Source organism: Ascaphus truei, chromosome 3 (genome assembly GCF_040206685.1).
Source record: "Ascaphus truei isolate aAscTru1 chromosome 3, aAscTru1.hap1, whole genome shotgun sequence".
In the NCBI taxonomy this organism is placed as follows: Eukaryota; Metazoa; Chordata; class Amphibia; order Anura; family Ascaphidae; genus Ascaphus; species Ascaphus truei.
In genome coordinates, this window is record NC_134485.1 from 413,046,386 (window position 1) to 413,118,474 (window position 72,089).

The following is a 72,089-nucleotide window of genomic DNA, read 5'->3' on the forward strand; positions in this document are numbered from 1 at the left end:
TGCTCCGGCCTCGCCTGCAGAAGCTGGTGCTTTTTTGTGGCCTGACAGGCGAGGCAGTGAGCGCGCTTTGGGGGCGGGGCGAAGGCGTGGTGGAGGTGGGGCGGGAGGCGGGGCTAGTCCCTCATCCCCATTGGATGTTTGCTGTCACGTGACCGCTCCTCCGCTCCCCTCAGCGCATATATTTAAACTTGCCTGTTGCCTGTAATGTCAATAGGGGAGTGTTCTGTCTACCTTCTATTCCTTTATTCACTACAAAAGCATCAGAAAGTCTTATAGCTCAGTGGTAATGCTACAGGCCATTAACAGAGTGGACCAGGGTTCGATTCCTGGCTTGGATGTTTATTTTTTTTCCATTTTATTTCCTACTGAGTGCGAATAGCCGAGCGGCTATTTGGACTCGACTGGGAATAGCCTTGCGACTATTTACACTCAACTGTGAATAGCCGTGCGGCTATTTGCACTCAACTGTGAATATCTACTGCCTTTGGAGACCAGCAACAGACAACAACCGGGGATACAATTCCCCCAAGTCTTTTTCTACAAAGATCCCTCCATTCTTTGGGGTTTCTGTGGACTCTATATGATCATGTAATGTAATGTAATGTGTGTGTTTTGGGATGGTGCATGTGTCCTCCGTGATGTGCTGTTTTTAATTTGTTGTTCTTGAGCTGCCTGTAGGTTCGGTGACATCACTGCGCATGCGCACAGATTGCATCACATGCGCGCTGGCGTCACAGCACTGGTGGATGCCTCGGAGTCCACGTTGGAGCAGCTGTGCATCCAGTTTGTGATTGTGGTGATGGGTCTCAGGTGGTAAGCATCCCGGGTTGTATTTATGAGACTGCATGGAGTATGTTTAGTATACTGGTGGTCTTGTCTGAGGAAGGTGCTGTGTCCCCGAAACGTTACATTTTGTCTGCCTTATACAATGAAGTAAACAAACACATTTTTTTGGGAAACTACGATTTGTGTATCGCCAACTTTTTTGCATGTGACCATTTATATGCCTCTATTTGGAACATAGGGGCACTGATGGACTAGTTATCACCAATATTTTCCCCAATGTGAGCAATTTATAGGCAATAGGTAATTAGTGTGCCTCTGTGTATCTTTGAATTACTAATATTATTATTGTTGTTATGTACTTATACTACACTATCAAATGCAATTAAGAAAGCTGCAGATCACCCCTTTGTTTTTAACCAGGAATGGTCCAGGGACTCGTTACTTAGCGGTAAAAGTAGCATGTTTCAGTCCTTTCCAGGGGAAACAAAATGGCGGTCTATTTTTTTTTTGCCGTTATGTGGTCAATAGGAAGCTGCAATGTCCTATGTTGTGGCTTCCTATTGGCCCACGTGCTGGGGGGCTGGCAATACCAGGAATCACCAGCATTACTTTTGTCAGTAATTATTGTGGGGGTGGGGGGGGGGGGGAGGGGGTGGGGAGGGGGCGGGGGGGCTGGTCCCAGAGCTTAAAATAACGTGGTTCATCTCCAGGGACCCCCTTGTTCACATCCGGTTTAAAAATAAAAAATGTGGCTGGGGGGGGGGGGGGGGGGTGGAACTGCTACTTTAAGTTTAAACCAAATAAATCATGCAGTGCTATTCCAGAATGTTTCAAGAATACTTTTTCCCCCTCTGGAGACCAGACGTTTTGGCAACACTTCCCATTTACAAGCAGCTGCACCATAGTAACAGACAGAATACACACACAACTAAGACATTGACTACAGTGATTTCTTTTTTTCTTGTGCAGGGAGGATAAAAAAAATAAAAAAAACTGCACAATCCAACCTTGTGATTTTTTTTTTGCTTGCGGTATAGCTCCATTTTTCACTTTTACTTCTGGACACTCCAACTTAACTGCAATTATTTTCCAAGGAATGTATCAAATATGTTAAGATGTTTTCCTAATGCTGAGCGTGCAGAATGTCATTGCTGCATGAAACCCACGGTCCTGGGAAGAGGGATTTTGTATCTATTTTGTAACAACTTTTAGCTACCGATGAATGAGAGAAGGTGGGAGTTGGATCTCCAAGAACAGTGCTCTCCAAACTTGTCAGTATGAGGGACACATCGTATGTTCTACACATTTTCGCGGGTCGAAGAAAAAAAAGAATCTATTTATGAATAAGTTTGATATATTTATGAATACGTTTTATTAGGATCTTTTTTGCGGTAATCAGCATGATATGATTCAGAACAAAAGAGCAATGCGACAATTACAAAGAAAGGATACCGTGCTTACACTGGGAAATAATATATAATGAGCAAAAATATATATATTTCAAGTTGCTGCAGGCCGGATAAAATCTTGTGGGGGGGCCTGATGTGGCCCCCGTAGTTTGGAGATCCCTGTTCAAGAGGAACGGTCCGTGTGGATGAATGAGGAGAGATCTGGGGGAAGGTCACCATATATACTATGTATAAATCAATTAGTTACAAAGTTACTCCTGTGACTCAATATTACGTAGGCAGAAGTTTCAGCCGGAGAAATTGCATATATTGTAATAATAAATAACTATTTATATGGGGGTTTCTCCCACTGGGACTCAAAGCACTTCACAGTTCCAAAAAGGGAAAAAGAAAACATTTACGGTTATACAAGAGACCAAACACAAGGAAAGATACAATACAGGCTGTAACTATTAAATGCCAGACAGGTTGTGGTTCATTAATTAAATGCCTGGGTAAACAGGCCAGTCTTCATTTAAAAAAAAATAGATTTCTAAAGTGGGGGTGGGTGGGGGGCCTCGGACTGTACGAGGCAGACTGTTCCAGAGAGTGGGAGCAGCGTGACTAAAAGCTCGGGCCCAAAGCAAGTCAAGGAGATTCTGGGAACTGTTAGGAGTCCTTCCTCTGTAAATCAAAGGGAGCGAATGGGAGTGTAGGTGGGGGGTGAAGGAGCATAGGTGATGGTGGGAACGACTAGAAGCGCATTCAGATAGTTGGGTCTTGTCTGTAGGTGGCTTCTGTTTAGACGGAAATATTATGTCATCTCAGGCATCTAAAAATCGACAAATTCCTCCTGACCATTGGTTGGCCTCACAAAAAGAGAATATAACTTTATAATAATAATAATTTTATTATTAGATTACCCTAGCTGCTAGATCCATTGTAGCCGGATCATGGAGGATCATGGAGGATCATGGAGGATTAGCCCATCACTATTACAGGTCCAAAACGGAATTCGGCAGGTTTTGTTGATGGAACAATTTACAACTTAAACCTTAAATCCATAACTCTTTGGGTTGCCAGATGACGTGAGCGATCATGTTATAGGGGCCGTGGCACTCTGGTTCCACGGCCTCTCCGACACTGAAAGTGTTACAGAATCGGAAATTCTAGGTTTGTCTATGGGAAATCCTCAGTGACCATATGAATAAAACATGCCGTGCAGAGGCTCGGTGCCTTCCTCTTAGGTAGAGATGCAGACCCACTACCAGTACTTGTGGTTTTCATCTTAACGGTTTTTGGAGCAAGCTACTTACCTTGAACTGCAAATACAAATACCACTTGTGAGCACATTCACATGTCTCAGACGGATCTGCAACCCTGCTTTTCACTATCATCTCTTAGGGCTGTAATATACAGCGTGCGAATGCACATGCACGTGCCGCATGCTTTTCGTGTATATAGTGCCGGGAGCTGCAGGTAAGAGGGGTGTGTGTGTGTGTGTGTGTGTGTGTGTGTGTGTGTGTGTGTGTGTGTGTGTGTGTGTGTGTGTGTGTGTGTGTGTGTGTGTGTGTGTGTGAAAGTAAGTCCTAGATAAGATTTTTTTAAAGAAAAAAAACTTTAATAAATATTGTTTTTTTTTTTATGTCTGCAGTTATTTACGCACACACACAAACACATGCATACACACATTTGAGCGCAGGCAGCGGCGCGAAAAGATACATTTCCTCATCTTCGCCGCTGTCTGTCGGCTCCCCTCTCCCTGCCGTGCGCGCGGCCCTTCTATAGAAAGGCTGACAGACGTCAGCCAACTAAAAATCCGCGCGCGCGCCCGGCCCTATAGAACGTGCCTTCGCATACAATACTACCACTGCCGCCAGGGATTCTGGGTAATGACATGCACATGAGTGTTTTTGTCACTTTTTTTTATCTTCCAAGACATAACTTTTTCAACATCTGGTTATACCTTGAACTTCAAACACTAGCGTATATGTTGTTCTTGGTTTATTCCTTTTCACTTCAGTATCCTACTTTAAATTAAAACTTATTCTGGAAGCATTTTTTTAAAAAAAGGTTCCGATAACCTTGTCCGTTCCACTTGAACAGCGAGAACTAGTTCGCACTATTTGCGGTCTTTTGTGTCTCTCGAATCCCTCACCTGTCGTTTAGGATCCTAATTTATTTCACATCTCCCTTTCCCTGTTGGTTCATCTTCCCCCATCCTATGAGGTTTTTCTGGAAGCAAGTGCCCCAAACCGGAATAGATGGTGGATGATTAATAAAAATGTCTTTTAAACCTTATAATGTTAAGACACAATGAAATAAGAGGAGTATATAGAACAAACAGTAAAACCGCGGTTGATCAGCAATTGAACGTAAGTCTGTAACGCCGTTACATAGCAGATAGCGGTAATTGGCAAAAAAAAAAAATTGCCTAAAAATAGGACAACGGTCAACTCTACTTAGGACATATTCAAGGTCATTGCATAAAGGCCCTGTTTTATACCAGAGGTATCAGCCGGCCCGCTTAAATATGGGTTAGTGGTGTGTAATAAACACTTGAGCTGGTATGACAGGCTTGGTCTCCGTTATTCAGAAGTGTAGGAACCCGCTACCTAGTTGCCTAAGGTGTGTACCAAAGTAGTTAGAAAAATACGTAATTATGTGGCAGATCCCTGCGGTGCTCAGTGTAGCACATAATACGCCAGAAAATCCAGCCAATCTGCTTGCTCAGATGTTTGGTAATAAGTGCAACAGCCTGCTGCTTAGTTACCTGTAGTATGTAACAGTGGAATTTTCCTATGTCCAATTTATGATTGGATCGTGGGTCACTGCAGCATCTAAATTAGTGAAAATAGCAGCATAGGAAATCAGCAGAATAGGTGGTGTCTGCTGGTCAGTACTGATCAGTTTCCCACCTACTGCTGTGGATATTAATGAAAAGAAATGGAACAGACAAGCACAGCCTGTATAAGCAAGTGTATTGAACACCAAAAATAAAACAACCACTGCTCACTTACATGTGAGTAAGACTCAACGGGTTTAGTGGAGTGCAGGTACTGGTACCTCCGCAGTGAGCTTTTTCTCTGGCGAGTTGTATAGTTTCGCTTCTCAGTCTCTCCCTGGCCGGCGTCCTGCACCGGATTCCGGAAGTCCCGATGTGTGATCGATATTTTCCAGTCACTTGTTCTGAAAGTCATATTACTTAATACCAAGGACCTTTTTTTTTTTGTCTAAAATCTTATTGCAGCCACTATATCTAACATAGTCAAGGTCTCGTTTGAGATATGAATGACTATAGAACGAGATGACTGGCAAAAGTCTAGTGGTATCCATTAGAATTATTTGAGGTTTATATCATCTGACCAATTGGTAGCCAATTAGAATTATTAATTGGACAAGGTGGATGAGGAGGAATAAAGGTAACCCCCCCCTGACGAAGCTCCTAAAGAGCAAAACACGTAGGATTAATGGTTGTTGGAGGCACCCAGAGCATTAAGCCAAACACCCGGAGGGGGCCTGGTCTTTCACTCTGGTGGCAGCTGTGGAGAAACAAAACACACAAAACCCCACCCAGCAAGCACTTTTTGGGAACCCCTGAGCCCCCACAAAATATATATGTATATAAGTGCCAAAAGGGAGCGCTATTGAGCGTGGCATATGTATACAACAGACGACAGAGAAGCCCAATGCTACATCCAATATGACAAAAATACACAGTAAAATACTTATATATTCTCTTGAAAAAGGGTCATTTAGTTTAACTTTGGCCAAAGCATTGTAAGCCTGTGAGCCACGACAAGGCAGACCCAGTTCACAGGTCCTAACACTACCAGATAAAATACTAATATATATCTCTATAAGGATTAAAATTCTCATTTACCTCTATTATGAGGGAGAAAGACCACATTGGATCTATATCCAGTAGAGGTGGAGACCAGAACAGCAGTGAAACACTGCATACGCAATCCGGAGGTGAAATCTCACGAGACATCGAGACTTCCGGGATCCTGTGCGAGGCTATCCAACTCACCGAAGAAACAGCTCACCAGTGGTCCACTACACCCGTTGAGTCTTACATGTAAGTGAGCAGCGAATGTTTTATATTTTCGGTGTTCAATACACTTGCTTATACAGGCTGTGCTTGTCTGTTCCATTTCTTTTCATTCTTTCTAAGGTTCCCCCCCCCCCCCACACCGGCTGGGGGCTACTGGACATTGGACCACAATACCCTGGTCCACTCAGACTGAGCACGCTGGTATTAAAAATGTATACTATTCCTACTATTAATCTAGTTGAGCACGGTTAACATTGTGTTACTGTGGCTATTAGTAACTATCCTAGGTCGAATCCGTGATTAGATCGTGGGTCCTTGCTGCACCCAATTAGCAAATATAGCAGCATAGGAGATCTGCAGTATGTGGCATCTGCTGGTAGGTACTAGCAAGTGTCCCATCTACTACCGTGGAGACTGTATATCCCTATAATTAAAAAGGGGTACGAGGGTAGGGACGGATAACAAGGAGAGGAGACCCTAACGTTCAGTAGCTGGTATCTCAATACCCACCACTATGAACCTGCCACCGGACTGGATAATGCCAATGTTATGGGGTACTGGGTGGGGGGGCAGGAGAAAGGGAGCATGGGGAAAGAGACAGATGGCAAGGAGACCAAATGAAAGGGAGTATAGGGGAACTCCCCATCCTCTTACAGTTCAGGGCACTTGCTTCCATAAAGAAAAATGACACTTGGCTCTAGCCACCAGTAAGTATCTCTATACTAGTGTATACTGTACCATTATGGACTCTCGCACCATTACACACTAGATCACCGAAACATAGGTGTGTCGAGTGCATCTAATTTGGAGACTTGATGGGTGTCTTATGCCTTGCCCCCGCTGCCTACTACAGCGTCCGCTGTGGCGGACGCTGCACGGACGAGAGCCCTCCCCTCAATGGCGCCGGGCCCGCTGCGAGGGGGGGCCGCAGCGCTCGGGCGAGAGTTGCTCCTGCTCTCAATAGAATTGAGAGCAGGACTCGCGTCAAGCGATTAGGCACGCTCCCCAGCGGTTCAGCCAATGAGGGCTAACCTGCCTGGTGACGTCATGGCCGCGCCCCCGTCACTCCCCCGCCACCCCAGTCTCTCTGCCTGCAGTGAGCTGCAGACCGGGGAACCGGCTGAACGCGCCGCCAATCTCGCGGGCGCGCATTACCGGGGCCTTAGCCTTACTCTCCACCTGGAGGTTTGAGACTTTTTTGCTTTCCATTATACCTACCCTATAATCAGGAGTGCGGATATCTGCTCTTTGTTTATGCCAAAAAAAGAGACAAGAGATTAATAGAAGAATCAGGAAAAACATTACTTTGTAATACACGTTAATCTAAAATTATCTATACTATGCTAAAACCACAGGTTTGCTTTTCCGATTTAGCCAATTTTCTTGTGTGTATTCCCTTTTAACCATTTTAACCAGGCGCACCTTCCTCTCGCCCTGCGTTTTAGGAAGTGCCGTAGTTACAATCTGAAGACTTTGTATTTACAAAAGAGCTTTGTTAAATGTTTGTGTACCTGGTTTAAAATAGAAAGAATTTTAACTTTAAAATGGCACCGCAATTACCGCTAAAGGGACAGTATGAATATCTGGATAATGTGATTGATTAGTTGTAATATACTGTATTGATAATATTTCATGTATCTGTCAATAAAGAGATAATTGGAAGAAAAAAAAAAGTGGTGACAGGAATTGGTTTACTTTGGTTTTAGGATGGACAGGCCCTGCCAAGACAAATGATGGTGATGTTTCAGAGGGCAACAAGTTTAATGGATTGTGGCCCTCTGTGCTCTTACCTAATTGGCTTTCGTACAGATAGCGTCCCTGTAACACAGGTTTTCCCTACCACTGCAGGATACCAACCTAAATGCACTTGGTGAGACTGCGACTTTAATGCAACCCAAAATTTACAATGCTTAAAATAAAAATCTTCCGTTTAGATATAAATTTGTTGCAATAAACAAAAAAGCGTTGTTTCATTAAGTTTCGCCTCTGCCAATTGAGAACGTAGCTGTAAGCAGAGTTGGAGGGGGTGTTCTGTGCAATATGCACGTCACAAATATGCCTATAATTGAAATGCCCATCAATCATGACTGGGATGAGTAGCAAAGCAGAGATTTTCCATTAGATTTCAAATGAGATTTTCTTCTTACCCCAGGCAGGCTGAAATAAAGGATACAAGGGGAGAGCAAGAAGCACAACAAGGACAAGAAGAAAACCTTGGAAAAAAAAAAAAAAAACGACACTAGATTATTTATTAAAATCACTTTATTAAAATGAATAGCCTCATATCAAACCGACGTTACACAAATGGGTTTTGCAAACACATTAATGAAGCTCATATGTTGTGCAATTGAGAAGAAAAAAAAAAAAGCTAGTTAATTTTGTGGAAGTCATTGAGAGCAGCAAATACCACAAACGTAACCAACTTTAGAGAAGTGGCGGTTTAGGCATCGGTACTAATGCCAGGTGGGTACAAGGGCACAAACTGCAGCGTTTCAGCAGGGAAATGTATGTCTGCCAGCAAAAAATCAGAATGCTTCATTATTGAACACACGTTTTGCTACGAACAGTTGCCACACACACAAAAGTCAAATCTGCTCTTTAGAAAGTTCCAATTCATAGGAGACAAACCCCTGCTCATAAAATAAATTTAAAAAAAAAAAGGAGAAAATGGGTGTTTGGAAGTGAAGACCTATATTTTAAGTTGTTTGAAACGGCTGCTCTCATCTCCAGGCATCCTGTGAGGTTTGATAACGCCGATCTACCATTTGTAGTATGTGAAATAGGATACCAACTCTGTTCACCTGCAGGCAGAACATCTGCACCCTACAATGCTTAAAAGCTGCATCCTCAGCACACTTTCTGGTGTCAGATCATCTGTCTAGTTCTGAAAGGAATGCAGTACTGATTTCACACTCCCAATTAAAGTGAAAGTTTGTGGTATTGGCGCTGGCAACAGATTGACCTGTGGGGGTATTGATTTACCATACAGGTGATACAAGGGCAGCAATATTCACTACCTGCAACCCAGACATTTAATATTGCTACAAAAAAAAAAAATCTGAATATGACAAACAGTACACATTTTCTGCCAGCAGAAAAAATAAAAATAAAACTTCAATTGGAAAGGCAACATCAACATTTGCGATATATCAGCACCCAATCTAGAAATTGGCTCATAATAATTTATTGTAAATCACAATTCCCAGAAATGGCTCCCATGTTCGGACATAAATCGCAAGCCTCCGTCCTCAAAAAAAGGTTACCTTTCACTTACAAAGTATATGTATAAATAAAAGTTGTCAGGGTTACATTAAATTATGACATTGGAACATTACTGTAGAATAGCTTCTTGTGGTAGTTGGAATTGCACATTTTCTGCCGATGGGTCATCCCTATTAAACCTGTACTTTATAGAAGCTTTTATCAATCCTTTTATCAATTTCTAAAGAAAAAAGCAGTTCACATTGTCAGCGTGTGAAAAAATTAATATCTTAAAAGATAAAAAGGTTCAGATTAAGTCGGCCTACTATATATACATGATGCTCTGTGTAATGGCATCTTTATTTTAAAGGCCCAAAATCCTGCCGAAGAGTGGCAACTGTCGGCTTATTCACACTTGCTCCACTTCATCAGCAAACACCAAGCTGTTTTGTCCACATGCAGACTACAAAAAATGCCCTCGGAGAAAAAAAAAAAAAGAAAAAAAACGTTTTCAAATAAGGCTCTTAATGTCCCTAAACGATAGAAGCTTAGCATCCATATTAAATGTCGATTTCTGGGTCAATTTTTTGGTAACAAAAAAAAAATGAAGATAAATAAATTAAAAGATGAACAGGGAAACAAAATAAAAATAAATCTAGACAGGAATACAGACACCCTACAGTATTGTGAAGAAATCATAAAAGAAAACCCCCCAAAGAAGCCTAAAAAAGAGTGAATTTCTCCTTTAAGACACTTCTTCCAGAATTAACCCCTCATTGGTAGGTAAAACCCCAAAATCACATCATTAAGCAAAATGTGAAATTTTCTCAACACTGACTTTTATTTAACAGTTTTGTTTCCATTCAATGAACACGCCTGGGCAGGTGTAGCTCTCAGCAAATGCATGTAGGAGAGAAAAAAAACAAAAAACACGGAAATCTTTGAGCAAACCATCAAAATCCAGTCGAATGTAAATTTCGGGTAATATTGGTGGGCAATTATAAATTTGCCAATAAATAACACCCTTCCTATGAGTAATTTTTGGGATTCAGAGCTTAGCCATAGGCCAAGTAATATTATTTACAAAAATAAGGATTTGTAAAAAATTAGCTCAAATGAGAGTTACAGAAACATACAAAAAATAAAAAAGCATAAAAAAAAGGCTTAATTGTATGTAAGAGTACTCCACTGTACATATGCAATACTATTCCTATTGCAAAAACGGCAACTAAAGATGCAGCTGTGAGGACAGCAGGATTCCTGTGGTACATGGGGACTGAAAGTCATGTGACTCGCACCACAAACCATTCCATTGTGCACTATCCAATGGGGTAATTGGCTGGCAAGTCATTGCACTCGGCCATCCAGCAGGACTATGCACACACTTATTAAAAAGGGCCATAACAGAAACTGGTGTTCTTATTTTGTTTGGCGACCAATGAATAAGACGGTCAGGGGAAGAGAGCAAGCAAAGATCTTCGTTACCATGATACTGTGCTATGGAAACGTCTGTTGTACTCTAGTATTAAATGTGGCCCACAACACGTACAAAATCAGAGGCTTTCAAGTAATTTCTAGGAAGAAGAAAAAAAAAAGTGGTGTTTGAAAGTTCACTGTGTAACTTTGCTTCAGAGCAAAGCTACACGAGCCGCTGCTCCAGATCAAAAAAAGGATCATATTGCTCAAATAAAATAAAACTACACAAAAGCGAAGGCAAGCCTGGATTTTTAAGAATTTAAATTTTTAGTAATCTGATGTACTTGGAATCCTCAGTGGAGAACAGAATAGAGGAAGCTCACATCTTGTTTTTTACGTAACCTCTTGCCTGCAGGAAGGGCAATACTGTATGCTGCTTGGGCAGCAAAAAGGGATAGATGTGATCTAGATACAGCCTAGATACAGCGTCTGCTGAAAAATTAAATTTCACATTTCTAGCAGTAACGTTGGTCACAAATGTAGATCTCTTGGTTGACTGTGATACCTGTCAGAGGGACCAACAGGAGTTCTTCCCATATTAAATTATAGTTGGCAGAGCTTTGAAAACCTTCAAGATTACGCTTGGAGAGACCTGGCGGGTTTCCAAAGCTCTGTATGCTATAATCTCATCCATTAGCAGGGCTCAGTAAGTACCACACAGTCTCACCAGTGGGGTAAAGTGCAGGAAAGACCATATAAAGCAGCGCATTGGTGGTAGAGCTGTCAATCTCTGCTCTGCACGCCCCACAATGCCTTGCGTCAAGCTTTGCAGAGCATCGTGGGGCACGAGTACAGCGGAGCAGTGATTGACAGTTCTTCACAGTACTTGTTGCACTGGTTTCACGGATGCTGCAACAGTGGATTGTTCGTGCCTCATATTGGTCCCCTAGAATATATCAGATTACAATGTATCTACACATGGATTTAATCCTAATGAAGGAATAAAGCAGTAATTCCCAAATTGCAGTAACTAGGGCAGAATTAGGCTGCGCTTATAGTGCCGGCGACAGCGACGCCGCAGCAAAACAAATGCATTGCCGCAGTCGTGATCGCTGGAAGTTCTCTCTATTTGATTTTCCAGCGACCGTCGCCGGCACTATAAGCGTAGCCTTACAAACGCGCTTACAGATTACTTTTTTGCGTAGAGGACATACTTAAGAACGTCCCTAAAAATCACACACATTCCAACAATATTGAAAGCTAGGAGGGGATTTTATATTGGCGTGTAAACTGAATTAAAATATTAAAAAAAAAATTTTTTTTAAATGTTAATTTGTAAAGGGAAAAATTACTTCTTTATTGTTGTGGGACTCAACCGTATAAACTAAAGAACTTTAAAGTGTGTTGGTCCGTTACCCTAATCGGTCATGTGGTTTCAGCATTAAAGTTCATGCAGAAACCTACAAAAAAAGGTCAGTACAAAATATTAAATACAACAAAAACCATTACGGAAAAAGCTTCAACATATCCGATAGAACCTATAAAATAGGTTATATACATACACAACAAATTCTGAACAGGAGATAGATATCTAAAACACCCTGTCGCTTTGAAAAATGGATCCACTGCCTTGAGACTGTTGTGTCACCCAACAGATGAATCCACACCCAAGGTAAAACATAAATGTAATCTGTGGTGCTTGTGTCTTCAAGCAAAGTGTGACGCTACATTTCAGTCCCTCTTCAGATATTTAAAATCATTAACAAACGGTACGCAAGATGGGTTTGATGGGGTTGAATGTGTCAGCAGTTTTAGATGGTACATACACACATTTCGATTCATAAATACTAGCATTTTAGTTTCTTTGTCATCTTACACCCATTGCTTGTACCACCGAGTTACTATAATGTTTTACTTCATTATACAGGTTTATATAAAATAAAAAAAAAAGGGGGTCCTGATTTCACCAAGACAGTGGAATTAATTCCAACTTTGTGAATACCTTTGAGTAATTCCATAATGAAATGGTAGACAAAAAAAAAAAAAAAAACCCCAACACAAGCAGGTCCTACAGATCATTAACACTGATCATATAGGCTCCAGCTATTACATCAAGCTTCAGGTGACATGGTCATAAAACATTTGCAAGTTTGTTCCCATTATTGCGGTTCAAGAACAGACTTTGCACACATTTCAATGGAAAGAGAAAGAACGACACAGTCTAGACCAGTAGTGGCCAACTCCAATATTCAAGAATCCCCAACCAGTCAGATTTTCAGGATATCCTTCATACAGCACAGGTGGCTCAGTCTGAGAGTCAACGGTGCTGAAGCAGGGATATTCTAAAAACCTGATCTTTTGGTTGCTCGAGGGCTGGAGTTGGCTAACCCAGGTCTAGATATTATTGCATATACTGTAAATTAATGGAAGAATTCAGTCCTCTTGCTTTGATTAATTGGCATGCGCTTTGATCAGCGTTTGGCCTATCAAAGGAATATTAAGGCACTTTGTTCTGAGACCAAAACACGTGATTGCATGATAAATTCAGTAAAACTAATAATTTTTAAGAACCATGACCAAGATCTTTTACTTTCATTATCCAAGCACAGCAAAGAAAAAACATTTTGATCGCCATGTACTGGGCAGCAGAACTTGAATTGGTCTAAACACAGAATAAAATACAAAAAAAAAAAAAAAAATAGGACTTGTTTCTGAATGTGTTCCTTTGGGGTTCTACAGATGGGGACTGGAATCTAGAACTGGACACGTACAATAATCACTGTGAAACCCTCACTCAATAATTTGCTTGTAGAAATGCATAAATAGACAATTCTTTACAAAAAAAAGGCACTGTATAGTCCAGGGCAGTTCACTGTACAAGATTATACAAATTACAAGACGTATGGCGCTGATACAGCCCCATTGTCATCAAAGCAATTTAAAATGTTCTGTCTCGTTAGCCCAGTTTGTCGATGAAACCGGCTTTCCTTCACAGTCTTCAAACAATGAATATTTCCCCAGGTGATGCTTTTTATGGATGGTACATAGCCGAGTGCATCTTTGGGTAAGGATGCAACACTGGTACTCGACAAGTTCAGCTCTTGCAAGGAGTCCAAACCAAAGAATATCGCCGCACTTACGGATTTCAGATAGTGATTGCTGGAAAGGTCAAGTACCTGGAGACATGATAACTCTTTGAAACTATATGGCGAGATCTCTCTTAAATCATGTAGGTTGCTGAGAGATAAGTGGGTTAAATCTTTAAGTCCCAAAAGGTTCTGCTTCTCAATCATGAAAATTGGGTTTCTATCCAAGTTAAGGTACCGGAGTGGGATACCCTGAAGACCTGGCACAGAGTTTAGTTTATTTCCAGACAAGGTTAAACTCTGAATGTTTGGAATACTTCTGTCCAGGGTTCCCGAGATTGACTCAATCAAGTTGTTTGATAGATCTATGGTCATGGGTTTCCCCATGCCTTTTGATGTGAATGCGTCCATTTTAACTTCCCGTAGCTTGTTGAAACTCAGATCAATCTCTCCAAGGTGTGAATAAGAAAAGCTTTGATCTGAAAGGACCTCCAACATGTTGTGACTCAGATCCAAAGACTCAAGATACCTCAATTTCGAGAAAGTCGTTGAGGTGATTTTCACGATTCGGTTGTAACTCAGGTCAAGGCTTACTAATGTGGTATAACCGGGTCCAGACAATATTGACTCATTGATCATTTCCAGGTTGTTTGAAGACAGATCCAGGTAGGACGTGTCCAATGGAATCGAGACAGGAACAATGTGAGATCCAACCCCACTGCAATCAACTTTGGTCAAACTGAAGCTGTCAAAGAGGCCAAAAGTCTCCACTTCACACTGACATCCTGGGGAACAGGACTTGCTGGTACCAACAAAGCTAATGGCAAGCAGAAGATAGAACCAGGTACTTGACGCCATGGTTAGACCTGCAAAAACAAAATGACAAAATGTGGTTAAAACAAAAGCGTGCTATAAAGGGGATATGATTGATATTCTTGCAAATAGTAAAGATCAATATAAAAACACTTCAACTCTTGGGGTGCTGTTTGACATAGCCACTACGTCATGGTGTCTGGCACTCCAGGTGCCCCATGACGTGGCAGCTATATCAATCTGCCTGTGTTTCTAGGGATAGTCATGTTGAACCATGGTCTTGCCAGGAGAGCAATGGAAGAGGACAATTCCTCTTCAGTTCCATCATCAGTGACGGAATGGAATGATCACGTGATGTATTGGACAAAAGATCGCTAGTGTCGGAGGGGCTATGGGGAGGGGCTGCAGCACCACTGGCACTCAAGGGGTTCAGGGATCTTTTCATCCACAAGGACAGTACAATTATCGCTGGGCACCCCTTGAGATTAGAGAAAAAGTATAGGCTATGGCTTTATTGTAAACAGCAGTGACAAGTGGCATTTACCGAGCATGAAGACTGATGGCCGATACATTTACAAACAAAAAAGGTTCAACGTCTTTAAAAAAAATTTTTTTTTTTTTTTTACATTACACAGGGATAGGCAAAGTAGGTCAACACAGGAAGAACATTTACCCATGTAGAATGCTGATTGACATTACTCGAGTAATGATACATTTAACATTTCATTGGGTTGCTTTTATATACCTACCACTAAAATTTAGGACAAGTAATTCACATGGTTAGGACGTAAAGACAACCCAAGCCTTTTATTTTTCAATATAGGATAAAAAGCAAGGGGTTTCTGGAGCCAAACCCCATTAATTTCAGCTCCGGCGGACGGGGGCACCCTGCGGTACTGGTACTGTCTGCTTTTCAAAGCTGCCGAGCCATGTGAAAGCGGTGACATATCAGATTCGGCTTCCTATTGGCCCATGTGACGAGGGAGCTGAAAACTGCAGGAGAAACTGGCACCCCCTCGAAGGCAGGAGGTCCAAGGAGCTGAAGTTAATGGGATTCAGCGCCGGAGAACCCATGCTGCAATACTGAACTTTGATATACGTACCCTCCCCGCCCCCCCCGATCTATTTATTCATACTACATAAGTGGTAGAGGGGTCAGGGAAGCTGGTGACAGTTTATGAAAGCATCGTTTCGGTGTTCGTCCCCATGCACTGCACTTGCATATAATTATATTGTCCCGCAGCCCCAGTCAGGCAGGTTTGGTAGGAAATGAGGCCACTTTCATGGACAATTCACAAGAATGTCTAAATCACAAAGTAGAAAAGTGCTACATTTCTTTCCAAGGGTGTCCGTGAAACAGAAAGTTGGCAAATGTAAAATCAAACCACAGATTGAAACATCTCTAGTTGTTATCAGTACAGCTTTCCTATAATAGTAGTTAGCAGTTACCATGGGAACAGTTATTTATTTTGGGGGGGGGGAAAGAGTTAGTCTCATGACAAAAAGCAGCAGTCACAGTGCTCAAGAAATATTAAACTTAATCACAACAGAAAAAGTTCTGTTCCGGGTCAGACAATTAGCAACGTGTTTTCTTGAAACCCAACTCTCCTAAAAGTAACATTTTAACTTATTTGCTATTTATGTAAAAATGTAATTAAGCAGGCTCAGAGAAAATTGTATCTGGAGAACATTATACAGGCATACCCCGGTTAAAGTACACTCACTTTAAGTACACTCGCGAGTAAGTACATCTCGCTCAATAGGCAAACGGCAGCTCACGCATGCGCCAGTCAGCACGTCCTGAACAGCAATACCGGCTCCCTACCTGTACCTAAGCTGTGCGCAAGCAGGGAGACTATAGAGCCTGTTACAAATGCCTTATTTACATCAGTTATGCACGTATATGACGATTGCAGTACAGTACATGCATCGATAAATGGGGAAAAGGTAGTGCTTCACTTTAAGTACATTTTCGCTTTACATACATGCTCCGGTCCCATTGCGTACGTTAATGTGGGGTATGCCTGTACACACAATTTTAGCAGGTTTTAACCAGAAAAACGTACCCATTGCAAATAAATCGCAATGACACATTCCAGTTCACATCAACATTGAAATGTTAACAGGTGCTTCCAGGTTGCCCCTCTCTGGGCATCTGAACACTGGTGAGAGGCAGTTATCCAGTGTACACCTGTATTTCACTAAAAATGCAGTTACCCCTTCAGGACCCACGCAAGTGTGTTCCAACCGGATCAGAATGGATCCCCCACCACTCCTCTATTCCTGCTAAAGCTGCGGAACAGAGAGGTGAAATGTTCGCCAAAGGTTTTTTTTTTGTTTTTTTTAATATAAACACGCAACGCGATCCGCATACAATGCGATCACATTCTTTGGACCCCAAGCACCGCGCTATAACGGGGTTCAGCTGTACTCTGCAACTATTACAACACAATAAGAAGAGCCGGTTTCAACCCCAGTGACGTTCTAGTTTTATGGGGCACACAAACCCCTTGCACACAGCGAGCCATAAAATATCAATACAATAGACACGCATTTACAGCTCCCACAGGCAACCCAAGACTAAGCTGCTTACCCAACATGTATCCTGTTACATTGGACTGGTTAATGAGAGCATTACTAAAATATTGCTTTAAAGAAAATAAATTTAAAAAAAAGGGAAGGTTTAGACCTTTTGTGCCTCTGTGAAAGTGACAAGTGATCGCTTCGTCATACATGACGGAAGGAGACCAGTCGACATTCCATCCTTTCAAAAGCATTAATACGGGCCGTATTTACCATAAGGAACCAAGCTGCAAAGCCACCATTAAAAATCAACCTGTGCCAAGTCAGTATTTTTTTTACTTTTTTTATGTCATTTTTTTTGCTTTTTTCAAATGTTATTTTGTTTTTATTTATCCGATGCTATGCTTAGGAGATTTAAGTGTATGAAATATGAAGTGTCTGGGGTCTGAAAATAGAGTTCCCATGGTTATCATAGTAGAAGCTAGAGCAGGGTAGACAACTCCAGTCCAAGAGCTACCAACAGGTCAGGTTTCCAGGATATCCCCACTTCAGCACAGGTGGCGCAATCAGGGATATCCTGAAAATGTGTCCCGTTTGTAGCTCTTGACTTGAGTTGGATACCCAGAGCTAGAGACTCAGGCCATCCTCATTTTTATAAACTCACAGAGGCGAGATACTGACACTGGCGTTAAACTTATATAGGCTTCTTTGTGTGGGGTGGGTAAGGGGGTTTACAACAACTCAATGGGCCATACACATAAACACACACCTTTATGTTCGTAACCCCCCCCCTTCCTTACCTGCTCTCGGGCTCCACACGTCATGACCCCCGCGACATCATGGTGACGCGTCACGGAAGAGCCGGCTGAGAGTAGGCAAGTGAAGTTGCAGAGGCCTCGCGCCTACCCCGGCATTTAATTTACATGCCTGGTGGAAAAGCACGGGGGCTCTGGAACCGCTGCGCCCCCCTTAGAAAACCCATGCCCCCCCCAGTTTGCGCACTAGTGTATCAGCTTAAGGAGTAAACTATTGCAGCTTTAGGACAAGTTGTGAAGGCGAGCCAAAAGTCACCTCAATTACAGGGCACTTTCTTCTCTGCGAGACAAGCTCTGCTTCTTTATTTGTTAGCCACTGGGAAAACTTGTTCCGAATGTTCAAGTAAAGCAGGCACAGCGGAGATGAGACGCCCAGAGCCAAGAGGCCAGTTTTGAGATTCCAAGGTGTTAATTGATGTCTAAAACAGGTTTAAACCAGATTAAATGCAGGTCGGCGTTAACTCCTTCAGAACAGAGAGAGAGATTAGGTCCTGCAGCCTCCGCAGAGGGGGGGGAGGCTCTCTGAATGTAGTGGGCTTAGTGTGACTTGCTGTGCACAAGTACTGCGGAGACAGGGAGAATATTGCATTCAGCTTTATTAAATATGGGTCAAAGAGCTTTCCCCTCGTTGCTCAAGAGTGCACGGCACAGAAATACTATGGCAGGAAAAGGGTTACGTTTAACCCCTTCAGTCAGCGCAAAACACTTCTGTCATTGTGTTCACATTTGCCACAAACCTCCCCCCTCTTACACCAAGTATTTCAGGTCACAGAAGTTTTAATTTTTTAGACACGTTATTCTGCAGATTATACAGAAAAAAATATACAAAAAACAAACCAACGAAGATTAGGGGAGATGGGGTAACTACAGGACAGGGCTTGGTCTTCTTGATACAACCAGAATTGCAGCCACAATATAGCATATAAACGGAGCCCGGCCGCTTGTAATTATAATCAGTGGTGAGATGGTAATGAGAAGTGCAGGGTACACACTACATGGATTTTACAGAATTTCCTTGTTGCTTTTGCTTAACCTTTTCCAACGTCACCAAAAGAGCTTTGTTGAAGGCGTTTCAGAAAAAGTAGGACCTTTATAATAACCAGGGGTCAAAGCGGTTTACAGCACGTTGAGTCCGATTTGATACATTGGTGTGGAAATGTAGCTCCGTTATACCGGCACTGTTTGTCATGCTATAAAAAGTAGTTGCACTGTGCACAAATGCAGGCGAGAAACCCCTTTGGATAGGGAGAGTTCCCTGGGTAAACCTTTTAATTTTTTTTTAAAACAAAACAAAAAAAACAAGTTCTTTTTTCAGATTGAGTTAAAAAACAAAAAAAAAAAAAAAAAAAGGGGAAGACGACGACTCCAGCAGGGAATTAAAATAAACTATTGTAACGTTTATATATTGGCGCTGGGCTCTGAGGAGAGCTCCATTTTAACCTCACAAACTTTCCTGTATCTCCTGGAGTTTTTTTTGAACGACCAAGATCTCAAAGTAAAAACCGCACGGCGTTATTTTTGCAGTGGGGTTACAGGGCTGAAGTTTGTGCAAGGGGGTGCTGCGTTGCTGTTGCTGTGCTCAGTGCTTTTCCAAGTGACAAGTGGTCAGTCTTACAAGGTCTTTCCCTGGCAGCTATTTTCCAAAAGGTCAATCTGCAAAAAGCCACACAAACAAGTTCCCATGCGTGAACCAGGCCAGAGACAGGACACTGGACCTACAGCCATGTTCCCTAGACATGGCATTTCCCAAGCTGGCGCCTGCAGCCCACAGCAATGCTCCTGCACGGAAAGCATTACATTTCCCCCAGGGATATACTGTAGTTTTACAGTGAAGTAAACAGTGTGTACTTAACTGGATTTAACCATTTGAGTGCTCCGAGAGGTAGCTACTCCATCATGAGTGATACTCCAGGGGCCCCATGGACAGTCGCTATGTCCCCCCTGAAAAACAACAAATGCTCATTTTGCTAGGGGAGATCGCTTCCTGGACGCGATCTACATTGTCACCCGTAACGGGGCAGTCACGTGACTGGGAGTGCTGAAGAGGTTGAGGCCCCTCTGACACTCAACACGTTAACCTGCCCAGACACTGGTCCCTCCAACAAAAGCCAAGGAGCAAAAAACCTTTCCTTGCTAGGAATCAGCGTAGCAGTCATGTTATTGACCATTGGGCTTGGCCTTTGTCTTATTCCATTACCATCCTCACAATGAGCCATGTTGGGTTCTTCTTGGAGAGAAGAAAACGCTGCTTTGTGAGGACTGGTTTGCTAGACCACTGATGGACAAGTCACCAGCGCAGAGTAATAATGAACAGACTGCACCGCAACACAAGGGGGATATGCAGCACGGCGAGCAAAGAAAAGCTTAAACCAATACAGCAGAGTAATTGGCTTCCTCTGAAAACACTTAACCACACGTAAAACGATGTCAAGGATGGAGAATCCAATGTGAAACACGTCCTACTTCTTGCCCTTCCCCTTTATCTGATGAACACAACATAATTACTTTACAAGCCCCCAGGACAAAAAATAAATACATTTAAAAACACCCTCAAGGATCTACAGGCCTGGAATGTCCTTTTGTGATGAGACGGCTTTGTACTAGAAAATAGGTATAGAGCAATAAAGCAGAATACTTGCATAGCTGGTACAAAACGGCTGCAGGGTCAGACTCACCCCCGGTAGCCAAATGAAAGTTGCCACAGCCATGTTTGTAGGAAACAAAAAATGTGTATAACAAGATTTAGCGCAGAGTAAATGAGAACTTCAGTATAAGAACTAACATTTGATATTTTAAGATAAGCTTTCAGGAGATGATCTCTCTTCCTCAGGTCAGGCAGGGAATCTTATGTAAATCAGTATCGCTGATCTGAGGAAGGAGAATTCTCGAAAGCTGGTCTTAGAATATCTAATGTTACTGCAGAGGCATCACCGAGTACTGATGTAGTCATTTACTCTGCACTATTGCAACTGTACTAACACGGCTATTGTTTCTATTTAAGTCATAACAAGGATTTAGGGCCTCATGCAGAGAGCAGCGCTAACAGGGAAAGCGGCATGTTTTGGCGAATTCTGCCTTGAGAAAGGCAGATAATGGCAAGTTTTAAAAAAAGCGCCATTTTTTTTTCTTGAAACTCGCCGCGCGGCTGGAGAGATCCTAATCTCTCCAGTGTTTAAAACGGCCGTATGCAGAGAGCCGCGAACACCATCTAGTGGCTGTTCGCGCCAAAAAAATGGCGCAATTTTCAACATTTTTCCTCTCCACCAAGCAGCTGGCGCTCCGCGGCCGGTGGAGGGGAAAAAAAAAACGCGATTTTTTCCCCACTAGTTTCAACAGCGCTCATAGCGCTGGTTGAAACTCTCCATATGCAGAAAGGATTGTAAATGCAGTTTTATGCCCTTTCTGCATATGGAGAAAAAAACTCTCCAATAAAGCTAAATTTTATTCCCCTCTCCAATTCTAAATAGCGCTGCTCTCTGCATGAGGCCCTTAGTAATCCTTCCAATTTTTGGGGTGGGGGTAGTGGCGGCTAGTTTAAAAAAAAAAAATGGGGAACCACCGCATTACCCAACATATTGCAGGAACATGAAGCAGCGGAGATGTTAAAGTGCAAGGATTGCCCCAGCTGTTACCATTTCTCACTCACCATCTATTAAATCAATATCAACATCACAATCAATATCCTCCATTTCCTTAGCCCCTTTCTGTATCTCCCAGTATCCACATCACTGTCACCCAAGCTTAGGAAACGCTGGGTTAAATGGAAGGAACCAGTACTTAAAAAAAAAAAAAACATTAAAAAAAAAAGCCTCCTGCTGGAACAGAGAGAAAAAATAGAAACTGATTTCCAATCAAAAGAAAGACATCCAGCAAACTGCAAAACGTTTAGTTTTCAAGGAAAGAAAAGGTTGTGGGCGTTGGGAAACCCCACGTGTAACTTTCTCTCCCCCAAGTTCTGAAAAGACCAAGCAGTGTTGCCCCAGCAGCAAAGCCTTCTGGGAGAACATCATGTGCCGTTAATTAGGACAAAGACAACAGCAGGCGCTTACCAACTGCTCTGTTTTATTGGACGTTTGATACTTGCCATTAAATTGCCAGTGCGCTCATTTTCACAGGCACCTTTAGATGCGGGAAGTTTTAAAAAAAAGGCGAAGAATCCCTGCAAGTACCTGAACGTCTGCAGTTTAATTGGATCATTGATCTTCTGTGTCACTATACAAACTTTTATTTGTATGCAGAGCTCCAGAGACTCGGCTAAACGGCAAACCTTTTGTTACACCTGGACGCTCTGCAGGGTGCTCATTAAAGATGCCAGACACCTTTACATATTTGAGTAACACCCTGGGGGATTTTAGCATGAAGAGAAAGCGCTATGGAATTAGCCTAACTATTTAATTAGTCTGTTCAGAAAGAAATGGGGCCAATTGTTGATGAGAATTGAGAGCATTCAGTTTTATGCAGTTTATCCCCCCCCCCCCCCTGTTGAGATCAAGTGTCACAAAAAGGTGCAGTTCTCCCCCAATACAACCTTATTTGAAAGGGAGCTTCATGGTCATGCCCTATATAGCAGATTACCAACCTTATCTAACTGTCCATTTTTTTTTTTAAGTCCCACACCTGCCCTTTCTTCCCTCACAAAAGCAGTTTCCATGCAAACAAAAAGGGTCGTTAAACTAGATCGTAAGTAAAAAATATACCCAAAAAAATTCTACTATACAAAATCACAACACCTGATCTGAAAATCTTTCACTCAGGAGCAATTTAAAAGCAGAAATCAGCATTATTTCAAAATAAATGACGCAAGAAACAGGAATGTTCTGCAAAAATCAAACTAAACAAAAAAGGAAGAACTATTAAGAAAATTAGGGTGCAGAAAACAAAACATTTTACTCAAAGACATGTGATTTGCATCATTCCCCGATGGACCAACGCAGTTTATCACCACTCCATGCAGCTAAGAGCACAAGTAACTTACATCTACATTTTACACCGCTATGAAACATGCTAATGTAAAGCATTTTCAGGGCCGTTTAATATCTCGTCTTATTATTTGTTTAAAGAACATTAAAGCGGATCTGCGATTAATGAAACTTGAAAGCTGCAGCAGTCTGATCAGGTTGATAAGATTTAAGGGTTTGTATATGTTCCTGCGTGGTCAGACTTATGTGAGCTCCAGATATTTGCTTGTGTTTGCCCGGGAAGAACGTGCAAATGTCAGTATTCTTTCCTTACAAAATACTGTCAATAAAAACATACTGTACATACGTGACTTTTTTTTACCAGACCCCTGGCATTTTTGGTCGTGACCACCCCACGATCAATCACATGACCAACCCCCCCCCCCCCCAGCTTAGATATGTCTCTCTACTTCAATAGCGCCATGTACATAACGTTTCCAAGAAAACAGGAGACAATTTAATAAGTAAGTGTGCGCAAATATGTGTTAACATTGCAGCCATATTTATCGCAAGAGCGCAGATATTGAAAAACAAAGCAACGTGCGCCTTCTGCAACATTTTCTGTGTAATGATTTGCGCTGGGGAAAAAAAACAAAAAAAAACTGCCTTTTATGTCTGCAGTCCTGGGGTGCTAGAAATGGATAGATTATATGACACTAAAATGCAGTTGTCTCAAACAGGTGCCAACTACTAAAAATATCAAGGATATAGATAGATAGATATGAAGCAAGCAAAGGGTATACTTAAAAACAATGACACACACACACACACACACACACACACACACACACACACACACACACACACACACACACACACACACACACACACACACACACACACACACACACACACACACACACACACACACACACACACACACACACACACACACTCTCTCACATCACTTACTTTCAGGAACCATTTAACACCTCTAGCCATAAATCTCATCCACACGGGGGAAGGACAAGCACAGATAACATTCCAAGAGACACTGTTTTTAAGTATACCCTTTGCTTGCTTGCTTCATTCGTTGTAACATCGCCGGAAGAAGAGATCAGTGTCTCGAAAGCTCGCACAAATAAAAGCATTTCGTTAGCCACAGAACAGTATCATCTATTTATTTTTTTGATTACTGAAGCTCGGCTAACACAGTACTGATACCTCTACACATACATACATACATACATACATACATAACCCTGATCTGTTTGCACAGATATATATATTTTTTTTTAATTGGCCATCTGTGGCTTTATAGCAAAGCTCAAGGCAAATTCCCTGCAACACCCAACAGGATTTGGAAGTTGAACAATAAACAGCAGATAAGGTTTCTCTTTCACACTGGATTCAGCTCTGCAGACACATGAAACCAGGAGGAGTAAAGGCAGGGCTGGAATGCGGGGAGATGAAGGTACACTTGGAGATAAAGTCTTAAAACCGGGTCAGAGTTCCCACCACAGCATATGCCATGACTGGCCAACGTCCAGGCCGAGTCTCCAGTGGTCATGGCGGCTCGCGTGAGGGTGCGCAAAGCGCGGTGACACGCATGCTGGCAGGGAAGACAAGAATGTAGTCTTCCCGTGCGCAGCCAATGGCAGGATAGATATACCCAGTCATGGTGCCCCCCACCCCCCTACAGACCGCAGCTGTAGTCTCTGCACGCACCACCATGCCGCACGTGCAGCAAGGAGGACTGGGGCCACGTTGACCGAGCCACCTGTGATTAAGCAGGGATGAGCGTGAAACCAACCCTGTTGGTTACGGTTAGCATAAAACTATTTACATTTATAGTTATTGAAATATTCCTCCCGGGCAGTGACCTTCAATCAAAAAGCCAGACATGTAACCCTACTGTTGGTGGCCCTTGAGGATGAAGTTGCCCACTCCTGGTATATGCTCGAGACTGCTCAAAAACGAGAAGTTATTTCTGGTCACGGGCCACAATGGAGGTCAAAGCCAGAACAAGTTGAGAGATTGTTTATTACCTGCTGCATAGTCTGACTCCCACAAACAAAAAGGGATGGCGGGAAGAGAGAACAGGGACGGACGTATAGACTTGCGTATTGTGACTTTTTGGGCTCCCATATTAAAAACAAAAAAATGGCCCTTGCTGCCATTTCCCTAAAAAACAAACCAACCAAAACGTTTTTTTATTATTTTTTTTTTTTTTTTTTTTTTAACATTGAGCGCCACAGGGGCCAGCGCGCTAAGGCCCCTCCGATCACAGAATTTCTTACGTCACAGATTACTGATCTGAAAGGGGGAGTCATCACCCCCTCCCCTCCGCCCTCCACTCCCTACATGATCATCTTAAGCAATTTGTGAAGCGCCAACATATTCCGCAGCGTGGTACAGTGGGGGGGAGGGGGCTATTAAGTTATGGATATTACCAGTGGTTGACAAATCACCAAAAAATCTACTCGCCACACAAAAAAAATCTACTCGCCACCTAGTACCAAACGTGTGCTGCTTGGGCCAATATTTACTCGCCCGGGGGTTAAATCCACTCGCCCGGGGCGAGCAAATGTATAGGTTTGTCGAACACTGGATATTACACACACACACACAAAAAAAATAAAAATTAAAACACCTATTTCATACAGGTGGTGAGGACAAACAGCTACAAAGAGGCAATGAGGCCACTGCTAAAACTAGCAGGATTGTTGGACCCCCAAAAAGGGTTGAGATGTAGCAACCCACCTCCCCCACTAAAATGAACTCATAACCTGCTGGCTCATGTGTTTATCTCTCTCTTTTTTTTTTTTTTAAAGCTTTTTCTGCAGTTTTCCCCACTTTATTTCCCTGGATTCAGCTGTTCCCATGGCAACCTGTTGCCTTAACGAGTGAACGGCAGCAGCCATTTTAACCTCCTAGGAAGGCAACTTTCCAGCATTTGATAATCACCAGAATTGTGATTATTGTGGCATTGCTGAAAACAGAAGCAAAAAAGGACTATTTTAAGTTAAAATAAAAAGGAAACCTCATTTTAAAAATGGGGAGTAGAACAGATTGCATCTCTTCAAGCAGCAACAAAAATGGCACCCAATATAAAAGCCATGGCAAGACACTGAAAGAAAAGGAATCTTAATTTCATGAATGGCAACAGCTGCCCATGACACTGCTCTCTTCCTGATGTAAACTGAAGGAATTCCAGCTTTTCACGCCTTCACAGGCTATGCAAAGGCTGCATTCCCCCTCCCCCCCCCTCAGAATAAACGAGGGATTGTATTAGGATCTTGTAAGCAGACATCTCAAACTAGTAAGGTCATGAGAAGCAACAGCGTCGAAACATAAATCTCTAGCTGCAACCAACAATAATGCTGATGGTACAATGCAGTGTGGGCCCTGTTCTCCTGTAACATGCGTACTACGCACAAAACAAAGCAGAATTTCCCACCCACCCCATACTGTACAAACCAAAGGTTCTGAATGTCTCCCTGGGATATCATCCTGGATGGCCCTCCGCCGACTTAAACTTAACATGGCAAAAACAGAGCTCCTCATACTTCCTCCCAAATCTGTCCCTACTACCTCCTTCCACATTACTGTTGGAAGTACCATCATTCACCCAGTAGCCCAAGCACGCTGCCTAGGGGTCACACTCGACTTCTCTTTCACATTCAAAACGTTTCTAAAACCTGACGCTTTTTCCTCCGCAATATTAAAAGATACGCCCTTTCCTCTGTTGCTCCACTGCTAAAAAAACCTCACTCAGTCCCTCATTCTCTCCAGTCTTGATTACTGTAACCTCCTGCTGTCCGGCCTTCCTACCTCTCACCTGTCTCCCCTACAATCTATCCTAAACGCTGCTGCCAGAATCACTACTCTTTCCTAGATCTGTCTCAGCATCTCCCCTCATGAAATCCCTCTCCTGGCTTCCGATCAAATCCCGTATCTCACACTCAATTCTCCTCCTCACTTTTAAAGCTTTACACTCTTCTGCCCCTCCTTACATCTCAGCCCTATTTTCTCGCTATGCACCATCCCGACTTTGTCACTCACTGCCCCGCACCACTGGAATGTCCTTCCCCTCAATACCCGATTAGCACACTCTATCCACCTTAAGGCTGAGGCCCCAGTACCTCAGCTGCACGCGCGCCCGCAAGATTGGCGGCGTGTGCAGCAGATTCCCCGGTCTGCATGGAGCTGCAGACCAAAAGACCAGGGGGCGTGGCAAGGGAGTGACAGGGGCGCAGCCATGATGTCACCCAGCAGGTTCGCCCTCATTGGCTGAACCGCCAGGGGGCGTGGTTTAGCGCTCCGTAGCGAGTCCTGCTCTCAATTCTATTGAGCAGGAGCAACTCGCGCCACAGCGCAGCGCCCCCGGCGCCATTGAGGGGAGGGCTCTCGTCCCTGCAGCGTCCGCCACAGCGTCCGCTTCAGTAGCCAGCGGGGTCCAGCCCTAAGACAAACTTGCTTAAAGAATATAAGTAGCACCGTGGCTAATACTATACGCATGATACATCCAGCTTGGCCCCCTGCAGACGTACTTACCAGAATGCCCTCCCACTATCTCTGTACGGTCTTCAAACCTACTAATTAGATTGTAAGCTCGTCGCAGCAGGGACTCCTCTTCCTAAATGTTACTTTAATGTCTGAAGCACTTATTCCCATGACCTGTTATTTATATGATTGTTGCGTATTACTACTGTGAAGCGCCATGTACATTAATGTCGCTATATAAAGACATACAATACAAGGTTCCATAATGACACGCATGCGCAGAAATGTGAGGACACGCATATGCTTTTCAACAAGGTTCCATTTTGACATACAGGCATGTGCGAAATATACATTCGGAAGAGGCGACATCGTATTTTCGTATAATTCATTATAAAATAAATTCATTATAAATAAAGTCATTAAAAATATTTTGGTGTGTACACACACACACAAAAGACAGGTTGCATTGCAATTAGATTTTTAAGACAATAAAACTCGCGATCGCTTGACCACTTGAGTTGACTGTATTGCAGACAACGCTAAAATTAAATTTTCTGTACTCTATCAAAACAATAGAAAACTCACGTCTTAACACAGGAACATTTCAAGAAATCACACCAAGACCGGGTGAGCCAAGGAATGCGACCCGCGAAAAGATCGGACAACGGCCGCTGCATCGGTACATCAAGGGAAGGAAACTCTAGTCCTCAAGGGCCACCAACAGGTCAGGTTTTCAGGATATCCTTGCTTCAGCATAGGGTCATTCTGACTGAGCCACTGATTTGAGTCATTTGTGCTGAAGCAGGGATTTCCTGAAACCTGATCTGTAGACATTTTTACATATCACCATTCACTTGCACAGCGCACGCAAAAAAAAAAAAGTGTAATCTGACCAACAACGTGTGGTGTTTTGTGTGTGTGCGGGTTTGTTTTGTTTCCTAAAAGCTGCAAACCCTCCCCTCCCCACCTCGTTTCCCATTTCCAAAATGTCTTATTTGTACAGAATTGGAACTGGGGATATTTTCCTTTCTATGCGCCTGTAAAATTAAGCGGAGGACAGATATTTAGATTTTACTTATACATACACCAGTCGTCCAATATTAAGCGGTGATAATGCAATTTCCTATTGGCCTGTGGGAGTGAGCCTTGGACAGCAGCCACATTCATGTTCCAAAACGCAGCACAATATCTGGCACATGGAGGAAAATAAAAAAAGAGAGAGGCATGGATTAGGAGCCAGGAGGATTGTTGAATTAAATTGAATACCATATTTTTTTTCCTTTGGCGTGGGAAGGGGGGGAGGGGGGGAGAGGGAGGAGAAAAATAAATAAAATATATGGGGTCTCTGGTTGAAAACCAACAACGAAGTGGCAGAAAGAGGCTCTGCTTTTAGGCTACGGCCCCCGTCCTCACTGTTGCATGCGCGCCTGCAAAAACCGTAATCTGCGGTTTCACCACTTTGCGACGTGCGTCGAGGGGGCGTGGCAAGGACGTAAAATCCTCTTCTGCGCTCAGATTGGCTGCTATTTCCTGCTCTACGATTGGCTTGAGAAACGCTGCCGTATTATTGGTTGCCAAAGACCCACGTCACACTGTCGCTAGTTGTCTTCTGAAAATCTCGCCGTGCAACGCAGCTGCAAAAATTTGCGCGCAAAAGGCAGCTGGTGGGCCCGGCCCCATTGAGGAGCGGTTCTTGTTCCTGCAGCACATGCCACAGTGCACACTGCAGCAGGCACTGGGGACCTAGCCCAACAAGCCATTATTAAACACCGGTAAAAATAATCGTAATAATAAATAATTTAAAATATAGGAAGTAGCTAGAATAAACTAAAAACATTTCTGAAGTTACATGTTCGGAAAGAAATAGATCACCAGAGTTCTGTAGAAAATCACTTTGATTTAACACCATAAATGTCACTACCTTTTGGATCATATTGCCAAGAGACTGCCCCCATTAGAGAGCAATTTTTGCTGAAAGTATTTTATAGGGATTATACCCCTAAAAAACAGTGCCGGGTGCCCCTCCGCTATAAATATTTAAGAACACGCACACTTTCAGCTCCTTACGTGAAAAATGTGTCATCGTGACGCGTTCGCATTCCAATCATGAAAGGCAGAGTATGAACGTGAAAGCCTCGGGCAGATGCTCAACCCTCCAGCATCAGGTCACTGCATTAATATACACGTGTTGAGCGCAAACAGGGAGCAGCGTTCGGAGGTCTGGATCTGTATGAACTCGTCACCTTGATGTTGCAACCATTTCACCGCTGGCAGCAGAAGGCGGCCACCGGATTTGCGGTGTTGCGAATGACAGTCACTGCGCCGTGGCTGATGTAAACGGCAAGTTTCGCCTCCATGACGTACCAGATAAGGAGGGCAGGCCATCAGTTAATCCAGTGTTTTTCAACCAGGTTTCCTAGGAACCCATGGGTTCCTCAGGCATCCCCAAGACCAGGTACCCAGTCGCAGTGTGTGGGTACGTAAAGTGCGAGGACACATCCGCTGGCAGGGAACACAGGAGTGTTTTTCGTTGCTGCAACACGATCGCGTGGTGTGCGGGCAGCCAGATCGTGTGGACCAATAGGAGTGCAGGTATTGTACACCATCATGGCTGCGTAACCCCCCCCCCCCGTCATGGCCGTGCCCCCGTCGCTCCCTAGACCACAGCTTTAACCCCTGCACGGGCCGCCAGGTGAGTGCGCCGCCGTGGCCACAGCCTAAAGGTTCCCTGCAATTTTTGGGCCATTTGAAAAGTGTATTAAATACAGAAGAATTGTTCTATGCATCTGATCTCAGAGTTGCTATTAGAGAGGGTTGGGGCTCCTCAGAACTTCACTTGAGGTTCCTGAAGGGAAAACGTTTGGAAACCAATGGGTTAAGGGAAGAGGGCTCTTTGACTGTTCTCCATGGTCAAACATAATGCGATATCGATATATATTAAAAAAAAAAAAAAAATTTTTAAATAAACATTGGCAACACCAAAACAGGAGCACTCCGTCACTAGTTCTAATCTCAATTCATGTCTGCCTGAAAAACTCGGCTCGCAGCGGCCCCATTGAGGGGCGGCTCGTCCCCACAGCAGCCAGCGGGGACCAAGCCTTAGGCTAAGGCCCCGCTGCCTCAGACCACGCGCCCGCACTGCAGACAGGCGGCGCGTGGAGAGGCACTTGAGGCCTTCTGCGGTCCAAAGGGAGTTTTTTTTGCGAGGGGGAGTGGGCGTGGCCAAACGGGTCAGGGGGCGTGGCCAAAGCAGAGCTCACAGAACTGCAGCAGCCCCAAACACATGCACCCAAAATGGCACTCAAGGCAAGTAAAATTAAAGAAGATTGCAATTTTACTGCTTATGGACAGTGTGTACATCAAATCCATGACATATATATATATATATATATATATATATATATATATATATATATATATATATATATATATACACACACAAAAAGCAGCAGCCAGCACTCCAAGCAACAAATGTAAAGTCAAGGTGCATGCTCCATAGAAATCAATATAGAAACCCTGTCTTCCCATAAGAGAAGGCACAAAAGCAGCAACACTCAGATAAAGCAAAAAGACATGTATTAGCAGTTACAAAACAGCACACTATAAACCCAACGTTTCGGTCCTAGGCAGGATATATAGATAGATATATATAGATATATATTACACACACACATATATTACACACACACACGTGTGCGCACGCCCCCGGTTCCCCGCCCTCCCCCATCCCCAGCTCCATTTCCCCCCCCCCCCTCTTCACAGCTCCGTTCCCCCCCCCCCCCCTCTTCCCAGTTCCTGTCTCCCCCCTGCACCCCACATCACTGTCCCCCCCTGCACCTCACATCAGTTTCCCCCTCCCCCCCCCCTACCCTGGTCCCCGGCACTCCCGTGGGTGAGGCAGCAGGTGATGCGGGAGCCGGCAGCAATGTGAGGTGTAGGGTGTGAGGGGTGGCGGGTGGATGTTAGTCGCGGCGGCCGGGTATGGGAAGTGTGACTGTCACGCCGCCGGCCAATCACAGGGGGCACAAATACACACACAAACATTATTTCAGACGTACATACATACCATATTTATTTCCCTTTCCTCCTACAGATTTCTTTCGACTGGAACACCGTTCCGTGGCTTGGCATTCTCATTTCGGATGGGGAAAAACTATAGTGGCAAGAATTATCTACGAGACATGCGATGCTATATACTGTACTTTCAGGGATGTTCATATGCCTTTTCCAAGCGTTGAAAGCTTGAGTATGGTGGCAAGCGAATTTTACAGCAAATGAAATTTTCCCAATTGCATTGGCTGTATTGATGGAAAACATATCCGTATGAAGCAACCCCAAAATTTGTGTATTTCAATTATAAACATTACAATTCCGTTGTTTTGCAAGATGTTGCAGACACAAATTGTAAATTTATTGCCGTTGAAATTGGGGCATTTGAAAAGCAAAGCGATGGCGGTAAAGCCTCATCACTTTATCGGTTTATAGAAGAAAAGAAATTACCGTTGCCTTTGGAGAACAGTTTACAGTTGAGCCGAAATAACCAAAAGTTACTGCATGTACTGTTAGCAGATGAGGTCTATCCGTTGCTACAATACCTCATGAAGCCACACAGTCGGCAAGGACTAACAAAAGAGACATTTTTAATTATAGACTTTCCAGAGCGAGACGCTGTGTGGAGTGCGCATTTGGGATTATGACAGCGAAATAGAGATTGCTTTTAAAATCTATAGAAACATCCGTGCCAAATGCAAAGCGTATTGTGCAATGTGTTACAGTATTACATAATATTGTAATTGATTGGAAGGTACTTGTGACGTATCATCAGTGGATGTGGCGCATGTCCCCAGTACACAGCTGCGAGAAGTCGGACAAATAGCTCAACTGGGAACATGGCAAAAACCATTCGTGACTCATTCAGGGATTATTTTAATGGTGACGGAGCTATCCCATGGCAAAATATTGTGTAGTGCCTTGCCTAACCTAAAAATTATGTTGGCAACCTGGTTTTTTTTTACGCTTATAAGTATGTACCCCTATCCTGAAAAGTTCAATAAAACATATTTGATTTAAAATATTGTGTTCTTTATAAATCAGCTTTATGTCCCAAGATCATGCCCTCTATCCTGTCCTCCTATTGCCCCCTATCCTGCACACTATTACCTTTAGCATTAAACATCATAATAAGCGACAAAATGTTGAGAATGTTGAGAATCAAAAATAAACTTTATTAACTTTAGGGAGGGGGTAGTGGTTTAACATTTGTGGAATAAAAACATACATACAGAAAAATTGTAAATTGCGTGCACTATAAACATACTTAATTGTCTTGCATCGCATTAATCATAACCATGTTCATTTGATTTCGCACTAATAATTTCTTGATCGGATCAAAAGTCTTGATCACTGGTAGTAGACTTCTTAAAAAATATAAGTCCTCACATTCAACAGGTGGTGGTGGTGGTTTATTAAATATATTACATAACATGGACATTTTCTTTTCTTCTAGAGCTATTAATTTTTTTTTATAATCGGTATTCGGCTTCCTTTTCTTGGATGGAGGTTCTGATGGGGATGGCGGGATCTCGCAGAAGGAAGTGTCCTCCACGCTTACATCCAGCGTAATGTCCGTGGAATTCTCTGGGATGTCGCGGTTCTGTAAATTGCAGACAGTCCGTGCAGGTGTCATTTGCTCCTTTATGAAGGCCATCGTGGTGAAGTACAGCCACGAAGATGTGTGCTTATGTACACTTGTTGCTGCGTCCCCTGAGCGTGGAGGTTTAATTTTATTAACCTCCCTACGGAAGGAATCCCGCACGTTCTTCCACTTGTTTCGCACGATTTCAGCTAAAAATAAAAAGCAAAATATTACAGCAAATTGTATAAATACTTTCAATTGTTGTAACACAATAGGGCCTATACTTCAGGCATGGGGCAATACACATTGTACACAATAGGGCCTACAGTTCACATGTATGTATGCATGCATGCATGTGTAGCCCCGGTGCCCTCCATGTCCCAGAGACCCCCCCTCCCGAAGTGCCGAGCGGTCGCGGGTGCCGCCGGAGGCAGCGACGGACCCGCCGGCACAACACGAGGGTGGGGGCCAGTGCAGGGAACGCTTCAAGCGCTCGGAGGCGTACCTGGCTAGCGGGGGCCGCCATGATGGGTTCCGCGAGCGTGCGCGGGATCGCGCATGCACAGATAGTCAGGGAGTTGCGGTGGCCAGTGGAGACTCGCGCATGCGCAGGGCAAGTGTGCACGCGGCCCCAATGCAGAGACCGCCTCCTCGGGACTACAACTCCCATGGGGCATAGCGAGGCAGGCACCAGGTGCATCAGTGGCCAATGAGGGCCAAGGATTCCCAGACAGGCAGATAGATACTTTTCGCGGGCTTAGAGCAACAGCAGTTGGAGCTGGGAGCAAGAAGGGAAGGAAGGGTGTAGTGAGCAAGTGGCTCCTACACCATGTAAGGTTCCCCAGGTCCCAGACAGGCCCCAACTCCCCACCAGGTTAGTGGGTAATTAATAAGGGCAGAGTCCCTAACCTAGGGGCCGTCCCTTAGGTGCAATCTTGTCAGGTCACGGCTGTCAGTGCTGACAAGAGGGCATCGTGTGTAGATTGCAGTGCGTTGCTGCAGGGGCTGGGAGTGTCAGCGAGTGCCAGGAGCTAGGGGGAACGGATTAGGCCAGTAACCCCTAGGCCCCAAGTAGGTTTTCACTCCCCAGCTTGTGGTGCTACAGGGACAAGCCCTAGGTTAGGGACACTGTCATCGTAGCACTAGTGATAGATAGGGACACAGCAGACGCTGCGCTTCCTGAGAAGAGACTTAGTCTCTGTATCTTTATCACAGACTTGAGCCCATCTCCAGGGTTGGGCGCAGATCGGTGTTGCTGCAGAAGCCATCCGGGTGGGATCGCCCCAGATGGTGGTTCCGGTGTTCTTCTGTCATCGGATCCTTTGTGAAGCTCCGTTGCAGGCCCGAGCACTGGAGTGCTCGGCAGGTAACTCTTGTCAACAAGTGCACCAACGATCCTACTTATTATTGTTACGGGACTAGTGGCTGCGCAGTCACACATATCCTCTCCCTTTAGGGGTGCGGACATATTGTATATGTGGTTACTGGACACGGGGTGGGATCACCTGGTGAAGGGGGTAGCGTCCTGCGAGACGCATTAGTTAGTGTCTCCTCTAGAGAGGGACACCTGTTGATCTGTTGATGTTATATGCAAGTACGTTTCCTATGCTCACCAGTAAAGGTATTGGTGGTTATACATACTGTGTGCCGAGTGATATATATTGTCCTGCGAGGAACCACTCCCCCTCTGGTGGGAGCCATCGCAAGGGGAAGGCGCTGCACCGAGTACAGGGTTACTCATAATATACTTGCCCCAGGTTCCCCGTGGCGGAAGCTCAGCCCTCCTGTGAGCCTAACAGGTAAAGCACCACACCTGGTAACAATAGGTTCTCCGCACTCACACTATATCTGCGATTGGGTGGGGGAATACCGTTACTTACATATGTATGTATTGTATGTACACACACACACTATTCAGACAGTTTAATTTCATATTTACTTACTTTCACAGGACATTATTTCTGCAATCTCGCTCCACAATTTCTTGGCCAGGTAACGGTCATGGTACGCCTTGACCTTCTGATTCCAGAGGATCACGCTTATATACCTCCGAAATCAGCTGTTCTATGCTAGAGCTATCCATGCTCATAAGTAAATAAATATAAATAACTATAGTGAACAGATATAAATAAATATAATAAATTATAATAAATAGCTATAATAAATAACTATACTAAACAGATAACAAATAAATAATAAATAAAATATATAACTATAATAAATTAAATAAATAAAGCTAGCAGCAAACTGCAAGCAACCTACAAGCTGAATGGTTTGAAAGCAATGTAAACTGCTGTTTTCAAACAAGTTTTTCCCTCTTCCGTGTTTGAAAATAATGTGCTCCCATTGGCTAGCAATAGCTGGCTTGCTATTGGTTGATGGGAGCCAGTCTGTGATTGGCCCCTTCGCGCACCATGTGATGCGTCGCCGCACGGGAACACAATCCTCGTGTATCCCCTGCTGGCTGACGCGTCACCGCATGTAGTCAGTTGGCAGTGAGGAGGGACTGGATCGTGAGGCTACAAGGTAATGGCGAGTAGCGCTTACACAGCCGCCACCGGGCGCAGCCCTTACGCGTTTCACAACACTGCCATTGCTTCTCCAGGTGGTAATACATTTGTGCATTCAAATACAGCGGTCTAATGCTATATTTCAGTGTTGGTCATTTAACCATGTGTGGTAGAAAAGGAGTTTACAGCACAAGTTTAAACCTTTGTGTAATCAAGATTAAAAAATCAATAACCAAAGAGGTATTAGCTGCTAGGTTAGACGAGAGTCTGTAAATGCATAGTCTGGAGTACAGAAATAATCAGCCCTACTGATGATCAGATAGATGCTAGAGGAATAGTGGTACAATGGAAAACGCCAGAATATGCAATAGATAAGAGGCCTGAAAGTTAATCAGTGCAACTAGAGGGGAAGGGGGGAGAACGAAATTAGATTCCAGTTTTTTTTTTTTTTTATTATTTAACAAAACAACTGCCGAACATAGGAAAAATAAAAGCAGCATTATTTAATATTGAGGAGCGAGTCAGCGAGTAAAGACGCTGACTGGCACCGAGTTTGAAGCAGGTGAGCCTGGTTCAATTCCTGGCGATGGCTCCTTGTGACCTTGAGCAAGTCACTTTATCTCCCTGTGCCTCAGGCACCAAATACTGATTGTAAGCTCCACTATTTTGAAGTACGCAGAACCTTGAAACCTTTTAATTTATAAACATTGTTTTTAACACATTTCACGATGAGCGTTGTGCGCTTTGTTTTGTTTTGTTGCCACGGGGCAAGGACCTGCGGCCGCAAAATATCTGTAAAGTGCTATGTAAAACTAGCAGCGCTGTTATTATTGCTCATCTGGATTTCTGCTGAGTTATAACATGCTTGACTGCCACATATGTAATTCACAATAGTGAAAGGAATATATAAAAATAAAAACCACGACCATTAAAAGCACACAAAAAACAAACAAAAAAAAAAACCCACACAATTTGAATACCTAATCAAGGTTTTCTAGAAAGAGCTTGATGGGAAAAATATAAATAAAAAGTGACTGATATGCAAGGCTAGCGTTTACAGAATGTTTCCATATTCTGGCACAGTCCAAAAACAACAAACAGTGATAACAAAACTGCTCGTTTTACAGCCCGGGAACAGATGTGACACTAACTTGTGAAACTGTATTTTCAGGTCATTTCAGTCACCGGAAAAATAGGAGTTCCCAGAACAGAAACTTTTAAATAAACACAGTGTGGTAAATATATACATTCCTCTACAAGGTCAGTGACCCCGGAGCTTTTATCTATACATCCTTTTAAAAACTGTGCTGGTTTTTCCTAATGGGAAACCAAGACACACACAGATAGAAGTCCCAGCACTGCCAATATGCAACAACTCCAAAAAGCTGAATATCTCCTTTATTAATTACATACACACAAAAAAAAAAAAAAAAGTGGTAAAAAGCAGAAAAAGCACCAGAGTCCAACCATATAGTGATACATAGTATCTGGACTAGCGCCTGGGGCCAGCATCCAACACGACTTGAAACGATTATCCACCATCAAAGGCAGTTTTGTGTATGTTAAACTGGGCTTTCAGACAAAGGATGGGCTGTATTTGTACTCTGTAATATATGGGAGGCTGCAGCCAAGGCAGAGTATACACCCCCATTGGAATTGCCAAGTAGAGATGTCCCAAAGAAGGGCAAGTGCCCTTGTGAAAATGCTGCCTCCAGAAGAAGCTACATGCGAGGTCTCACTAGTGATACATAGGACTTCTGTGTATTGCAGGACAAAAATCGATGCAATGCTGTGTGCAGAGTATTAAAAAAAGGATTTCCTTCTTTAGGCCGTGATTATAATTGCGGCACACGTGTGCTATGCCGCGCTCCGCCAAAACAAATTAATGTTTTCAATTGTGCGCAGACATGTCCAAGCGCACAAATTTGGAGAAGGCATCTGAAATTGATATTGGTGAGCGATGGCTGCGCCACGTGAGCAGTTCAGCCAATGAGGGCGAATCGCTCACGCGACAGAGCCACACCTCCGGCGCAGGTTTCGCTTGTGCGACGTCACGAGGGTGCGCGCAAAGCCGGACCTACTATAAATCAAGGCCTTAGTCACGTAAAGAAAACACTGGCGAAGCTCTGGTGCGTTATACTCTACTATTGTTGATCCATTGTCACCATTCAACTGGCCACAAATGTACACTTCTCTAGGAAGAAGGGGGCTACCAGACATTTGCACGGCAATATGCAGTTGGCTTTAAAGACTCACGGCAATTTTAACCAAATGTCATCATATACAAAAAGGACAACAAGATGATCCCTCCAGAAGGTGGAGTACCTCTTAATAAATGTTTATTGATGGAGAGATATAAATATAAGCATTTAAAACTGCAGAGCTTTAAAAAAAAAAATGTTTGATTAATAAACCCTCTGCTGGAAAAGGGGACATGCAAATGCAGTCAAAATTAACCCCATGAATGCCACAGCAATGAGTTGCTGACACTTCTCTGACAGTGGGACCCAGGGGAAAGAGAATAAAATAAATTAAAAAGTTGTCCAAAAGGCCAAAAACCACCAGAGAACATTTCAAGAGGATACCAACGCATTTCCATAAAAAGTAATTGGAGGCGTGTGCATTTTTTTTTCTTAAAGCACAAGTGTCTGGGTTCAGTGGACCAAATTAGTAAATTCCAGAAAGTATGAAGGGGAAAAATATTAATATTTTGAAGTACGCTTCCCTGCCAGTGTCTGCAATTACTGTAATCTGTAAAATCCTCTCTGAAATTTCAGACCTTTTAATCGTTGTCTCACTCAAAGTCTTCCTAATTGGTTCATGCAGAGGTTGCGAGTGAATCACAGATTAAACGGAGCAAACAAGATTGATCATCAACCACTACCTCCCCTGTACCCAGATCGTTCCAGTTTAAATAATGAATCTTAAATCATAACTTAATAAAAAGAAGTCACCCAAAATACTACTGTTTGTTTCTTTCTGCTGACTGACATCTCCTAAACAGCTTGCCTATTAAAAAATCAGAGGCACAAGCTGAAGGATTTGCATATTCTTCTTTACAATGTCAGATTCTTACATTGCAGCACTTTACAGGTTGCCACTGACAATAAAAACAAGATTGTCTACCAGCCTATTCAGCAAGTACACCAGAAAGAAAAAGAAAAGACATTAGTATTCCATCCCACACCCGTCAGAACCCAAAGTTCACCAATCAAATGGACACAGAGCCAAAGTTGGATGCATGGAGCTCAGTGTTTGATTTATCCAGGACAAGATGCAACGTGATCATTTACGGGAAGCTTTGGAAATATGCAGCCTACTATATATATCCCAGTTCTCACTGCCCCTGGTCTTTACCCAGGAAATGATGTTAACATAAAATCACATAAAAAAAAAAAAATCACCACAACGGGAAAATTATTGAAAATTCCTGAAGTATTATGGAAAGAAGTAGTCATCGCACGCTCTTCTGGGATTAACTTTTTATCCCATCCCTGCTTTTCTAAACCAATTTACAAATTAGAGGCACGGTGAAGATATTGGACTCCAAGGTACAGTCCCTGCTTAGTGACATATTGGTATATTAGCTAGGAAAACTATTTGATTCTGCAATGTTATCAGTTTTTTTTTGGTTCATTACTGTACTTAAGACTTGCTTACAGGTGCACCTCCTTTGCTCCCAAGTGGGTCAATGAGAGACACAAGGATTACATTTTGTGGTGGTTTGCAAATAACATTTGAACGTTAGTATGCCAACCTGGAGCCTGGAAGCAGTTGTTTGCTTTAATGGCTCTGTTCTGTGTGATGTCCCCATCTCAAACAGAATGTGCTCCCCTTACGCAGACAAAGCGTCACTCTCTGCCATTCTCTCAAGACTAGGGCAGAAAAGTGGCAGCCGTGCTATGCAAGCGGTGGCAGAACACAACGCAGCCGTCAGGAAAGGTTAGCGCCAGGGAGCCAACAAGGAAGTGCGGGGGCTCAGCAGGAGGGAAGAAGTAGGGAGAACAGCACATACTCCTGGGACAGGGGTGGTAGAATGTTAAACTTGGGGGGGTGGGGGAGGGGGGGGGGAGGGGAAAAGAAAGTTGCACTGCACCCAGATGTTCTACCTAGTCTCTCATCATCCTCCCCCTACTAATTTGCAGCTCCTAAAAATGCTGCCCCCTCCCAGTGGCAGGTCTTGTGGCAGAGCAAACTTATACCCCCCCACCTCCACGGATTCAGTGGTCATTTGCACAAGTAGCCATTAGAAGTTATGTTGTCAGTCTTATCAGTCTCGCTATTAGATTACAAGCAGGGGGCTTCTGGAGATGAACCATGTTGATTTCAGAACCGGTGACCCGATTCCTGAGAAACGTCCACCTGAAGGGGCACCCAACAGTAGCCTCCCAGAACAAGGCTGTTTAAAGGTCGAGTGGGCCAACAGGGAGACATATCTTTTGCAGCTTCCTACTGGCCCGTGAGACACTGGTCCTTTAAACAGGACTTGCACATCAGCATCACATTCAGAAGCATGCACGTCTGGGAGGTCACGGGAGCAGAAATTTAAAAAAGTGGTCCAGCGCCCTGCGTCAAAAACCTATGAGAATTGTTTTTTTTTTTTTTAATATAAATAATTTAAAGGGGAAGAAAGAGGAGGGGGAGGAAATAGTCCTGTTCTGTTATGAGTTGACACGCGCGTCTATCCGTTGCATAATGTTTGTACTATTGTCACATCCGGCAAAGGACTTTACCAAAGACCGCAGTACACTGCTCCCAATATAAAAAAATTTTTTTTTATATGTATCTATATTTTTAATCTGTATGTATTTATAGTTCCAATCTTCAGCAAGCCCTTAGGCCAGGTACCCGCTGGCTACTGCAGCACCCGCTGTGGAGGACACTGCAGGGACAATAGCCGCTGCACAATGTGACCGGGCCCGCTGCGAGGGGGGGTAGGGAGGAGCGCTGCGCTGACAGTCCCTGAGCTGCAGACCAGGGGGAAGGGAAAAAACATAAAATAATAAAAAACGGCTGCACGTGCCGCCAGCCTCGCTTGCAGCGCAGGTACTGGGGCCGCAGCCTTAGGCCGAGCTCACACTGCATGCTACGGCCGTGCACTTCCATGTGTGCCTCCGTTGCGAGCTCCTGCAGCCCAGCGATCTCTGCTCAAGCTGCAGGAGTTGGGTGACAGCAGGGGGGGGGGGGGAAGGAGGGGATGTGAAAAAAATTCACCTTCAGGGGGGGGGGGGTGGGGGGTGGTGGAGGGAAATGCGCCAGCAGCCCTCAGCAAACACTCACTAGGCTGGCCAGTAGGGGGAAAAGGGCGAGCAGAAATGCAGCTTATAAAAAGGAGCCCTTTTAAAACCATAATGCGCTGCAATAACTTTATTTATTTTTTCTCCCTCCGTCTGTCCCCCGTCCCTTCGGTTTCACTGCCGAGTCTCAATTTTAGCAGCCAATGTATGTAAACGTCTGGACATTGATTGGCTGCTGAAACTGACGTCACGCTGCTCCAGCCAGGAATCGCAGATTGAAAAGACTCCCGCGACGTCGACGCCGCACTTTGCAGCCAATGGTAGTTTCAATACTGAACACTACCATAGGCCGCCAGGCATGGGAGACAAACGCGCGCACGTTGTGTAGCGTGCTGTGTGAGCGGGGCCTTACCATGCATTTACTCCCAGGGAAAGGGTTAAAAAAAGTGGTGTGCTCAAGCATAGCCCCTTGTGTGGATCTGGGCACAAGTTCCCAACTAGCCCATAACTGATGCAGTATGTAATCCTACCCAACCCATCTTAAAATTACCAAATGGATACCTCAAGGACTTATTTACCAAATAGGATTTTACCTTTAAAATCTAGAGCAATACTTTCGGCCAGACCTTTTTTATTTTACCAGTGTTCATGAACACTCATCAACTGACTAAATGCAAGACAATGGTCATGAGATTTCCACTAATCTAATCAGCCAAGTAGTTGTCCTGTGGACTGGCTCAGTTAACACCCATCCTATTCTTGGTCAGCGCAGACACATCCTAATGAAGTTATTTCATGGTCAGACAGCACACTGCTTTCTCACCTTCAGAAACCCATGGAATTTCCATGAGGACACCCTTATTAACTCTCTAGGAACCAGATCCAAGATCAGACCATGAAACCCACCGTATCCTTTGTGGTTTTCATCCTCCCACGGCTGTGAACAGACAGACAAGTGAAGGCGGTAACCTTTTAACTTAGAAACACCCGCCAGCCTCTGGCTGCATGGCCATGGGACTTAATTTCATTTTTTTTTATTATTTTTTATAAATAAACCCAGAAATATAGTTCTACTTGTTATAAAGTAGATTGTCAATGTCAACTTTATTAGACTGTCTTTAAATAATTTATCTTTAAAAAAAAAAAAATAAAAAAAAAAGTGACTTCACGTTCACATCTTGTTCATCGCTGGGTAATAAAGAAATAATCTTCAAAATTACACAGGTTTTTTTTTTTTTTTCCACAGTAGTAGCAATTCAAATAATAGAGCTGAAGTCTTTATTATATAGGCACTTGTGAAAGTTACTCTTATTATATTGCACCAGCATAGACATGAATGCTCAAATGTCCACTCCTCCTGTAACCACGAATAAGCTTCGATTAGCAGTTGCAAGACCTGTAATGGACATGTTTAATGTAATAAAATGCTCATATCAAGCCCATACACTGCTAGTGTAAGGCATCTCTGTGCACTCTGTTAATAAAGATTCAATGTTGACATGAGCTTATTAAAATGGATCTCAGCATGTGAGATGTGGAAGATCACTTTTTAAAACACAGAGAGAGAACAGATCTCTTAACAGGGAACATTTCCACAATCCTTCAATATACTGCATTACATTATCCAGTGACATACTGGACAAACGTAAAACGAATATCTTTCTAGGTTCGGCAATGTTAGAGCAGCTATCAAATCTGATGTTTAGTAACCCAATCACATCCCTAACCTACAGTTACGTCTGGGGGGTCCCGGAGACTTAAGATAGTGTGTCAGAGGAAGGCAGAGTGACAGGGGGTACGGCAACAGTAACATATACTGGTGTGTGTGTGTGTGTGTGCGCGCATTTTTGTGAACTGGATACATAATTGGGGGAAGGAAGTCCTTAAAAAGCAAACATTTTGCTTTCAGGGGACTGGTTTTAAAGAAGATTGAAAGACGCTGCTTTAGAAGTAGTTTCCCAGTTACGGGAGATATTAGCTATTCGTTCGAATGGACCTCTACTCCAGCGCATATAGAAGGGGGCCCATGGTGTCCCCACCTGGCAGGCTGGTCCAGGAGACTTGGGCCACGCTTATAGTGCGCGCGACAGCGACCAGGTCTTTGAATGGTTCAGAGGATGACACGTGGCGAAAGCCTCTGAAAAATCAAATTTGACCGGCTTCAGAAATTCACACCGCCAGCATCACGCCGGCACTATAAGCGCAGCCCTACAAGGGAGTTTGAGAATAAAAGGAGGAATATACACCAATACAGAAGAGCGAGAATTAAAAAACAAAAAAAAACACAAAAAGGCCATTTTCTGCATCAGTAACCCAATGATGTCCTTATTCTCTTAAATGGGATCGTTCAGGGGCCAACAGTAGGGTAATTTCACTTTATGCACCAAATACAGAATGTGGGACCGAAGAAGCAAACCCATTTGCTTTTGGAAGAGGGGCAAGTTTCAAGAGACTGATTGAAACCTCGCGCTGTGCCGCTGCTTCCCCATGCTAGAGAAGATTTTAGCCCAATTTAGCTGAACTATTAAAAACACTGGGTCTTGGTGTCACAGCATGTTGAGAAAAGTGCCATGTGAACAGGAGAGGCCGCATCAATTTTTTTTAGTGCACCAACTACCCAAGGGTGCCCACTTAAAAGCAAGTGTGAGCCAGATAACTTGTCAACCAAGTAAACAATTTAGAAACCACCAGAGGCACACACAAACTCTGCTTAAATTCAGAAACAAGCAGTCAAATGTTTGTGTTAACCATCAGAGCGCTGAACCAGATTGCCACCTGTCCTCAGGCCCCGTGATCGCTTGGTGTAACAATCAGGTCGCAAGGTAGTGAACAGAGGTGAATGATACCCCCTCCCCCCCCCCCCCATCGTGTTCACCGCCCCAAGCGTTTCTAGCTTGATGCACCCCACGTCATAGGGCCATAGGAGCACCTGGCCTCATGTTCAGAGGTTAACATAGCAGGCCCAGCTGGGACAAAGGTGAACGAAGGACAGGTACGCGTTTAAGTACGATGCAGCAGAGAACTGAAAACTGACGCGGGAATCCAGCACAGTGGGAGGAAAAGCAAGGAGTCATTTTTTAAAGACTAGTCATAATACATTCGACAGTTACTTTAGGGATGATAGAGTCTTTCTAGGGAAACACTTTACACTGACCAGCGCAATTCCTAAAAAAAATGCATGCTCTCCTTCGCCATGAAGCGTGAGGGAGCAGTGTTTGACCCACAACCACTGTACAGGAGAGATGGCACCAGAACTCAAACATTTCTGCACCATGCCATCGCTCCCGGGGCGCACACTTTGAACTCAAATTCTCCAGTAGCATTTTACATCAGGCAAAACATCACCTCAAAATGGCTACTGGAGAGAAGGCTTTAAAATGCCCAATATATTTCAAATGTCACCTTCCTCAGTTACTGAGAAAGCAGCTAAAGAGACCGACAAAAGCTGTGTGAGGTGCATATTCCAGGATACTTGTTTTCTTACATCTGTCAGGGTTGTTTTCTAGCATGAAATTGCAGAGCTACTCAAAATATTACACATGGACTGCCCGTAAGAAGCAATGTAACTTTGGCCTGTGTAACAGTGTTGCTGCCTAGAATAGCTGTGACAAAAGATTTGGGGAATAGAATGAGCACATGCTCTTTGGGCATATTCCCACAGTGGTGGCCCAAAGTAGGTCAGTGGTTCTCAATTCTTTTTGGAGCACGGGCACCCTTGAAATATTAGGGCACCCCTGCTCATCAGACCTCACTCACCCCATCGCGCTTGCACAGCACATGGAATGGGACGGTCTTATGTCTCTACTGTTAGTTCTCACACTAAGCTATCAGTGTCCACTTCTTCGCGACATCCATTGCAACCAGATATCTTACATACACTGTATATTATAATTGTGTTACTGTATTTCTGCCATCCTCTATGAAGGACCCAGAGAGAATCAAACGCTTGTAACAGAACTACTTGTTGGTTCAATAAAAAGGCATCATACCCCATACTCCCTCCTTTTTTACTACATGGAGGAGAGGACCAACCGGTGACCCACTCTTCTTTGCTCTGTAGATCCTTAAATTGCGTTGCTAGCCCAACTGGTTAAGAGGTTGGGGGAGGGATCCCTTCTCTTACCCCTCAAAACTCAAGTTCCTTTGTTCTACAACTATTCTATCAGGGGATTATCAGCTTTTAACATGGTTACAAGAGTATAAAATGCCAGAATAACCACATTTTCAATTACTAAAAAAAAAAAAATACGTTTTAGAATCTGTGGCCAGGTACAAAACCCTCTCAGAACTTGGAGAAGCGGCTCGCCCTCATTGAAGGAAGGGACAGGACTGAGCACAGGAGGGGGGCGGCATGCAGTGCAGCTGCTGCTCAAATTACTTGCAGCCGTGGCAGTTTCAATGCTCAGCTCAAGAGAAGCAAGACCCCATGGCAAAGCCGATTCTCACACTAAAATATGCATTAACCCAGGGCGTAGCCAACTCCAGTCGTCAAGGGCCACCAACAGGTCAGGTTTTCAGGATATCCCTGCTTCAGCACAGGTGGCTCACTCAGACTGCACCACCTGTGCTAAAGCAGGGATACCCTGAAAGCCCGACCTCTTAGTGGCCATTGATGACTGGAGTCAGCTACCCCTGCATTAAACTTCAACACATTGTGGGATCTACACACTATTTTATTTAATGCAAATAGATATAGTGTAGGGACAGGCAACAAAAACTAAAAAAAATAAAGTAAATGACCACACACACACACTATAAATTACAGAGTGGATGTGTGATGCCTAGATAGAAGTGCAAGCTCTTTGGAGCAAGGATTCCCCTTTGTCGTATCTCCTATTTCATCTGTATACAAGACTCCCCGAGTTGTTTTTGTACGTTCCTACTGTACAGCACGGAAAACACGGGGTTTCATCATATAACAGGACAATGCGAACCTTTTCTATGCCAGAATATAGGAAGGATAATACTTTAACCGCTGCACTAAAAGGGATTCACAATACAAGAGCACTGCAGAGAAGGGTTCATACAAAAAAAAGTGGTCTTAGTGCTGTAATCAGCCTATGGTTAAAAGTAAGCAAACCCAGGTAATAGATATAAAAACACAAACAACATTAACATCAGCCCCTGTCCCAGCAGAAAGTTCTAACCACTCCCAGATGCTACGTGCCCTGTACATTCAAGCCCTTAACCCCTGTAATGCTGGAGGCCCCCCTCGCAGACTGTGGGGGGGGTCAACACGCTGCCAGACAACTTAGCAAAATAATCAATATCCTTCCTTCTTCTGCACAGGGATATTCTACCTTTGCCTCAACTTCATGCCAAGGCAATTTTTTTTTTTTTTTAAATAAAACCATTAATGCAATCAGATAAAGCCAATAAAGTTTCACATGCTGCAACAGACACTTCAAAGAACACGAATGCAACCCCATCCCCTCAAAAAAGGGAATATGTTAGGCTACCAACCCTTGAGATAGATAAAATAGATATATACACACATTAAAAAAAAAAGTCATTCATTGGGATCGCGTCCATATGTAGCTCAGCACAGACACAGTAACCCATTGAAATTACATTGAATAAAAGGTCTATGGTAGGACTAAACCTGGTATAAGAACATATATATATATATATATATACACATATATATATATATATATACACGCATGTAATATCTTACCTGTGCGATCTGGAGGGCTGTGTGAAGCTGATCCTCGGGTAATGTAGCAGGATGGATCCTGACTCAGAACGGTGCTGGAGAGATCCGATGTGTTCCTTGTTACAGAGAAGCAGGGGATCCCATGCAAGCTTCCCGAGCTGTAGCACACACTGCCTCTCTGCCCTGCAATCCGTGCAGATATATTGCCCTGTTCCAGAGACAGTGGCACACCTCTCCTCCCCGCCCCTCTTTTGTCTCCCCTCGTGGTTGGGGGCAGCCCCCCCTCTCTCCGGTGCCTAATTAGATCAGATGTGGGAGCACCCCCCCTGGCCTTGCATTGAGTCTCATGCAGAGTGTGGCGGCGGCTGCTGAATGGGAGCTGCTTCCCCCCGCTAGGGGAGCGTCTCAAAAGCGCAGGGAAAAGGGAAAAAAAGGCTCAAATTCTAGGTTCTTTTAAAGTTGAAGTAAGGCACCGTCTGCACTCAAGTTTCTGCAGAGCAGTCCCACTTGGGACCAAAGTGAACTGATGGCTAGTGATAGGTTTAATTTGCAGATTGGACTCTGGAATGGGTGTTATTTTTTTCAACCCTATATCAGTGAGATTTTGTTTTGCAAACTTCCCAAACATTTTCATGAGAATAGAATATTTAACCACTTCTCTGCCAGAGGAGTCGGTAATGTGCTGTTGGCCCCTCTGAGAGGAAAGGGGTTACAGATATGTATACCTGATTTTTGTAAAATTTTTAGAGGCATTAATCCCTTACTTAACCCAATAACCATGTCACGTCCATTAGTCCTTACATTTATATATATATATTGGGCTAACTTGTAAATGACACAGTTCTCTCCGGATCATTTATCAAAGTCTAATGCAGTATTTTTTAACCTTTTTTTGGTTAAGGAACCCAATAATTATATTGTGATATTCTGCAGAAACCCAACTCTGTCCAATAGCGCGTCTGAGATCAGATGCATTGTAAGGGACCCCAACCCTCTCTAATAGCACATCTGAGATCAGATGCATTGTAAGGAACCCCAACCCTCTCTAATAGCACGTCTGAGATCAGATGCATTGTAAGGGACCCCAACCAGATCTAATAGCACGTCTGAGATCAGATGCATTGTAAGGAACCCCAACCCGATCTAATACCGTGTCTGACATCAGTAAGCAAACGCCAATCCTCTCTAATAGCGCGTCTGAGATCATATGCATTGTTAATTCTTCTGTATTTGGTACAATTTTCAAATTACCTGAAAATTGCAGGGATCCCTTTAGGAATGCCCAGGGAACCCATGGGTTCCTAGAAAGCCCTGTTTAAAAACACTGGACTAAATCCGGGCCAAAAAACCTATAGCACATTAATCAAAGAAAAGAATGCTAATGGATTTAATGGGATAAATCTTACTTGCTAAATTTGATGTTTTTTTTTTTTTGTCCCAGTTTTGCAGAAGGGAAAATGAAATAAATAATCCTCCTAAATCCTAAGGCCGAGGCCCCACTGCTTCAGTCAGCGCGCCCGTATTGCATGCAGGCGGCACGTGGAGAGGCAATTGACCGGTCCGTAAGGAGTGGGAGAGGGATCGGGGGGGGGGGCAGGGTTTGAGCGGAGGGCTGCAGCGGGGGTCTCCCGGGCTGCAACAGGGTACAGCGAGCCCCCACACATGCCCTCTGCTACTCGCTCTCTGTGCTGCTCGACCCCCCCCCCGGTCCGTACCCCCCCCCTGTCCTCTCCCCACACACAACACACGCACACACATATACATACATACATACAGACACCCCCCCCCTACCTTTTGGAGGTGGGTGGAGCTCTGACAGTCCCAGCCCCTGGTGCTGATAGGCTCACCAGCGCACCACGTGACGCGTCGCCGCTTGGGATCACGATCCTCTGTATCCCCTGGCGGCTGACGCGTCACAGTGAGCCTCGTCGGAAGGAGGCAGCGGGTAGAGCCAGACAGGAGGTAAGGGGCTTGTGGCCCGCGCGCACGCGGCCATCCGCAGCGAGTCCTCAGCCGATGGGGGGGGGCGTGACGGGGTCGAGGCTGTGACGTCACCCAGCAGGTTCGCCCTCATTGGCTGAACCGCCGAGGGGCGTGGCCTAGCGCTCCGTCGCGACTCCTGATCTCAATTTTCTTGAGAGCAGGAGTTTCTGACGGCGCAGCACTGCGCCCCCCCCTCGCAGCGGGCCCGGCCCCCCCTCGCAGCGGGCCCGGCCCCCCCTCGCAGTGGGCCCGGCCCCCCCTCGCAGTGGGCCCGGCCCCCCCTCGCAGTGGGCCCGGCCCCATTGTGGGGCGGCTCTTGTCCCAGCAGCGTCCGCCACAGCAGGCGCTGCAGTAGCCAGCGGGGACCTGGCCTAAAAAGCCATCAGCAGGCAAGTTTTTTTAAGCATTCTCAAATTAGCACTTAATTAACATATTAACCTTGATGTAATTATCACTAAGACCATTTTCTTAGTCTTCAGCTTGGGAAACCCTGACAGGGTACGCTTAACCAGGGATGGGAAACTCCAGTCTTCAAGGTCCACCAACAGGTGAGGTTTTCAGGATATCCCTGCTTCACTGATTGAGCCACCTATGCTGAAGCAGGGATATCCTGACAACCTGACCTGTTGGTGGCCCTTGACGACTGGAGTGGCCCACCCCTGCTCTTAACCCTTTCACAGACTGGCCAGCAATGCACAAAACCTCTTTGCCAGTAAAAGGGTTCTTTTTTTTACCAAAGTGAACTATCGGCAGTGATGTGTTTAATCTTGGTGAATAATTGCCTTAGGAGAAATAAATAAATAGACAACTGTAATATTTTTACTAAATTGTCCTGCTTCCAGCTAAAAAAAAAATCCTGGGGCAAAACCAGTGCAAAGAAATTGCTCCAGATTTACCAAAGGAACAAACCCACAGGGGTCGTGTATCATAGTCCCCGTGCTGCCAAACTGGGGCATAATGTATGAGAGAATATCAGGTTTATCCAAACGGATTCAGTAAGAATTTGAAAATCGGGGGGAAAGCATTGAAAATGATTGTGCATTTTCTGTCAGATTTACTTCTGTGTTTGCACGACTTGCCTGACGTTGCGCTCAGAGCCACAGTAAGATGTTTACCAAATGAAAAAAGTGGCCGTGTTCACGTGCGTGTCCAGAGTCTCGCCGGTCAGCAGCAATTTAAAAAGCACCATAGTAAATCGTTGGCGACATTATCAAGTGTCACACTGTTTCTTGGCCTTTTTTTTCCTTCTTCTCCACCTTCAGAGAAAGGAGACACAGCCTGTGGGCTGTTAGGCTGCGTCCATAGGACTTCAGCCGTGCTGCGGCGCACGGGGGCTGAGGCCCTGGCCTTGGTCCGCGCGCCGTCCGGGGGCGTGTCGGGGGCGGGCCAGTGACGTCACGGAGCTGGTTCGCCCTCATTGGGCGTACCGCTCGTGTGACCGGCCCTGCGCTCCCTTGAGCGCTTGAAACGAAAAATTGAATAAGCTCTCATTGCGGCTGCAGGGGCTCAGTGCCGAGCGTGAGCGCGCTTAAGCACGAGTCAGCGCATAAGTGCTGACCCTGGACGCAGCCTTAATAGTGGGCGCGCTTCTGCACCGTGAGCGCGCGCGGCAGTTATAATTGGCTGTGGTTAGTCAGCCTTTCTATAATAGGGCCGTGAGCGCGCGCGGCAGTTATACTTGGCTGTGGTTAGTCAGCCTTTCTATAGTGAGCTTGGAGCTGGGCGACAGGGGAGAAGACAGGGAAAGGAATGTTTTCGCGCTGCTACCGCCGCTGTAATGTATGTGTGTGTTTGTGTATGTGTGTATTTATCAACATCGCACAATAAAAATAATTTTTATTCATACATGTCTTTTTTTTTATTTTAACACACACACACACACACACACACACACACACACACACACACACACACACACACACACACACGCTACCTTCCAAGACTGTCGCTCACAACATACACACAAAAAGTGTGTCACGTGCACGCGTGTTCGCACATGCACGCGCACCCAAGCCTTAGAATTCACACATTAGTCATTAATTCAGCCCCATTGTTCTTATGTAGTTTAGTTAGTATATATATAAAGCAGAAAATAGCCATGTTAGTCCAGTTGCGATAGTGCAGAATAAATGAGTTCTTCAGTATTCGGTGATACCTTTTTTATTGGACTAACAATTTATGTCATAGGACAAGCTTTCAAGAGTTATCCTCTCTTCTTCAGGTTTGCTTGACCTGAAGAAGAGAGGATAACTCTCGAAAGCTTGTCCTATGACATAAATTGTTAGTCCAATAAAAAAGGTATCACCGAATACTGAAGAACTCATTTATTCTGCACTACATATATATATATATATATATAATTATACACACACATATATACGCTAGCAATGTGCCATGACAACGGGGCGCTACGTGATGTCACGTCATTAAGTTGCCATGACAATTTGACGCTGTGTAACGTAGTAAGGTCACGTAACGTCCTGTTGTCATTGCAATGCAGCGTTATTTGACGCCACCCAGCCATTTTCACGGGAGTTGCAGGGGGAGACAGAGGAGAATGCCGGGAGAGGCCAATCACGCTGCCGGCAAGACTCGCTAGCGGGTAAAATGCACTCGCCTCAGGTGAGTGGGCGAGTGCATTTGTCGAGCCGTGTGCATGTGTAAATAACGTGCTACTCATTAAGAAACTAGAGCTACTCATTAAGTATTAGAGCGCGTGTAGGAACTTGGGGAGGACACCCATCCGAGACCTACAGCCAGGACCTACCCAAAGAAAACATATAGGGGAATGACGAGGAAGACGGTAACACGAATGGGAGCAGGAAAGCTGCCAGGGAATTAGCGTCTGTGTGCAAAATATTTACTAGATTTATACTTACTAGTCCGTTTGTAAATGTGATACAAGTGCAATGTCTTGGCATTTAAGAACTAACGCCAAAACACCGCTTAGTAAATAGGCCCTGTTGCTGGTTATTTATTACTGGGATTGGTCTAGCACTTCTTGTTTTTTGGGTGAACCACGAGGACTGTGTACAGCTCTCTTTTTTCCCCTCCACATTTTCATTTCCGAATTCGGTGGAGAGGATCGCTCCGCAGGAGACGGGCAGGAAGAGGAAATTCAGGTCACTTCAGTTTGATATCACAGTGAAATGATCTCCAAAGAGCAGCCCTGAGCTTCTTCTGTTCTTATTTAGGGTTTGGTCCCGCAGCGTCCAGCGGCGCGCGCGCGTTCCTCACCAGCAGGGGTATCCTTCTGATCCGGTCCCAGTCCCCCCTCGCTGCACGGGTCACAACGCGCTGTGACGCGTCAGCCGCCAGGGGATGCAAGAAAATTGCGATCCCGAGCGGTGACGCGTCACATGGTGCGCTGATGAGCCAATCAGGGGCGGGAGCTGTCAGAGAGCTTCCTCCACAAGGTAGGGGTGGGTGGGTGGTATGTGTGTGTGTGTCTGTGTGTCTGTGTGTGTGTGGACCGGGGGGAGGGATCAGCACGGAGAGGAGGGCATTTGTGGGGGAGGCGGGGAGCTGCTTACCTTCCAGCATACAGCCGGCAGCAGCTCCCTCTTGCAGCCTGGGAGACCGACCCCCGCTGCAGCCATCCGCTGGAGGGGGGGGGGGGGGTGTTATCGGACAGGAGCAGCAGAGGGCTTGTGGAGGGGGGGGGAGTAGCACGGAGAGCAGCAGACGGCATGTTTGGGGTCCCTCCTGCAGCCCGGAAGACCCCTGCTGCAGCCCTCAGCTCAAACCACGCCCCCCGGCCGCCACACCCGCTGCCTACAGACCGCATATAGCGGTCAAGTGCCTCTCCACGCGCCGCCTGTGCAGTGCGGGCGCGCGGTCTGAGCAGCGGGGCCTTAGCCTAAGTAAAGTCTCCCAGCTGCAAAACCAAGGTAGAGAAACGGCACTAAATCTATTAAGGAAAAACATTCCCATTGCAACAAATGTATCATTTTGGTGCAGTGTTTTTGCATCTGTTTTTCCCTGGTGTCAGAGCTGGGACTCTTTGATAGAGGAGACCCATACAGTTATACTTGTATATAAGGTGATGGTTACTGGGAGGGTGCTTTAGCACCTACATGCTGAGGCAGGCTTTGCAGTAAATAGGAAAATGGACCGCGCTTGTATAAAGTGTACAAATAGCCTAGTAAATGCAGTTACATGCCATTTGTGACATATAATGAACGTAATGAGACATTAAGAGGGCTAGTTACTTAGTGGCAGTTTAGCATTCACACGTACACGCTTATTTGCAACATAACACAAGCAATTGGGTGAAGTTTGGTGTAAAAGCGCTAGTTGAACCTAAGTATCGCTATTTGGTGCTTGTGATTGGAGTGTATATATATATATATATATATATATATATATATATATATATATATACACATGTAAACACAGAAAAAGAAAAAGAAACCTCTTAAAAAGCACTCAGACAAATAATGCAGAAAATAATAATAATAGTTTTATTAAATCAAAATATGAAGGAAAACAAAAAACAGCTGACTGGAGCCCTGCCTAACTAAACCCAATAAATTAACATGGGACAATAGAAATTTTTTTTAAATAACCCCAAGAAAACTGAGCTATCATAAGAAACAAAACATATGATGAACAAAACCTCAAAAAATGAAACCACTATGGGGACAAAGTACCCATAGTGATCCACAACCAGCCGGTCGTATAATGGAGATGATGAACAATTAACCTATAGGAAATAAATAAACAGAAAGTGGTTAAATATACCAGGCATACTATGCTAGTGTATGGGGCACTGTAATGGAAAGACCTAAAGGCATAAAACTATAAATATAGCACATGACAGCAGACATTGAAGGTACTTCAGTGACCCAAACACAAAAACTCAATGTACAGGAGAGAGACCCAAATACTACAAAACAGTATGATAACTGCAAGATAACAATAGTATCTGAAAATGATATACTCAACTCCTGTATAGCAAGGATGACAAGGAGATCCTGGATGAACGTGACCACAATCACAAAACAACAGCTACATCAAAGGGTTGGCCCAGCAAATTAAAGTGTCCAGATGAAGGGCCAGCAGGCAGGGCCAGCAGCATAAAGGTACCACCAACGCGTTTTGCCCACTAAGGCTTCTTCTATATATATATATATATACTGTAGATTATATATTCCATTCGTTTAACCTATTCAGTTAAAGCTGGTAACATATTTAGCAGTGCACTCGAATTGAGCTCTTTGCATTTAATACAGTTACATTTATGACTATTAGGGAACTGAAGCTCTGAGACCATGGCAGGGTTGGCAGACAAAAGAAAAGGGCAAAATAAAGGTGTGAAACTGTATAAAGTACCTAAGGATTTACAACTCTGCATTTTTAATTGCGGTTGCAGGGCAAAATAGGGAAAACGCCCATAAAAAACATTAGTTTTTCCTTTAGTAAAATTACCTTATGGTTCAAATAGCCGGAGGACGGGCAAACAGAGAAAGAAAACGCATCAAAACAAGCGTTATAAATGCTGATCGGCAGAAAGTAGCCCCCTAGGTGTGCAAAAGCGTCACCCCCTCTCCTAGAGCTGAACCTAGAGGGGCTGTTTCCATAGAGGCAGTGGTAGCATTAACACTTGCAAGCCGACACATGTTTGTTAAATGGTATAATTTACCATTAGAGCAGTAAATACCATCATACCTTCCATTGCTTGCACAAACGTAGTGAGAGGGCAAGCAATCTTAGTAATTAGGCAGGGTAGTGAATCTGGGTCATAGAGATATATATATAGTTATAAATAACAAATGATTATATTAATTCATACTAAAAATAGTTCTCTGTGTGTGTATATCTCTCTTGGTATTTCATTTGCATATTAAAATATATTTGTATGTTTTTATATATTTTTAAACATTTATATGTCTTCAGACATTGCTTTCTCACCCCACATTATCTACATCTTTTTTCCCCTACTTTCCTAACCTCTGTTTTAGCCATAGATTCCTTTGCAAACCAGTATTGATGACCTGAGGAGGAGAGGACAACTCTCCAAAGCGTGTCCTATGACAGGGGGGCGCAAACTTTTTTCCCTGCGCCCCCCTGCCGGCAGTCCCCTCACTCCCGCGCCCCCCTCCCAACCCCAACTTACCCGCGCTCCGGCGTAATGACGTCACGTTGCCATAGCAACGTGATGTCACATGACCTCGCAGCGTCATTTTGACGCCGCGTTGCCATGGCGACACAGGGAGGAAGCCGCCGGAGCCACGGTAAGTTAGGTTTACAGAGGCCCTGCAGCTCCCCCGGCACTTAATTTAAGTGCCTTCGGGAAGCGCGCGGGGCCTCTGTAAACCCCGCGCCCCCCGTCGGCAGTGTCGCACCCCCCCTGGGGGTCGCGCCCCACAGTTTGCGCACCGCTGTCCTATGACATAAGTTGTTAGTCCAAATAAAAAAGGTATCACCTAATACTGAAGTACTCATTTATTGCTCTCTCTCTCTCTCTCTCTCTCTCTCTCTCTCTCTCTCTCTCTCTCTCTCTCTCTCTCTCTCTCAACAATTTATGTCATAGGACAAGCTTTCGATTTATATTTCCGTTTAAATATATATGTGTCCATGTATATGTGTATATTTAGAGTATTATGCAGATACATATTTTGGGAAAATAAAGTAATTCTTTAGTGCAATAAACACTATGGGGGTCTTGCACTAAGCAGTGATAAGTGCTTTTAAGTGGGGAAAAAAAGCCAGTATAGCACGATACTGCAGTGTTATCACTGCTTTGTGAATCTCACAGCAGGCAGTATCACGCTATAAAGGCATGTATCTCACTTAAAAGCACTTATCACTGCTTTGTGCATAGCACCCAGAAAACCCACTTATCACTGCTTAGTGCATGACCCCCTATGTATGCAGGTGTTGAACAAGATAGCAGCCACTGCTGTTAAATGTAGGTATATAAAGAAGAATGGGGATTAACAAATGACTGGGAGAATAGTGAGGCTCTGTCGCCGTTTCAGAACGTGTAAAACATAGGTGTGACCCTCAATAAAGTAGGTAACAATTTACCATATTATTTTTCTTAAACCCTGCAGCCAGGCAACCCAATAGACAGGCCCCTAAACACACACCTTTCTCCTTCGCTACATATCATAATATTTTCTTGACAGAATGTCACGCAACACAACGCACTTGATAAACAGTGATTGGCACGTGCACACGGAACTCTAAGATTTTGCATTGGTTTTCCAGGATGTTGTCCTTTTTTTTGCCTTTCTTGTTCCCAAAGTAGCTGGGCTTTGCATCAAAATCTCCCAGCTGTAAAACAAGGGCACCCAATTTAATGGAAGAGAGAAACAAACTCCATTGTGGTATTTCCCTTTCTGTTGATATATCTGTGGTCCTGATACTAAAACAATAGATGAATGGGGATTATGTAACTAGCTCTCCACTGTCTGCTTATTCGGAGCCAATGTATCACCCCAAGTATTGCTTTTCCCTCCTGCTGTAGAGAAAGATAAACCATTGAAAGTAGACGAGCAAACACATTCCCTCTCTCATGCAAAGTGGCAGTGTCAATTGTAAATGAATCTTTAACTTCTGTAAATACTCACTTCAGAAAGTGTCTCCAACTCTAGCCCTGAAGGTCCGATAAAAAGGGCTAGTGTCTGTACATCAACCGGAATGTAATTAGAAGAAATGAGTGTAAATTGGTCTGGCGCAGTCTACTGAAAAAGCTCCAGCTCTTCTGAAGCTCTTGATAACTGGAGTTTGACACCACGCCTCTAGATGAACATATTAAGTGAATGCTGCCACCTTCATTAGGAAGGTTAATATGGTTGTGGTGTCTAGAGAAATACAGAGGAGAATAATCTCTACTGATCTTAAGCTCCTGTGAAAATGTAGTAATAATAATCTTGTATAGCGCTGCTAGTTTTACGTAGCGCTTTACAGAGACATTTTGCAGACAGTGTCCCTGCCCCGTGGAGCTTACAATCTATGTTTTTGGTGCCTGAGGCACAGGGAGATAAAGTGACTTGCCCAAGGTCACAAGGTTCCCCTGCTTCACACTCAGTGCCAGCCAGTGTCTATACTCACTGAGCCGCTCCTCTTTCCTAGTGATGCATCTTAAGCCACATGGAGTAACAAGCTGATATCTGCATTTAAAGTCCCATACTCAGCTAGTGGCAGTGACCGGTTCAACCTCTTTGGGGCCATTGGCCACTATTCCCTGGGAACATACTTTATATAGATAACCCGACATTAAAATAGTTATAGTGGATTTATGTATAGATAGATATTTATACACATAACTGTCTTGTCCCATTGTATTCCCACCCTCGCGTTTCCTTAGGCCGAAGCCCCGCCAGTCAGCGCGCCCGCACTGCATGCAGGCGGCGCGCTGAGAGGCAATTGGCCGCTACCTGCGGTCCGTAAGGAGCGGGAGAGGGGGGGCGTGGTTTGAGCGGAGGGTCCGTTCGTCGTCCCCCCCCCGTCTGTCCACCGTCCCCCCCCTCCATCGGTCCCCCCCCCAAACACACACAACACACACACACATATACACACATACATACACACACTCCCCCCTTACCCCCCTACCTTTTGGAGGTGGGAGAAGCTCTGATACTCCAGCCCCCGGCGCTGATTGGCTCACCAGCGCACCACGTGACGCGTCACCGCTCGGGATCGCAATCCTCTGGCGGCTGACGCGACACAGCGCGTAGTGAGTCTGGTCGGAAGGAGGCAGCGGGGACAGACAGGCAGGAGGTAAGGTGCTGGTGGCCCGCGCGCGCATGCGGCCGCAGCGGGTCCTCAGCCTTACTGTCTAGACCTCTTTTGCATTTCAATAGAGAAAAGCCTTTTTTGTCTCTACTGTTCATTTTCACACCAGGCCTCCTGTTTCTACCTTATCTTATTCCCCACTTCCCCTCAACATCCATTGCAACCAGATATCCCTCTTACAAACACTTGTATATTATATTATGTCTGTATTTCTGCCGTACGCGATATAGGACCCAAAGAGGTTCGAAAGCTTGTAACATAACTACATAATCTGGTCTGTAACTGTTACATACGCCTGTAACATATATTATCTCTGACTGTGCATGCAATGTATAACCCTGCTCACTTATGTAACTATCTATTTGTAACCATGTATCTGTCATCATACCTCTATGCCGAGGACGTACTTGAAAACGAAAGACAACTTTCAGTGTCTTACTTCCTGGTAAAACATTTGATAAATAAATAACTTGTTGGTGCCATAAAAGGCACCACATCCCCTACTTCCTCTCCCTTCTTTGCTACTATCTGTAATGCTGTAACTTGAACTTTGGAAATGTGGCAGACAAATCTTGGACTCTGCCCCAGTCGGACAAGAAAATAAAGGTGCCAAACCTTAGTTTCTATACATTTCTCTCACAAAAATAGCCCGGTGTACATGCATATATACATGTTTATATTTGCTGACAGATTGATTCATTGATGGGGGTACTGAGGCAGCCCTGGTGTTTAGGAGGGGGGGGCACGAGCGATCATTTTGGATTGTCCTCAATAACAATTGTCTACAGAACTGGAGTGGGGAATTAACTGGATGACAAGTTATTAAATGGGAATATTTAGTCATTTCTATGTGAGATAAGCCAGTGCAGAGCTCTGCGCCAAATTGTTATTTAATAGGGTACATGTATCGGTAGTTTAGAGATGTCCAAATTGTAAAGATGATGGATCCTCATATACATGCAAGACCAATGTAAGTCCTTTTCCCCCCAGATCTTGTTCCACTAAGAAGACTTCATTCTTGGAAGATGTTATACACACAATCAATGAAAGTTGCACAGGTCATCAACAGGCAAAATAATGCAGCACTTTGGGCTGCATTACCAACCTTCTTCTTTGTCCGACACTGGGTTGTATTTTTTTCAAACCGTTGTTGTGTGTACAAAGATAATCCATTGGTAACAGGTGTTAACAGGTTGGTAACAGGTTGGTAACATCTATATTACTCTGATGACATGTGGAGGTGCAGGGCTGAGGGTAAAAGGCCCACACCAAGGAAAAGGGAGTATGAAAAGGAGGAGGCGGGTGGATGGTGGATTCTGATCTTACGTCTTGCAATGGAAACTGGGATATGTCTAATATTTTAAGGCATTGCTCAGCTGGGATTAATCAGTCTGCTGCAGAGGGAGACAAAGCCGGACCAGAGTTGGATAGTCTTCCACAAATACACATATTGTATTGATAATAGGATCTTTGCATATGGTGAAGTCACATGCATGGGGGGGGGTGAGGGGGGGTCTCCTCTCCTCTATCCCATATTGACATACTGTAGCAAATAATGTGTACCATTCTTAAGTGTCATATGTTGGGGGGTCTGAAATATGAGTGTATGCATCTATGAATCTATGCATGTATGGCAGGATATATGTATGCATCAGTGCGCCTGTGTATGTATGCATGTATAGCACACTTTCCCCCACCCCCTGGGAGATAAGGCGACTATGGTGTGTGTGTGGTGCGTTACCTGTGGGTACAGGAGGCCTGAACCTCCACCGCTGGGAGCCTGGGGTGTACCTGATTCGATAGGTGACAGCGCCTCCACCTGCGCGGGATCCTAACTATGTGGGATAACCCCGTGCAGGACCATATATGAACAATTCACAATAATATGGTGAAACAAGGATACTTTACTATAAGCACACAAACAGACATATACATGAACCACTCTTATATTATGAACAGCTCTACTGAACACTAATGAGGTACAGCTACCCGCCAAGCCTCGCACGGCCGTAACCTCCCTGCCACGTGTTCCCAACATCGTGTCCACAATCCATAGGGTATACCGTCCCCGAGGTGCTGAGGTGCTCTTGGACTTTGAACCTTCCCAGTGTCCCAAAGATCCAACCCACCCGAATGTGTGAGACAGCGCTGCCCCTACTAAAGTGTTGAGTTGGTGCACTTGCTGGATAAAGGTACCTGCTGGGTGTGTCCACACCCGGGCGCGCAGTGATGCTGATGGGATCCACGGATCCAGTAACGTTAACCGCGCAGCCGCCGCCGCCGCCTCTACGGTTTCTTTCTTCTATCCTCTTCTCTTTTTTATATTAAAATTTGATGTATAAATCTAAAATCAGTTTTGGTTTCACGTTCCCTCATGTAATAACTGTATGTATTTACAATTATTTGAAAACACAATAAAACTTTAAAAAATAAATAAATCTTATGCTGGAATTCACTGAGCTATAGCAAGGGTTACCAGCGCTTGTTCCAGCGTCAACTGCCATTGACTATGACAGCTAGGGCCGCGATTATAGTAGGCACCCGTGCGGTGGAAAGCGTGGCGTCACGCGCACCTGTTGCTCGAACAATGGGTGCACTGCGATGGAGCGATAGGGTGGCGGAGGCGTCACAAGGCTGGCTCACCCTCATTGGCTGAACCGCTCAAATGCCACGGCCGCCGCGCCAAAAACAATTGAATGATTTGTAGTTTGAAAAATCTGCCGCGCGGTCGCTCTGCATCACGCCCATGCTCGCACCGCACTATAGCCGCCCTCATTGAGGTACACAATTTATTCTCGCGGCGCGCAATGTTACACGCGCCATCACAGTTACTATAATCGCGGCTAAATGCTGGATCAAGCTCCTATACCCCTTTATCGGAGTTTAGTAAATCCCCCCCTGTATGGTTAGTACATTGAGCTGTGTGAACACCTTATCTAGCTGTGTGAGTGACATGAGGAATATTTCAGCTCCATTCAAATGAATGACTCTATTCCTTAGCATCCATGGTCCAGCCTTTTCCTCTCTTCAAGTCCTCCTCAATAACAAACAGAGGGTCTGACGTGGAATGCGTTGCCTGCTTTCAGAAACAATTCTCCAGCAAAAATGGGAAACATTACAGTTTATAAGGGCTGTTATATAGAGCGTGCGGCCGCGCGTGCCTATGCGAACGTGCGTGCACGTGCCGCTTGCTTTTTCGTAAATATAGTGAGAGGGGCAGTATACTGGGAAGGTACAGTGTTTGTGTGTGTTTGTATGTGTATGTATGTGTATGTATATGTATATGTGTGTATGTATGTGTATGTATGTGTGTGTGTGTGTGTGTGTGTGTGTGTGTGTGTGTGTGTGTGTGTGTGTGTGTGTGTGTGTGTGTGTGTGTGTGTGTATGTTTGTTTAATTTAATATTTATTAAAAAAAAAACAATTGGTAAAATTAAAATATTTATTAAGTTTGTGCAGATTCACACACACACACACACACACACACACACACACACACACACACACACACACACACACACACACACACACACACACACACACACACACACACACACACACACACACACACACACACACACATACATTTAGCGCCGGTTGCGGCGCGAAAAGATTCATTTCCAGGTCTTCCCCGCTCCCTGTCGGCTTCCCACTCTGTGCCGTGCGCGCGCGCGGCCCTCGTATAGAAGGGCTGACTCACGTCAGCCAACTAAAATTCCGTGCGCGCGCACGGCGTAACGCACGCCCGGCACTATAGAACGTGCCTAACTGGTAGGTCCAACATGCAAAGGATATTTTAGGAGGTTACTTAATGCTAGATGAAGGTCTTAGTGAAGTGGGTAGGAAGAAGTCAAGGGTGGCCAACTCCAGTCCTCAAGGGCCACCAGCATGTCAGGTTAATGGTATCCCTGCTTCAGCACAGGTGGTTAAATCAGTGGCTCAGTGACTGAGCCACTGATTCAGCCACCGGTGCTGAAGCAGGGATATCCTTAAAACCTGATCTGCTGGTGGCTCTTGAGGACTGGAGTTGGCCACCTCTGACTTATTGTTGGCCCCCTCTGTCTTTGACTGAGCCACCTGTGCTGAAGCAGGGATATCCATAAAACCTGACCTGCTGGTGGCCCTTGAGGATTGGAGTTGACCACACCTGCAATAAGTGAATAGGTGAATATTCGATTGGCTGGTGGCTTTCAGGAAGAGAGACAACAACAATGGTAATGTTAAAGTGAGAGGTGCAGCCATTGAGAGGAGATGCACAGGGTGTTAAAGCAATTAACGCCAGAATGTTGGTAGACAACAGTGTGGCTTTTATGTGTGATCAACAATCTCTTTCTACATCTGCTTCTTCTGCAGATAAACATAGAGAAGACACAGTTACAGCCACCACATGGGGGCTATCAGACAGAGACTTCAGGGGGCTATCAGACAGAGACTTCAGTGCCATTGTGTACAATGTACAGCACATTTGACTGACCAGCAGGTAGCAGGGAAACACAATGAGAACTCTTAAACACGTTTTCCATCTAGCACCATAGGGGAGATATACCAATTACAGGTTTATTTGGTTGAATCGGTGTAATTGATGCATACAAAGATAGACATTTTTAATAATTGTACTTACATACTGAAATTATGGGACTTCATACTTTTCATTGCTCCCTAATATCATTGTGTGTTTTGCAGGGTGTGCCCCCTCTGTTTCCTATTTCCCTTGATCATTGGTTGAGTTGTGATGGTGCCACACAATACAGACTGAGCTCTTCAGTTTTACACCCAGATTACCAATCCTTTACAACTTTGCTTTCTTTTTCCTAAAGAAAATGGGATTTATTCTAGAAAGTCCCTTTCACATCTTTTTTTCCCAAGTACATGTAGCACCTTTCCCCCCACCCTAAGGCCCCGCTCACAGCGGGCTACACGACATGGGCACACTTACGTGCGCGCGTTCGTCACAGTTTCCTGGCGGCCTATGGTAGTGTTTAGTATTGAAACTACCATTGGCTGCAAAGTACGGCGTCAACACTGCTGCAGTAGCGGGAGTCTTTTGAAACTGTGATCTCCGGCTGCAGCAGCGTAACGTCAATTTCAGCAGCCAATCAATGTTGTTAACATTGATAGACCCAACCCACGTCTGGGTAAATATTTAGTACATTTATAAGCTCAGCTAGCTAACTAACACAGTTGGTTGGTATGTATAAAAATCTCCTGCCTGCAGTACTTGGTACAGTAATCAGCATCGGACTAAATATAATATTAGCATGAGTTTGTATATCGTGTGAACCATGTACAGTATGCAGTGTTTCACAATAGAAGCATTCAGACAATGCAATTACATTAATTACATATATAGTACAAGGATACATATGCATAAGAAAACCACATCTCTACCCCCAAATGAACTTGCTATTGCATTATTAATCAGAAAAGTGCTCTCCTTATAAATCTGATGTTGCTTTTCTTTTTTTTGGCATGTTATCGGTTCAGTAGGTCGCCCTGTGTCGGATCATTCCGTCTGCTGGGGATGATCACACATCGCCCAGCAGATGGAGACGCACGCACACAGCGTCGCGAAGCCCCCTATGTGAACGCGGCCTAAGGGAGATCATATAGCTACCGGTGTATTCTGGTGCGGTGCTTATCTCTTCGGTAGAACAGAAGGCCCTGAGAACTCTGTGATGGTATAGGGAGGCATCAGGACAGGCTCTCAGTGAGGATTCTTATAGCGCAGCGCCTCCAGCCGGTGAGGATCCTGGTGCAGCCAGGCAACGCCCAGTCAAGTAGCCACGAAAGACGGATTCAATTGTCTTTGATAGCAGCATACATGTAGTAATGACAGACACATTCCTTGAAATAGTACCCACAGGGCTTGATGCCCTGCAGACCCCATCTCAGCTCCTTTACCCCCTGATGGGATAAAAGGTAAGTGCTTCCACTCCTCAGAGGGTGTTCTTTTTACCAATGTACTCAATGTGGGGAGCGCAGGATTGCCACCAGAAAAGGAAACAATGAAAGGAAAAAAATATATATGGTGTAGTTAGACTTGTGTAACGGAGTGCTCAACACAAACAAGGCGTGACCGCGAGGCCCAGGTGGGGATTGATATATGTAACGGTGTTTCCCCCCCCCCAATCTCACATTGGCCCCTTACGGGAGGAAACTGCCCCATGTTACATGTACTGTAGTGTGGGGCACCTGCTGGCTTACAGAACTCCTGAGTCTTCCGCGGTGATATAGGGAAATACATCAGGACTGGCTCATGAGGTAATGCTGAGAACTACTCACTTCTGGTACAGCGCCTCCATCTCTCCCAGGTCCCCACGGCAGCAGGGAGGAGGCTCTGGAAGAGAACCTCTGGGTGCAGCTTCTCCCTGAATGACTCCACTCTCAGGCATGAAGGTTCTTTCATATTGGACATTCTTTATTATCATCTTTAGTAGCAGACTGCCCATCATTGCAGCTGGTCTCTAGCCGCACATCATAAAGGTTGCCCACCTCAAGGAAGTCCCTGGACACCACTTCTAGTCAGGGCCCTAGAAGCTGTCCTTGCTCTTCCCTTACTCTCTAATAGAGTGAGGAATAGTCTGCCCACCTCTCCCCTAAGGGAGGGCCACAATCCTTGCCAGAGCCCTGGCACTGTGTTGGGTCAGACAGTCCCATTCAAGTGGGATGAGACACACACACACACTAAATTCAGGAAGTGATGCATACTATATAGCTCCAGTAGGCACGACCCCTGTGTCACTGTAAGTGGACACAGAGCATGATGTCACTTCCTTCACTACACAATATACATCACTGGGGATGAGGGCAAACCTCATATTTACTCCTGGCAAACCTGCCCTTTTAACAGGGATTATTGCACAGGAGGAGAGAGGCATGTAACCTCAAAATTACACAGGGCTACATATATAACACCAATCCACAGCCACGTGGGCGCGTCTGGAGTGTAGATAGGTAGAGGTAGCCGGATCGGTGTTGGAGAGGTATGGATGGTCAGAGATACTTGCCGAGGTCGGGGTTGGAGAGGTGCGGATCGCAGAATATACTAAGGCTGGGACCCGCGTGCCACCAGCCCCTTACCTCCAGTCTGCTGGTCCCCGCTGCCTCCTTCTGACAGGGCTGACTGTGTGCTGTAACGCGTCAGCCTGCCGAAGCTGCAAGCTCCTAGTGTTTTGCAGCGCTGACGCGTCACGTGGTGCGGCAGTGAGCCAATGAGGAGGGGAGCTGTCTGGAGGTCTGAGTGCACTGTGGTGTGGTGTGTTTTGTGTGGGTTTCGGACGGGACATGGGGGGGAGACACGGGGGTGACGTCCCCCCCCGCTCCCCATATCCTGCGCTCCCCATTTCCCCGTGTTTGCTGATGGGAGACGGGGCGCATGGGAGAGGGGGGGGGGGCTGTCTGAGTTTGCAGGGAGCTGCAGAGAACAGGTGGGGGGGGCGGGGAGATGCAGAGAACAGGTGGGGGGGGGGGGGCAGGTAGCTGCAGAGACTGGCTAGGGGGGCGGGGAGCTGCAGAGACATGGCCACCCCCCGACCCATTTTCCCCCATGCCCCCCACATGCAAAAAAGCTCCCTATGGACCACAACCAGCCTGAAGTGCCTCGCCACACGCTGCCGCAGTGTAGTGCGGGCGCGCTGACTGAGGCAGCGGGGCCTCGGCCTTAGCCGTGGTCAGGATTGGAGAGGTGCATGGGAATCAGATGCAAAGCCAGAGAAACCACTCACAGACATGTTTCAACCTTAATGGGTATCATCAGTGTCAAGTTGGTTGTACTGCTGGCTTTGCAATTTTCTAGATTGTAGGATTTACCATCACGTTTTAAGTTATGGTGGGTGAAAAAGGCAACAAGAAACCTCTGTCTCTGGCTTTGCATCTGATTCCCATGCTGTGCTTTAATGCTGTGTTAACAGCAAGCATTAGCTTATATGGGCTCCATGCAACAATGGTTTTTCAGGAAAAAGGTGACACATTGTGTGCTCATTTGCATGTCATTTCCCAGAATCCCTTGCTGCAGTGGAAGCACTGTATGCTGGGGATAATGGTGAAAGGCTGGGTTGCAGACCTGCCTAAGACATGTGCAGGTGCTCACAAGTGATAGCCTCTTTGCATATCCAGTTAAAATCAACCCCACACTGATGAGACCCATCAAGGTCGAAACAGCTGTCTGTGTGTGGGTGGTTTTCTGGGTTGCACTCACAATATATCAGAACTTTAAAACATTTGAAAATATGACAAGGACATTATTACGAGCAGGCTCCCGGCTCAGGGAAGGATCTCACCACCGCCTCAGAAACATTCGGGATCATCTGCAGACAACACGCGTCACTTCCGGCATGCGTGCTTTTTGGTCAGGTCTCCCCCGTCTCGTCTCTGCACCTCAATGCCTCAACGCGTATCGCTGTTCAGCTTCGTCAGGAGCCTTCAGCAGGGCAGTCTCTATACGTATCTACCAATTTTATAATTTCAGGATTTATATTTCTTTCCGGTAGATATTCAATAGGGGCTATTCCTACATGGAAGGGGTAACATTTTAGTATAGTTTCTGAAGACAGCTTTAGAGACCACTCTATTGAAGATTTTGGGACCTAGTATGTATTTCACAACAAGTTAATAATTTTAGGGAGAAAGCGGTTTCATTCTGGCATAGGGCAGTCTCTGTAGCTACCTTATATACCCTATCAAAGACGCCTAATGAAGCCGAACAAGGAAACGCATACCGGAAGTGGTGTGTTGTCTGTAGATTCCGCCGACCGCTTCTGAGGCATTGGTGAGATCCTTCTCCGAGCTGGGAGCCTGCTCATATTAATACCGTTGTCAAATTGAAATGTTTTAACGTTCTGATATATTGTGAGTGCACATTTCTTATGATTTTTTTTATATATACATCTCATCAAAAGATCATTTCACCTTTCATCAAAAGACCATTACATCATTGACCAGATATCATCTTCTGATGCACCCTTAACCCTTAGGGTCCATGTGAGTGCAGTATATCACCAAGTCCATTCACTATTTATCGTAGTCTAGAACTACTGCACCATATATTTTTTTATTTTATTGTCTCCTTTTCTGGCTGTAATCCTGCGCTCTACACATTGTGGGAAGATTTTTACAGTCATGTCAACTCTTACTAATCTCCAGTGAATATCACCCATTTTTTCCAGCAGTTTACATGGAGTCGCACTGATGAAAATCAGAACTGTTTCATTCGTAATTGGTCCAAATCTCCCAAATCGCACCAATTTTAGCCCTTGGAGGTTGACATCTGTTCTTTAAATTACTACAAATTAGATACAATTAGGTTGCTGGTGGGTCTTACATTTTGCTGGATGGACTCATGATGATAAATGCCACAGTACAGCATAATTTGAGCTGTCATTTACCTCACCCATGCAGACATGAATTTATGGCATAGATTTCAAGAGACACAAAGTGGTTTGGGAATCAGAGTAGATTGGGCTCTGGATGGGTTATTTTAGATGATAAGGTTAGGCGGTAATTGAATGAACAGAGGACTTAACTCTCACTGGGATGCTCTGATTCACTTTGCAGTTTACTTTCCTTAGCTCATCTAAGGAGCCTACAATATATGGAAAGAAGTACCTTCTTCTTCCTTCTTGCCCCATATCATATGCAACATTTACTCTGTTTATTTCCTTGTCTTTACTGATAATGAGGCAGGGCCAGTGGTTCTGCCCTTGGGACCATCCATGGGCATTTCATGCACAAAAAAGCTCATGTTATAGAATAAGTTTTCCAAATAGGAACCCTCTCTCTCTATCCTCCTTTTTTCTACTTTCTGTATTTCCCAGTGTGAATCCCAACTTTCACGCTGAGCTCCTCTTGTAAGTCTGCGGGGCCCTGCCACAGGCACCAACCCACTAGGTTACAAAACATTGTACTACGGTATGGGAGGAAGTAGGTAAAAGAAGGTAGAACAATATCTCACAGGACAGTGTTTCATACAGTTCTACCATTAAAGGCCTGTTAAAGGGCAAACATGTAGGAATGACATTGACGTGTATATAAATATGATTGATGTTTTTTTAATCTTTCTTCTGTTTTCAACGTCATTTTGGAAACTGAAACAGTTGACTTGCTTTGGTTACTCCCTTGTGTGCAAGGTTGTGTTGAGCAAAATAATGCACAGGAATTGCTTTAAGGGCTAAATGTAGATTATACGCTTGATTAATAATAATAATAATCATATTGCTTTCATATACAGCATTACATGTGCGCAACATTTAAGCCACCCTTGCTGAAGCAGGGACTGATTGATCCATCTGTGCTGAAGCAGGGATATCCTTAAAACCTGACCTGCTGGTGGCCCTTGAGGACTGGAGTTGGCCACCCCTGCAATAAGTGAATATTTCTTTGCTTGGTGGCATTCACAAAGAGAGCTATAGAGTTTTACAATCTAGTTTTTAGTGCCTGAGACACCGGGAGATAAAGTGACTAGCCCAAGGTCACAAGGAGCCGACATTGGGATTCACAGTGGGTTCATTCACTTCAAAGACAGTTCATCTTTCATCCATGAGCTGTTAATTCCAGTTCCCTGTAAGCCCCCCTCTCTACACACACACACACACACACACACACACACACACACACACACACACACACACACACACACACACACACACACACACACACACACACACACACACACACACACACACACACACACACACACACACACACACACACACACACACACACACACACACACACACACACACACACGAAACTACATTTGTATAAAGAAGTCTAGTACATTGAGAAGTTACATAATGACATAGTAGATGATGTTGAAAAAAGATGTATGTCCATCGAGTTCAATCTATGTTAAATGGTTCTTTGTAAGCTAAATGGGGCTGCTCCTGTACGGTGACATTGCATTTGCAACTAAAAATGAACTAAGAAAATGATAGCGGTTGAAGCATTATGATTGAACTCTTTATGTACCAGTCCGTGATCCACACTGAATGTTTGAGCCTTAAAGGATTGTACTTGCAGTACATGCTGTGTGGGTGTTTGTGCAACGTTACTACAGGGTACAAAGGGTTGTGTGGTTCTGTACGAATGCAAAAAATATTGTTAGGTAGTGTGAAGGTGCAATCCCACAGCCCACCAGAAAAGAAATGTAACAGTCTAGCTGGCTTCCAAAAACAAATCCCTTATCATCCCACCAGGTCCTTATCAGAGAATGAATAACGTTAAGGGCAGGTGATAATGGGGGTCTCTGGCTGTGCAAGCACACGCTGATCACACAGTGACATCAAAGAAAAGGAGCAGCCAAAGGAAATCAAACCACTCCCATGTCTAACTTTAAAAAAATATTTAAAAATGCTTACAGCTGTCAGATTTGGGTAAAAAAAAAAATGTATGCAAATGAGATGCCCTAAATATGTCCCTGCAATAAATTCCTTTGTTTCTAGGACCTACCACTCTTACATTTGGTCCTATGATGTATTTTCCTTTTAAGTATAGTCACTAAAGTCGTGTCAGTCATAAAGTATATCTTTATCATTGTCACGCACGGCAGCTGCCTTTCTCTGTCTATTTGAATGCAACTATAAAAACTTATTGGGGTTTCTGTGTCAAGAGTCACAAGTTGGCCTTTCGGCCAGTGGTTGTGTCAATATATTCGTGACACTGACTGTTAGCACATACCTGTCCCATTACTCCATGTCATGTATGACTGAGATCCGCTTCAATCCTGCTTCAAATCTTACTTCATTATATCAACAAAAGGGGAATACAAAAAATAACAGAACTGGATTATTATTACACAGTTGACCTTTATATTGTGGTATGTTGTTAGACAGGCAGATTTAGGTCACCACAAAACTAGTAATGTTCTTGAGGTAGGCTGGAGGTAGTGTCTCTGAAGCACAAACTGGAGATTCAGAATTCGTTACAACCAGTTATATATAATACGCTCCTCCTTTGTGACTGATCATGTTCACAAATCCTAAGTTGCTAGTAGATCCAGCAGCTGATAGGGTCTTTAGTAGGACGTTGTGCATCGTTTCCATGGAGTGAGGTTACAGCAGAAATTGATCCTATGTAATAGCTAGTTTTTAAATATTGTCCTTACGTAAACGAATGGTTATTAAACTAATGACAGTGATATCTGTAAAGCAGTTATATTTATCCCTGCACTGTGATCCGAGGCAATGGGGAGGTGTCGCCATGACGTCACGAGGCTGGTGCACCCTCATTGGCTGAACTGTTCACGTGACACGGCCGTTACGCGAATAAACAAAATAATTTGTTGTCTAAAAATTCTGCTGGCTCAACAGAGGCACTGCATTTTGTTAGCGCCGCAAGCACCGTCGCACGCACTATAATCGCGGCCTTAGAGAGCAACAGCATCCTGCTCCAATGATGTTGTGGCTATTGGCCCACAGGAGTGAGGCTTACCTGGCAGGGTCAATTTTATCAGGAGCGAGGAGGTCCATGGAGTTAAGAATTGTGTGGATCAGCTCTGGGGGCCTCCGGTTTCAGTAAGAAATATCAAAGAAAAAAAGTAAAAAAAAACACGCGGGATTGCTGCTTTGATAAATTAAGGCTATTTAATTGGTAGCAGACAAGCATGGATATTATTAAAAAAATATTTTAGAAATGTTCTCTGAAAGGTTTATATCCATTGTAACTTTAAGTTCAGAGAGGGTTTTTACTGTCCTCATCTCTCCCTTGTCCTGGATTCTGACTATTTCATAGTTGGTTCCTTCTCACGCAGAGGTTGTGAATAAATCGGATTACCATTGAAACAGAACACAGATGACAATCCAATCGCAATATAATGTAAAATTATTTACAGTATATGTGTCTTATGGGCATCCGTCACCTACTGTAGTTTGTATCAATTAGACTGCTAATATAGGATGGCCACACTAGTAGAGCGCTGGGTTAGTTCCCACCCAAGAGGGCAAATTACTTATGGGACAGCCCTAGATCAAATAGAGATAGCTCAACTATGACCATTAGACACAGGAACCCCAAAAAAAAGGTACTGCACCAACTAACTAGTTCCAGTTGAAAGGTATGTATGTATGTATATCTTTATTTATATAGAGCCATTAATTAGTAGCACTTCACAGCAGTAATACATGCAACATAGTCATATAAATAACAAATAATACAAATAACACGTAATGGGAAGAAGCGCTTCAGACATAATAGTGGTACTTAGGAAAGGGAGTCCCTTCCCTGAAGAGCTTACAATCTAATTGGTAGGTAGGAAGAACGTACAGAGACAGTAGGAAGGTGTTCTGGTAATTATCTTTTAAGTAAATTGTACAGCTAACGATTTATGGCGGGAGGCGTTATTCTGCTGCTAAAACATTTGTTAGATAAATATAATCAATGTACGTTGATATACTTTTTTATTCAGAACTCATGGTAAAAAAAACATAGTTTGAAACAAATCTTCTGATATTTAAATGTTTGAACTTTTATGCAAAGGTCCCGAAGGCAGGTCTAGGAAAAACCCACTGATTGCCAAACTGTATGTTAGGAGCATGCAGTGTGTCCTTACCGTTCCATACGTTGTTAAAATGTACTATTTTATTTTACGTTGATTTTTGCACAGCAGATTACATTTGCCAATATTATTTTGCAAACAGTTTTGCAAAAAAAAAACGTGAAACATTGAAAAAAAAATGGCAAGTATTAAAAGTCAATTTGTTCTGCAATAAATAAATGGATTCGGGTCCTTTGGCCGGTTATTTACTGCAATTTGTGTAAATAAAATTCTGGCGAAGGTCATGGTATGTCATGGCATGTCACAGTAATCTGGCGAAAAGGTTGCACCACAGTCTGTTTCAGGGCATTTCTGAGCAATGGGATCTTTTGCGAATTTTGTTAACGATAGTGCCAAATGGTAGAGAAAAGCGGCTAAACTTTCAGGGCACATTTAAAAATATTGGCGCAAATATAAACCATCAGCATTTGAATCAAATAGGAAAAACGCGTTTATCTGGTTCCATGCTTTTGACGTCAGTTGCTTAGTCATTGGGAACTCATGCAGGCTCACACCTTGCAGTACAGCAAGACATAAATGTCACAAAACGACTGTCAAGTACCTCCTTTTGTTCTATGAACAAACTAACTCCATTGCATTCTAACATAGGGAGATTAAAATGTAAACTATGACACATGCGTAGTTAGTTGCTCAGAATTTAACACCTAGTGTGTCTATTTTGTGTGCTACGGTTGATAGATTACATTCTTTATAAAATGTAGCCGCAAGTGACCTCAGTTTAGGCAAAGGCAAGTTCTTAGGATCCCTGACCAGGATTTCTTACTCTTGTTATTACTAATACCAATAATTATTCTAATTTTTTTTGTATTAGTGTAATTATTAACACAAATAAATTATAATCACTAATATCTATCCTAATTTGTATATATTAAGCAGTTAAAATGATGAATAATAATAATGATTGTAATTATATTAGCATATTCTACCATTTTGTTTTTATGTAGAGTATTCATTAGTTTTAAAGTTGAATTTTAACACAATGAAAACAAGCAGCCAAAGAGTATTTGAACCTTTAAAGGGTAAAGTGTAGGTATACCCTTCAATCACTAAAGTAGTTAGGGTATTAGTGAATGATTAACAGAAATGCTTCTCATGCTTGACACAACTGTGAGCAGAAAAATTAGGACTTGTTTTGATAATTCAGCATAATCTTCTACTCACAGTTGTGTCTGTCTTTATACAGTACATAGGGCCAGGGCTGACCTTAGGGAAAGGTGAGCAAGACGGGGGCCCTGCGCTCCCTCCTCCTGTCGGCGCCGGGATCCAACTTTTATCCGACAGAAAAG

The 72,089-nt window shown here is 44.2% G+C and overlaps 1 protein-coding gene across 1 annotated transcript; it reads right to left on the reverse strand.

Annotated features, from left to right (window-relative positions):
* Positions 1–8,475: 8,475 nt before the first annotated feature.
* On the reverse strand, positions 8,476–46,682 carry TSKU (tsukushi, small leucine rich proteoglycan). The gene is made up of 2 exons (XM_075592664.1): positions 46,549–46,682; positions 8,476–14,800 (listed from the first exon to the last, which is right to left on the reverse strand). Exon 2 carries the CDS (start codon positions 14,790–14,792, stop codon positions 13,740–13,742), a length of 1,053 nt encoding a protein of 350 aa, XP_075448779.1. The 5' UTR covers positions 14,793–14,800; positions 46,549–46,682; the 3' UTR covers positions 8,476–13,739.
* Between the last annotated feature and the right edge of the window lie 25,407 nt (positions 46,683–72,089).

What these genes read in the sequence shown, in the direction of transcription:
- TSKU (XM_075592664.1), bottom strand. Translation starts at nt 14,792, where the DNA reads ATGGCGTCAAGTACCTGGTTCTATCTTCTGCTTGCCATTAGCTTTGTT.